Genomic DNA, 68,065 nt, shown 5'->3' with positions numbered 1-68,065 from the left:
GCCACAGTGCCCGCCCAAGGGCTCGGGGAGGGAGCACGGGCTTGCTCCTGACAAGCCTTTTGTGGCGTGAAACGGTTCTGCACCGTTACAGGCTTCACCCGGGGGGATATTTCCAGCGCCTGAAAAACACTGTCCATATCTGTTCAAAAAAATTCATCCATACATGTATTTGTGGCAATTACAGCCATTCATTTTTGTGCTGACTTTAAACTTGACATCTGAATTTCACAGCTTTTGTGTGCACATGCAAAAGAGATCCCATATCATCTGGAATACACCCGTGAGCCGACACCGTCCAGCCTTGCTTTTCACCTTATCCGTGCCCATTTCTGTTGCAATTTGGGTTTTGAAGTGCAAGTTCAATTTAGCTGAACTAGTCTCAAACTGTTAAACGGGGCCAGATACAATGTTCCCCGCTTCACAGGGAAAAAGCACGTCTCACTGCTGTGGGAGTGGTAAGCAGTAAATGAAACGAAAGAGGTTGATTAAAATTGGCATTTCTGAAACTCCTGCAGCTCCCAGGCACCACGCTGCTGCAGAGAAAGGGCAGCGTTTGTCAGAGATTATAGACCAGTTTCCATCCTGCTTTAATGCCCTTTCTGACAATCAGAACAATTTCCCTGTTTAAACATTAAACATTTAGCTTAAATATTAAACAACCAGGCATCTTTCTTAAACCAATTTTGAAACAGAATGGGACTGAGTTTATCACTGCTGACAACTCTCCAAGCGAGCTGCTGCCATTGTTAAAACCATGAGGCTGAAGCACTGTGGAAAAACACCTTTTTCTGCTGGGGACCGAGCGGAGTCCTCACCTGGACCGTGGAGTGGGAAAGCCTTTGGCAACCTTCCCTATCCAGGGGTGCTCAGTGCCCCCGTTTTGGGAGGAAGAGCCCTGCACTCCCTTGGCAGAGGTGGGAGATGCTCTGTCCTCTCGAAGTAAGAGGTGGGACGGGAGAGGCCAAGGTCCACACAAAGTCCATCAGCACCAGGGTGGGAACTGAATTGCATTGACACACCTGGGAAACGGGAAAGCCTCAGGTGAAAAAGCTGCTGTTTGCTGCTTGGAAATAAAGCAAAGACAAGAGCAAGCGCTGGCAGAAGGAGCAACAGAGGGGAAAGAGAGGAAGAAAAAAAAAAAGACTAATACTCCATACTAGCAGTGAAATAAGCAGCACCACGGAGCAGATAGGTCAGGGAGTCTGAAATAAGCAAGCAGAGATGATGCGTGTGAGACAACCTGCCTCTTTTTTAAATTAAATTGCTGGGTTTGCTTACAGATACCACTTCAGCTGTGCCCAAGCCCCTCACAGCATGTCACATAACTAGCCTTTCAACACCTTTGAGAGCTACAGAAATGGGTACCGGTGATGGAAAAACACTTCCTGGGAGACTCTCGTGCTTCCCACCTCCCTTCTGCCCCGCTCCCCTCGGCTGTAGCTCCTGCCCGTGCAGGGCGGCACGGCTGCCCCCTCCCTGGCTGCCATCAGCCAGCCCCATGGGGACGGACAGGGACCTTGGAACAGGACAGGCTGCTGGGCCACCAAGAGCTGGATGGGCAGGAGGTGCAGGAGAAGAGCCACCGGCTGGCTTTTTTGCACCATCGACCCAGCGAGGCTTTCCTTCCCTCATCATCTGACTGTCACGCAACCTCCAAAATGCCCAGCATGGGAACTGACAACCCAAACCCCTCCGGTTGGAAACGTGAGAGGTCTGGGAAGGGGCCACCATCACGAGGATGAAGCGCTGGGTCACAGGGGCTGCATGCTTTGGTGCAGTGGATGCGAACGTCCCCCAGGACCGGCAACGTCCCTCCAGCCGTGTTTCTCGTGTGGGGCAAGGGGGACTTCTGACCAGTTTCGCCCAGGGTGCTTAAGGTACATCCAACCTCAGAATCCACTCTGGGCAAGCAAGTGGCTGCAGCCTGCGTTTGGTCTCTTCGATAGTCGTTCACCAGCAATACTTTCCAGTCCACGTTTGATCCAGCCCCTGGTTTCACACTTGATCTCTTTGCCCAGGATGAAACACACGCCCAACCACCGGCAGAAATTAGCATTGTATAGTTGAATAAAAATACCACCCAGAGGGACGTGCCAGTGTTGCGCAGTCTGACGGCCCATAACGTGCAGGTTTCCCACCAGTCGGTTCCCACGTCCAATTGCCCAGATTCTGCTGCCTGACAGCAAGGGCTTTCCCTGGCCAGAAACCACGCCAGGAACAAGCTGGACGCTTATGTTCTCTACACCGAGCTTAGCTCCCAGTTCCTGACAGCAGCATCAAGAAATAGAAAAATGGACAAATCCAGAGAGTCCTCTTCTGTGGAAACATGATTTTAGTCCATTCTCTTCTTTTCCTTTTGAGCTGTTTCTCTTCCATAGAGCAGTTGGAAGCAAACAATTTTGCTTTGTAAATATTCCCTGCAACAGTTGCGTTCCACACACACGCAGAGAAAGCAAATTTCATCTTGGTGAAAATCCAGGAGGGGAAATTAAATGTGCTCTTTATTAGTGAAGTTAACTTCTTCCTTTCCTACTCAGCTCCTGCCCTTGGCAATCAATGCTTGGGGCTCTGGTTGCAATTCCTGTTGTTCTTTTGTAGAGCTTGGCTTCCCAGTTTCTGTTCCCTGTTTCTTGCTCTGTTTGGTTTGGTTTGGTTGGGGGTTTTTTTTTCCCCTCATCTTAAGTAGCAGAGACAGAATAACCCAGGACACATAGAAGAAACAAGGAAAAAAGTTTCCCAAGTGACAGTGCATTACTTACGAGAGGAAAGAAAAGCTTTAGCAGAGCGGTGCTGGGAGCTTGCTGGGTGCCAGAGGAGGGAGGACAGCAATGCCTCCGAGCTGCCTGTCTCCTCTCCCAGGGGTCCCAGGAGATGTGCTGTGCCCCGGTCTATAACCACGAGCGGATCCGACAGGGGTGGGAGTTTGCACTGCCTATGACCGTACCAAGCACAAGACGCTGTAAGACAGGCGTCCTTTGCCATCTCTGACTTCCCACTGTTACTCTTTCTCTACGAAATGTAAGGGTGGGCTCCGCTGCCGCTCACAGTACACGAAGAGACCTTCCACTCGAGATGGGGTTGAAAATGAAGCAAAGGCCATAATTCCTGCTTGTGCTGGCATTTGGACTTTCACGGTCAGACCGTTCACTTGAGAACTCCTCGGATTATAGCTTGAGCACCATCATTTTCATCCAAACGTTGGTTAAATCCAGGTCTGGCCGAATTACAAAAGGCAGAGCCTAGCATTTGGGGGGGGGACACGATGAGGGACACTACTGTTAGGAGACACCAGCTGCAGACAGCTGTGCTGAAGCAGGGCTGGCGGCCCCCAGCACGGCACAGCAGGGCTCCAGGCTGAAATAAAGGCTGCCATCTTCTGGCTACTTAATAAATGTATTTTATCACCTCCCAAACAAAAATGTGGCAGAAGCTTAACACTTTGATTTGCAGCAAAGGTATTTCTGCACCCGGTGCTTACCATTTCTGTCGGGTAGCCAAAATATCAAATTCTGGAATGGAAACACACTAAAGGGAAGGGATGCAAATCCCCAGCTTCAAGCCTCAGTTCTCACCCATCTCCAGGCTCCAGTATGCCACACTGGAGGAAGCAGGGAAAGGCAGGCTCCATCCCTGCAGCCTCTGCTTCCCAGCTCTAGCCAGTCCCTGGCAGAAATCAGGGCAAGGAAATGGCTGCTGCACTACCCCTCTGCCAGCATCGCAAGAATTCCTCTGAAGGGCAGCTGGAGTCGATTCTGCTGCTTGGCAGCACGAAGGAGCTGGAAGAAAAGTGTGAGCACAGATCCTAAGTGCACCTGAGCACTCCCTTCCTCGGAGAAGGGGGCTTCTTTGGCAGCAGTTGGCTTTACAGAGTTGGAGAGAGGAGTTGGCTCTAAATATGCAACCTCTGAAAAAGCGCTCTGGCCAAACTCCAGCTCATGAAGAAATTATTGGGAAATAACATAGTTTCTAATTCAGTCTAATATTCTTGTTCCACTCCGAGTTGAATTGGCAAGTGGAGGCTAGAGTAATGTCTCCCCTTGATTTTGATTAAGTGCAAGCATGCATTTCAATTGTTTAAGATAATGACTGTACAGGCTGATGGGACAAATCACTGCCTCAGACCTGGAATAGAAGTTTTCACATCTGAAATTATAATGTAATTTCTGCTAAATGCAACACTGCTGTGCAAAGTGTTTTCTTACAACTTGGAGCATATGCAAATTGGGAGCGAACAGCCTGCGAGCTAACAAGGATGCCTCAGTGCATTATTAATACGCTTCCTTTTCTCCCCTCCTTCCCATCTAAGCATCAGAGCATATTTGAGTGCAGCGTTGAATCCCATTAAACGGCGGTGCAGGAGCGAACCGAGCCATTTGACAAACCCAATCAGCCAAAGGCTGGTGTTTCTGCTGGGCACCGCTTCCTCCAGCGCTTCTTCAATAAAGTCTCTGCTGCCGCAGGGAAGTGGCGCTCGATGAGATCCCCCAGAGTTACTGCTGGTGTTCCATGACATTATGCCATTGGGCAGGCGAGGCTGGTCTGTATTTGCTCAGACCCTTTCTGCTGTAGGTCAGATGAATGGGTCGCTTAGATTTGGATGGGGCTTTTTTCCTCCCCTCGAAGTTGCAGGGATGGGGAGGGGAAGCCTACAGAGCCTGTAGATGCCAGAGTAAATGGAGCTGGATGGATATAGATTATTTTGTTAGGGCCGTTCCACTAAGGAGGGATTGTAAACATTGTTAACAGAAAATTCCCTGTGCACATCGCAAAAACCAAACCTGGGTGAAAGCCAATAACCTTTTACTCCTAAATTAGAAAAGATATCTCTCACATTCTGTCAAAACACAGAGTGAGAATGTCTTTGACCTACGATGGACATAAAAACTCAAAACAACTTTGTTTGCCTCTTTCAGCAAGGCCGGGAAGAATGGAAAACAGGGATGAGCCAGCATGGCACTGGGTAAAGACCCCATGGACAAAACCCTTAGTGTGTGTTTCACAGCTTATCACAGCTTTTTAAAATTCATTTTTGAGTTTTTTCTAGCCTAGCTTCAGAATAGCTTATTGCTACTGACTGTAAAATCATGCAAACTAAAATCAACTTCCAAACCCTTTTACTAAGGTGTATTTTTTTTACAGCTTAACTTGGCACTCAGGTGCTAACTGAAGGCTTTTCTAGGAAACACCACTAATATTCTAACTGACTAGAATATCAGGCCTTTGCTTGTCTTTCCAATGACCAACAATATAATTGTATAGCCTGCCTGCATAAAGGACATGCAGCTACCTGTTAACATGCAGTTTATTAATTTGCATCACGTTAGATTCACAGGGCCTGCATTATCCCTGTTTGCATTTCTCCAAAGCTAAATACCCCAAGGAGGCACTTAAGTACTTAACTGCTATCAGTAGTTGGTGGGAGGTAGAAGCTGCCTAGTTTGGTATCCAAAGACCATCTGTGCCACCTCCGCAGGGCTGGTTTAGGGCTCACGGCCTCTGGAAGAGCTGCTGCCTTTTGGAGCAGCAGCTGGAGGCTGGATAAGGTGCCCTCAGGTGTCTGAAAGGCACAAGGCAACTGCGTGTCGGCTCCTGAATTGCCCTCTAGGTGGGTAAATCTCACATCCATTCTGAAAACATCTAACCTTGCTGTTAATGTCTTTGCAGAACAAGTGAAATACACGCATTAGATCTGGTGAGTTAATCCCATCTATTTGAAACTCGTAACTGAGATGCTGAAGGTAGAAATCCCATCAATTTGGGTATCCTCCTACATGGAAAGTGAGAGGAGGACGGGTCTGTAGGACTCATCCAGTCCTGCATCGGCTGAACCACCAGGCGAGGAGCCCCCTTCTCCCCGCTCACCGCACAGAAGACGACCAGCCAGACAAGAAACTGTGTCTCTGCAACCTCGTTGATGGAAGAACCTCAAATGAGGTGGCAAAAACTTGGGCCTTAACGCATTGGTCTAAATTAAACAAAAAGCCTCCCCTTGTTTCCAGTAGATACCAAACTGTTTCTTGGTTCTGTATGGTCTGAGGCCAGTTTTGCTTTTCATTCTTGGTTGGTTTTTTTTCTGAGGCAACTTTACAGGCCCAAGGGGAATTTATCCTGCCTTGAACCAGACGGCAAAACTTGTCAGTCCTTCAAACATTTTGGGATTTGCTTCAGATGAAGAGATTGGTATAATTATACAAGGTGAGAGGTGAGAGTTAAAATTACCCTCAGTTCTCATACTAGAAGTGAGTTTTGTATGATTTAGCCAAATAATTTGCAAACACATCCTACCCTCTCCTAAACAATGAGTGCGATTTCTAATTGGTTTCTCAGGAAATTATATTACTATCTTCTATAGATGTTATCCAAAATGCGTTTTTCCTGTATTAATCTCTCCAAATTAATTTTCTGTACCCTGGACTGCTGGAAATAATGAAGTGTCCCCTAGCTGACATAGTCTCTTTGACATGCACACTGAAAGCTGTGTAAATAAATAAATAAAAACCTAAAATACCACCATTTCAGTACCTCCTCTGGGATGCCACAGGACACGTCTGAACAAAGGGTTAAAGAGGTAGTTCAAATCTGACCCAAGGCAGCAATGCTTAAGAGTCATAACCATTTGCGAGCTGCTTTGAGGGCCTGTGAAATGCATTGCTGGTTCTGATACGTTTCTTAGGGGATGGATGCTTTATAGAGCATGCAAAGGATTAGTTGAGGGTATTTGCTTTCATGGTATTTGTGCTTCTTTATAACTTGTAAGTAATACTGAAAGTTAAGCCTATACAAAGAGCACTGCATGCTTTTGACGCATTTTTCACATGGATGGTTACGATTTTGCCAGTATTCATACGCTATGTTTTTGTGAAAAACAGGTCCCTTCCCAAGGCTGAATTTGTTCTTTGGTTACATTATCTCTCTAGCACTGACACTGAGATGCTGAATGAAATTAAGCCAGTGATGTTTGTCTTTCTTTTCTTCCAGGTTTTTTATGTTTACACCACACAGTATTTGGTACAAGGTCTGTTTCTTCCCATGTTCAGTGACAGCTGCATAGCACCTGCCCTTGACTCTGATAAGCAGCTATAAAATGTGTCCCTGCCCATACATGTTCTGGTAAACAAGGTGCTCCAAGAGAGGTATGTTCATGATGGGGACACTCCAAATCCACCTACAGCAATAAAAACTAATTCTTAAGTGTAAGGCAGTTGGTCATCTATATGTTGGGAAGAATTATTACCAAATGTGGTTTGAGTTTTTTGGTGTTTGTTTGGGGGGGGGGGGGGGGGGGGGGTGGTGAGGGTCTTTTGGCTTTTGGGGGGTTGGTTTGGTTTTTTTATCCTTCTCTCCTCCTTCTTTACACAGCTTGCTTTACTGAGAAAAGCTGAAGATACCTCACTGGCTTCAGGATGAAATGCAAAACGTTGTCTTACTAAGTAATACTCACCATTACAACCAAGTCAAAAGGGACTTCCACAAAAGAAAAGCCTTAAACAGTAAATGTGACATGACAATATTTATTGATTCTAATTAAGGTTAAAAAAAGTTCACAGCTGTCAGATAAAAATATCTGCAGAGCCTATTGAAAAGGGAACTTAAGAAGGAAACCAAGGGAGACAGTCACCACAGAGGCACTTGAGAGAATGCTACAGTTATAAAAGGCACAAATTCATCACACACACAGCATATATATTCCTGCAAAGTGAAGTCACTCTTTTTTTCCAAAACACAGAGGCAGGCATCACTGAACACTGACCTGTACATGACCACAGGAGACACGCTATAAGCAGCAGTCTATGACAATGCCTAAATGATTTGACTGTAGAGATACTTTGAAGCAAGCCTGCTTTGGCCATCTCATTTTTATCTCTGTTGAAGAACAGATTGTAAGATCAAGGTGATCTTAAGGTGGTGGAGATGGGAGAGGGAAAGTTAGTCCATTTAAACACAGGTCAGGTTTATTTGTGAGCATTTGTAATCTGCAATTTAAGTGGGTTTGCTTCTTGCCTGAGAGCAGTAGCAGATTTGCACTTCTGTAAAGTCTACCTCAGTGAAACAATAGTCCCACTGAGGATACACGAAGATTGTTGTAATAGAAGTCCCTAGCTTCTCCTCCAGGCCCTCGGTTCCAGTGATGGACAATGCTCAGACATATACTTAATTGTGATTAATGTCTTTGTTGTATTGACAGCAGATGTGCTATGTGGAATCAAGTCTGCACTGAGAAAAAAAAATGGACTGGGTAAAGGAAAGACAAGGGGCTGCCTCAGATTGCTCCACTTCCTTGTTATTGTCAAGGAGTTTATACAATTAGCTTTCAAGTACTTTGGTTAACACAAGATTTCATGCCCTGACCCGACATCCTTTGCAATATACAGTTGCTATCATAACAGTGTACAAGCAAGTAAACCTCTTTTTTTTTGGCAAACTCTTAAGAGCCTTACAAAATATGCATGATAACACAAATCAGTTTGTAAGAGACAAATACATTTAGTTCCATGGTTGTTCCTATAATACATTTTACAAAGCTCGTAAACTGCTGGAACTTTCATGATAGCAGATTTCTCATCACGTTAATAAATTAAGAATATAGCACAACTGGTTACCCGTTAAAACCAGACTTCATTCCTCTCTTTGAAGGGTTGGCATGAAGGAATTTTAAAAATGTAAGCCAGTGTGAACAGTTCCCTTTACCCATGGGGAAGCAACTTGATTCTCTACCTACATTTGTCAATTTTCTCATCACACTGGCATCCAAATACACGAAGTGCCTTTTACACGGAAGATGTTGAGAAAACAGCAGCAAATCCTTCTTTTTAATCCCATAGTGGTGATCAGCTCCGCAGCGTAATTGTAGCAAGACACAGCTGTAAAGACAAAGAGAGCATTCCTAATGCTTTGGCAGTCTGGAAGGAAAAAGACAGAGACTTCTGAGTGCTAATACAGATGTTGCAATTCAAACCTCCCAGCTTTATCAGATTTGGCTAGAAATCTCAGGGGATCCAAATTTCATTTGAGATTTCAAGTCACAGCTACTTTTAGTTGTGGCAGAATAACATGATAAATACTTTGTCGGTTCTTTTTCTCATTTTTGTTTCACTTTGAAACTAAGAATAAGAAAGGTTTCTAATTATATACCTTTTTTTTTTTTTTTTTTTTTTTTTAAAATCGACCAATCTCATGAAAAGCTTTGGTTATGATTCAGTTCAGTTCTAACTATACCTAACTTCTGTATTTCCTTGGATCTTCTTCCCCTGTGGCACACAACATTTTCTTGTTAGACCAGCAAAAACCTCTGCCAGATTCAGGAGCAAAGAAGAGAGAGATACATTTTGGATGTGAATAAAACCAGCTTATCCTCATTAGTCTCATGGATCTGCTCCCCTTTAGAGACCTCTGGAGTACTTCTAGGGCAGAAGCAAGACTTGAATTCCAAACAGTTTTGGCAGAGAAATCATCTGCAAATGCAGCAGTTCTTTGTATGTTAAGTATGTATTCACCTTCTAGTGCTTACAAGTATTGGGCCAAGATTTTAAAAATGTCTTCCCAAATTTAGGTTCCTATGTTTATTTCTGGCCTGAGAATTGTCTGAGTTTCAAAAGCTCTGAACTTACACAGTTCCCATTCAGCTTTCTGTTCCTAATTCATTTAGTAAATAAATCACACAGAGAAAGCCACGTAGAAGCACTCTGTGGTAGGCAAATGTCCCAGCCAATTAGTGCTCTATGTGATACAATGAGAAAGGCCATATGTACACTGCTGCACTGTTCTTCTGACTTAAAGATCTTTATGTTTGAAAAGTTCCCCTATGCATTTTAAAAGGCTGTTATGAGGATATTCATTTGTGATAAAATCCAAGCTGCTGCTACAAGAAGATTTTTAACTGGCACATCAAGTTAAAAAGAATGAAACCTAAGGGCCAGAAACTGATGCGCTGCTCACAAATATTACAGCTTTATAAGTGGTTCAGTGGATTTCCATGGGACTATTTGGAGAATGAAGTACTATTCTGCACAAGCAGGATCAGATGCTAACCCAAAAAGTCTGCCTGAGAACTGGTGATACAGTTCCTCTACCGTCTGCTCACACTAGTTGCTGAATGTATTATTATACTTCCTTCCATGGCTTTGTACTGAAATATAATTTTTTACATATAAAAAATTGAAGGGAGAAGTGGAGCAAACAGGCTCAGAAAAATTCCAGTTATCTCAAACTTGATGTGCACCAAATCCTGTTCTCTGATATACCTGTGTCTTCCTGGTTTGTGTTGTGCAGATGTAAACCAGCAGAAATACCTACAAAAAGGTACCATCATGTTGACAGGTAGGCACCTAAGGTTTTGGTGGTTGTGGGTTTTTTGTTTCTTTTTATCTTTCTTCTTTTTTTTTTTTTCTTTTTTTTTTTTTTTTTTTTTTTTACATTGTTTGAAAGGTACCAAGCTAGGGAGGGCAGAAGCACTTGCATGTGACTATCCTATCCATGGTTCTCTTTGGTCTCTCTATCATTTAGATCCTTGATTAGTTACCAAAAGTGCTCAGTCAGTACAACACAGCACAGCAGGCAGAAGTGGAAGTGCTAATCCCATCAACATGGTTGTTAGCAGAGATTGAAGCTCTGAATCAGCTAAACTGTGTTCAGCATGAAGCAAGTGTTGGGGGGCAGCTAAACTGGTTTTTTCGTTGGTTTTCAAGACCATTGTGCCCTACCAGGCAAAACACAGCATCAAGGTGTTCAAAGTAGAAATTTAAAGTAGATGAAAGAAAGAAATGAGGTAAGAAAAAAATATGTAAAAGTTTTTTATGGATGGCTTTGCAGCTTCCTGGGGTAGGCAGAGGTTGATTTGTTCTCTTGCTATCTTGCAGCAACTTGGGGAGCTAAAAGAGGACCTTGGAGGTAAAGATATGTCAGACAGGGTGAAAAAGGTTCAAAAGGTTGTGCCTGTATATTAGCACAAGGTTCCCCATTCACACTCAGGTCCAACAGCCTGATCTGCCATACTGCTGTACACATCAGCTATAGTCTGGAGCCTGCCAGTTTTCTAGGCAGAGGAGATCTGATCCCGCACAGGGACGGACTCGACTGGGACACACGAGTTCTGCCATTCCAGGCAGCGTGAAAGCTGCTGGGGAGCCTGAAATTCAACCACATTGCTAAAGGCAGTAAAAACATTGTCCTTTAACTCGTTGTAGGACAAATATGCCACTGGAAATGCCAACAACCTATGGTCACACTTGCATAGTTTGGATGGATAAATTCAGCCTGACTTGTCGCTTAGGTGCTGCCTGGGCTCTAGACATCTGGGTAAAAAGTAAAAACACTAAAAAGATCCTTACCAGTATTTTGCATGAACTAGTTAGTTATTTGTTAAGCAATGGATTTCTTTTCTCAGTCTACCACACAGGAAGGCAGAAATCCTTAGTTTACAACTAGAGATGGAAGTGCCTGTGAAGACTTGAGTTCAGGGTCTGGTTCAGATCTAAGTGTAAAAACAACTGGAAATCTCATCAGAACAGGCTTTATAGAGGTATTTTGTCACTTCTGTTCTGAGATCCAGATAAAAACCTCAAGGTGATAATGCTTGGCAGGGTATCCTAGAAATTCAACAACCAAAAAGTTACTGCTAGAAGTAGGCCTGGATTGAAAGGGTTCTTTTTCAATACGGATCACCTTCCTTTATCCCTCCCCTTCAGCCTCTTCTCTCTACTATTTTCTCCTCTTCCCCAGTCCTGATCTGATTTTGGAGACAGAGAAGTACATGCCAAAAAACCCTCCAAAAAAAAGGAAAACCGCTCAAGTGTGAGGCTTTGCGTTGGCACCTTTTTCAGTTTCGAACTAGAAGTCCCTTTCTGTAGGCAAATAACCCAGCCGCAGCCACAGAGGTGAAGAAAGTGGACAATCCAATCAGCTTTAGCAGTCCTGGCACAGACGGCAAGTTCCTCTCCCAGAAGGTTGTAGTGATGGGCAAAGCTGGAACATCCTGTGGGGAGAGCATCCATTATCAAAATAACATCTCCACTGTGAGAGGCAGGATGTAAATTGAGAGATTCTTGCGGCATAAACAGAACTCGGTTGAAGCACTTCATGTTATGAAGAAGTACAGTGTATCAAAATTTTCTGCTCAGTTAAAGGGAAGAAGAAGAGACACATGGAAAGGATTCATAGCCCGGTTAAAAAGTGCAGTTCTTTCTGATCCTGTATTACAGAGTTGTCAGATGGGTGACCTCTGAGTTTCTATCATGTTCCTGTTTAGGGAAGGGCAGTTTTGGTGAGTAGGGGAAAGTTTATTGTGGCTTTGATTTAGTGAACTTAAATAAAAGCAGTCAACAAAATTTTATCTCATCAACAAAACCACAGAAAAAAAAAATCCATTTAATCTACAGAAAGACTTACAATTGATTCAGGTTCTGGCTTCCAAATTTCACTGTCTGGAATTTTCCTCATAGCAAACAGTATCTGAAAATAAGAAACATTCTCCAGTAAGTACCACTCATTCTTTGGAAGGGAAAAAGAGTTGGTTTCAATTTTTGTTTTAAAATGGCATGATGAAGACAACAATTAAGCACATAAACCTCTGTGTATTCAAATTTTAAAAGAAAACTCAACCTTTGTACAACTCATTTCTGGGGAGGTCTGATATTTAATAAGATACTCCTCCTAGTGGAAAATAGAAACAGTAACAGAAAAACCTCTCTGTGCTTAGTTAGTCCATGCGAGATACTGGAACTTGAGTAGTCTCGTGGGAACAGGGTAATATGAATATGACTAAGCGTTAAGTACACACTCATGGCAAAGTGAGGTGTGCATAAACCAGCTACTGCATGGGCAAGCTACAGAGCCAGGAGTAGCTTGTTTTGCAAATTTTACCATGATGTAGGAAGAGGAACAGAATCCTGTAAGTGATGACAGACCACCACTTTCAGCCAGAGAAAAGCAAGACTAAAAAGAAAACCTTCACAATGGAAAAGTAACCATCTGAAGTATCAAAGATACTAGAAATCAGTAGGACAGCAAAGATTATCTGAAATTATAGTAATGAAAGACAGCAAGATTAACTTCTACAGAAAAATAAAATGGAGGTGGTGATACTAAAGTTCTTCCTATTCCAGGCACTTGTAGATTTAAGATTTGCTGCCTTTTACGATGGGCTTTGATTCTAGACAAGATACATGGACTGCGTCAACTTTTCAACACAGGAGAGTGCGAAGCACCCTTGGACTAGATTTTAAACATATTTTCCTTGCACTACTTCTGGAGGTTCTCAGGAACATGTTAGGTATAACCTTCACAAATGGGACAGTCTAGGGACAATTGATCCTGTCTTTTGGGGCAGGGGTATGGGCTAGATGAACTCTCCAGATCCCTTCCAGGCCCATTTCTGTTCCACGACTATAGTTTTTAGCCACAAGGTTCCCTTCACCTCATAAAACAAAGATGACATTTCTTTTACTGCTCAATAAACTGTAATATTCCTGAAAATACTTGAGGAATTGGCATGTTCTCAGAAGCAAAATATTTAAGCCCTTGTTTAATGACTTTATGTAAGGCTGTCTCAATGGTATATCACTGTGTCAATAGTATTGTTGGAAATAGTTGAGGAAGGGACTGGCTTGGTGTGCAGAGCTGCAGAACTGAGCTGTTCCTAGTGAGGTTAATGCCCATGATCTCTCGGTATGATAACTAACAAAGTGCCCATTTGGGGGAAAAAATGACTAGGTGAGAATCTGGGATTTCTGTTAAAGAAGGAAGGATTTCATTCCTGGAAACAGAGAAGAGTTTGATGAAATAGCCACAGCCCTTCCTAAGCACTCCAAATCTAAGTGCAAAACCGTCATCCTTTTTGAAGTCTATCCCCTTTGCAGGGATTTGCATCAAGATTTCAGAATGCCTGAAGCTGTCAACACTCAGTTCCCATTTCACCTCCAACCAGAAGATCATTTTCCATAGGATATTTGACAGTGTCCCCTGTTTTGGGCTTGCGCCTGTACCTCTCTGGCTGCTCTCTCTCCAGCCTGTACAGCCCCCTCCATGTATCCGCTCCACTCTGTGGCTGTCTCTGTGCCAGCAAAATAGATCCTGCCAATGGGCTGCCGAATAATCCTGGAGGGCGACAAGCAATAAGTCACATCAGCCATATCAGGAAAGATAACTGAAATACTTGGGTTAATATTACAATAAAAGTGTTTTAAATAACAGCAAGCACTTAAAAGATAGTAGCTTTGGGTGAGCTGAGCTGGAGAGTGAGTCTGCATTGTGTTTCATTTCTTACAGTAAACACAACAGTGTTCATATTTTCTAAATGTTTACACTGTTGGTAGGTGTAAAGGACAATTAATTTAAGATGAGATTTATTCTATCCCATGATTTTAGCCAGTGTCATAAATACCAATGCTAGGCATTACTGGTGCAGTGTAGGATTCTGAAGTAGATCCCCATGATATCTACTGTAACAAGCAAATGAAAAAAAGTTTTTAAAGTTGTTTTTTTTACTCTGTTTTTGCCAGAATTTGCAATAATTATAATTAAAATTACTTTAAATACTAAGGCCTCCATATGCTCTTCACTACAACTTCTTTATTGCTCTAAGTTCTTTTTACATTGTGAAAACTTACACTTCAAAAGTAGGGCTATGCCATCACATTAAAAACTATGTATCTGAATCCCATCACTGGTCTGACCAGTAAGACTTTTTCTTTTTGGTACATCATATTTTCATGCAAAAACTTATTTCAGAGAGGAATGTATACAATGACACACTGATTACTATATTAAACCTTGACTGCTAAAAGGAAAGGAACAGTCCAAAGAAATCACTCATTACTGTCAATGTTGGCAAGAACTAACTCTCTGCCAGTATTTATAAAATACCAGCTAAAGATGTGCTGGAAACGGTAACACCGATCTCAAATACACAAAGCCAGTTTTGTAAACAGATTGTGAAAGCTTCCCAACTCCCTTCCAAGAACATACTCAGCTGTATTCACCGAATAACAAAAGTGAATAAAACCCCCTAATGATACTGTACTCATCCATCATAAAGCCCAACTGAGACAAGTGGAAGGTTATGATATCTGTTTAGAATATTCCCCAGTGATCTTCAAGGTATAAAGCGAACAGTGACAGAGGATTTATGACCCTTTCTGAGGATATTTATTAACTTGGTCTTATCTTACTACTCCGAAGCCCACTATAAATAGAGACTGTACCTTCCATACTGAGTCATTATGCCTGGTGGGAAGTAGGCTGTGTAGCAGCCCCCAGAATACTGCTCTTCACACCAGTTCTTCTCTTCATAATGCACTGGCTGTAAAACAGAGATTAATTCACTCAAGGAAAGGACAAAGTCCTGAGGAAAGTAATAAAAGAACTGAGGAGACAGCAGAGAAGAATAGCTTATGATTTGTTGCATGTCAATGTCTGACAAGACGAACACATTTAACAAGTCTCTTAATGCAACATGGATCTGACACAATAAGCCTTAATTTTAGACACTGCCAGGTATTTTTAAAGAAACTAGCTAATCTGGCCACTGTAAAACATAATCCTCTTAATCTGTCAATGTAAATTTATGCTTTGAGCAAAAGTTTATGCTTTGAGCCATGTAAAGCAAAATTAACCTCTGCTGTACACAGATGTAATACTTGTAATATGTACATTGGATACAAATATATACTGTTAAAAACACAAAGTATGGCACTTGCATGGTTCCGCATACAATACCGTTGTGTTTAAAACGATGTAATCTCTAGATTGGTGTCTGCAACATTTAACTCGCATAAAATTGCCCTTAAAGGATAAACAGGGTTGTTCACATAAACTAAGTGTGAGATCACACAAATCCTATCAGTTATTTACCATTGCAGGGAAGAGAAGGCAAGGGAAAGGCAAAAAAACCCTAACAACAAAACCCAAACCAAAAAACCACATGCAGCAATGGATCTTAGCAACTAGTAAGAGAGAAGAAACATTATGCTCCACATAGACTGAGAGGGAAAAGCAAGCCTGTCACATCTGAAAACAGTTGAGATGTATGGTGGTAAGCACTGTGAATGGCACCCATGAACCCGGACAAAAACATACCTGCCTTTTAACTGTTTCATAAGCTCATTCTCACCCTCACTGTCAAACACAACCCAAGACTTGCCATGACCTTCTCTCCACTCCTCTGCAGAGGGCAGCAAGTGCTCCCGTAGCAGGTACCTTTTCCAAAATGCTACACAGTGCTGTGCCAGAGCACTGCTGCATTCCGGTTTCATTCTGCCCTTCCCCAGCTTAACAAGTCTGGCAAGAGACGCCGTGGTTTAGATTTTGTGCTTACATGTAAAGCTTCCTCTGATCCCAGAACCTTTGCATAGAGCTCACACAGCCTTGTCTTCCTGCAAGAGAAAAGCAACAGAAGACTTCTGTGTGAAGAAAGAGAAAACAAACCACCTCTAATACGTCCTAGTTTCAAGAGAGCAAGTATTAATATCTGCTTGAACTTGAGGTTCCAGCTTTTGGGGATCTATCCTAATTGGTCAGTCTCTGGATCACTACAAATAACTCACTCAAACTCCTGTGCTGTGTAAGTGCCGGTTTTACCAGCAGTTATGCAAGCCGTTCATTTAACATACCTCTAGCAGCCCAGATCCATACATTATCCAAAGGTTCTCCAGGCTGTCAGGAAAAGAAAGTAGTAAGGCATTGCACTTTTTGTCTTGGCACATAGCCTAACTTACGCTTTGTTCCTACAAAGATGCAGGTATTGATAGCCTGAGGCTCTCAGGGAATCAGTACTTTATTTCTGTATCTATAAAATTTTCTCCTGTTTTAGTTTATGAGTCCATAAATCCATGAATATACTTCATTCTGTAGCAAACCCCAAGTGCAATTAAGTTTGTTCCTACTAGCTTTTGGGTCTTACTGTTTACTGTTAGCCGCACTGCACCAATTCCCAAACACAAGAAGATCAAGATGAAATAATAGTTAACAATTACAAAAAACAAACATGCAAACACAACACTGGAAAGACGTTTACTTCTGGAAGCAAATCCTGTACTCCACAGAAAGCCACGCTGGGCACAGAAATACAGCAGTCCCAGCTCTGTAACTGTATGGGCTACACTTGCAGCTATATAAGAATATGAGGAAACCGTATCTATACTGCTGTATGAAGCACCCAGCTATACAGGAGGCCAGCTATACCCATGAGCAGCTGAACTTAAAGAATGCTATAGAAAGGGGGTGAGGAGGAAAAAAAAAACCAGGAAGACCTGAAGGCCCTTTGAGAAGGGTCCTCCCGTACAGGTTGGGGCTTGAGCAAGAAAGGGAAAGCTGCTACGGTTCAGGAAGAGCTGTGGCCCTGGGGTGATTTTGCTGCTGGCGGGTGTCAAGCCCAGCCTACTGGCCTGTAGGGCTCAGAGAGCTGCAAGATCTGTATATGAACATCCCGCTGCAGGCAGGGGGTGACATGAATCCAGCAACAGCCATAACAAAAGGGATAATTTCCTCCATCTCTCTCTGTCTCTCCCTAAGTGAGGTGACCATCATGCCCTGCAGACCACCAGCACGTACCCAGTGTCCGAACAGAATAAAGCCATTTTAACAGCATGATCCATCAAAGCCTCTGCTGTGGTCTGCCCACCACCTCTTGCAAATGCCCACCGGCTCCTGCTTTCAGGGCAGGTCAGTAACACCACAGGGCTCCACAGGAAAGGGAGTTATCACCTTGGGACCCATCTGCTTCTGCTCCTCCCAGCACCACAATAGGGATGAGAAGGACCCCTCTAGATCTGTCTGTGCCCTGCCCTTTTTCCACACATGACTTGCAGACCCTCCAGGGAGCTTGGAAATGGCATCCCAGAGGCTGGTAGGGATTCTCATGTACAGCCAACTGCAGGCCTCCAAAAAGGTCCAAGTTCACTGCTGTTTGCTAACTACATTGCAGATACAGATAAAGTTAGTTAAGATAGCCGTGAAATTGCCACCAGCACTAAATAAGAGGAATGTTATGCCTGGAGCTACCTAGGTAGGGTCCTGTTGAGAGTTACGCTGTGCTCAGTGTGGAAGAAGTGCACGTGCAGACACTCGGCTCTTTTTCCTGGTCTCTTATTCCACAGCAGTGTATGATACCATCACCTTTATTGCAAAGCTGTGAAAGGTAGGGCACAATCTAACCACTGTAATTACTCTCTAGCACCTGGCCTGGGAAGACCAGCTGGAAGGCAGCAGTTAGTTTTACTCCCTTCAGTCTGGCTTAGGCTGTAAAACAGTTTCCATTCCCTCCCGCAACTGCTGTTCCCAGCCATGACTTAGGATAGCTGCCACGGACTCTACATCCTACTCTTCGTATTCAAGGATTGCCGAAAACCTTCCCTTGTCATCAGTGTGATAAAGGGATAGCCCAAATTGTAGTGATAGGTGAGCACAGCATCTCGGCGAGATGCATCCTCTGTAGGGTGCCACAGGAAGCCTGTCCTCAGAAGAGATCCCTCCCTGCAAACATCACAACCTCCATCTAAACAACACAAACTGGTTTCACCCTGAGTGTACACTGGGGGAAGGTCCAGGTTCACGCTCTGCCTTCTCCCGGACCCCAATTTCCATTGGAAGGGGATTTGTGCTCATGTGCAGGACAGGAGCTGCAATGCAGCCAAGTGGGTTCCTGCCTTGGATGGCTGTGGCCAGGACTGCAGGAGCCAGGGAGGTATCCCTGCACCAGGGTACATCTATCAGGTACCAACCCAAGCATATTTCATAACCATGCTTTACCAAAGGGAAGTCCTTCCTAGTCTAAGGTTTATTCCTCAAAAGACAAAGAGTTCAAAATCCTTTTGTTTATACCTTGGCTGTAGGCAGCAGCAGAGTCAGGTAATTGTGCTAATGCTTCTAACACCCAGGGGAAAGCAACCTTTCCTTCATGGTGCCTTGCAAACAGCCAGGACAGCCGTTCATTTCACAGAAAGAGAAGCTGTTCCCAAACACTGCAAATGCTCAGTTGTATCTAGTGTATTGACACACAGCATAAAACACCATTTGGTGTTTATTACGGCTTAAAATGCTGGGCACACTGGATTTCAGAATACCTACACTACTTTTATTGTCAATTACATGCTGGGGGTCTATCTCAAAGCCCGAGTGCTGAGGAAAAGGCTGCCTTGTCCATTACTGCCCAAATTAAAAGTGCTTTGTGCTACCAGGCTGTCATTTAAAAAGACTGGGACATTAACAGCCCCATTTGGACCCATTATTCACAGACTGCTAGACCACCTGCAAAGCTAATCTGAGATGACTACATCTTCTCTAGTTAGACTAGCTATTACTGTAAAAACGTTTACTTGGACACAGTATTCCTTGTGGCATGCTTTAAAAACAAATGTATTTTCCCCATATCAAAATAAGGCTGTCCTCATATCCACACTCTCTACTTGTAGCTTTAATTTTATCTGATACTGTGAATCAGTGTGATGGAAAAAAACTCATTACTTTGTAAAATCTATTTTAGTAATAAACCAAAGAGCACTACTGTATGCAGAGATTTGTTTCAAGAAGACAGTAAAAAAGACCTTCATCTTGTGCCTGAAGGGCAATTTTTTTCCCCCATAAACTGAGGGTGGAGAGCTGGTGGCAGCTTTTTGACCCCTTCACGATGCTGAGGTTTTGTTTATGGCAGCTACAGCAACCTCAAGATTGCACTAAAGGACCCTCCAGGGCCACTGAAAGGACCCTCCAGGGCAATTAGAAAAAAAATTAAGCACAGTGGCCAAACCTGTCCCTTCTGACAAGCTTTCAAAGAGCTCAGTGCACTTGCAGGAAGCCAGAGAGGTGGCAGTGTTGGGGGGATGAGGCTGGCCCTGCACCCCTTCCAGTGAGGGCAGCAGAATATCTACACTATTTTCATATTCAGCAGCTTAGAGCAGTTCTTCTGCTAGAGTCACATAAGCAGAGCAGCCCTGCTGGAAAATGAGAACCAGGACCAGAGAGTTTCCAAAGGGCAGGGTCCAGCTACCACATCTGCTGCTGGTTTGTGGGAATTCCATGGGGCTTTCATCCAAAACCAAGAAAGATATTTTCTTCCTTAAAGCGACACACCTGCCTACTGTCACAAGGTTACAGACAACTTCCTTCAAACTGGGGCATTTTTTTCCTGCTCTGGTCATTTATAACAGAATTTTGACTCAGATTCCATGCAGATCTCCAGTGTTTGTACTTACCTTTCTTCTTTTGTGAGACCTGTCAGTCTTCTACACTTCCGAGCAAGAATGAAGCTGTAGGAAGATCATGAACAATTTACTTCCATTATGTTACTACATTTCCTCCATTATTTAAAATGCCAATACCTTATGATGGGATGCTGTGATTCATAGTATTAGCTTCTGGGTTTCTATCCAAAATATCTATTTCATCTCTCTGCATAATGTTATATGCTCTGCCTGCTGCTTGCAGGACTCACTGTGAAAGGAACCACTCTGAGATTCAGGTTAGAATATTTATATGAGCTGTTTCCCCATGCCCTTAATTTTATACAGCAGTGGGTGCAGGCATATAGCAACAAGAGGTGAAGCCTGGGACTGAACTGGAAATTATTGTTTAATACACTTTTTAAGACTGATCATACTCTCTAGCTGTTTTAAAAAAAAACAGAACAAAACAAAATATAATTCTAGAAACAAATTTTAATTTAAAGAACTGGAAGATTTGGGGGAGGCAAAATATTTGGAGAAAACTTTACATTTCTGCAATCACCCCCTTTTTTCTTCTCCTTCCTTTCCTCTTCTCCAATTTTGTACTTTGCCAAACAAAAAGGTAAAAGATGATGGTGAGAAAAACAAGAAAAACAGAATTTCATTTTTTAAGTTAGCAATTAAATCATAGAGATAACATTTTTTGAAAGAAAAAAAATCATAGAACATACTCACCACACACTGAGAAACTCAACCCTTTAACTACTTTAAAGTATTTCCCTTCAAAAGTAGCAGGTTTTCTGTTTCAACTGTTGCCTCTAAGACAAAATAAAAAAGGCATTAACTAGACACTTTCTTTGTCTCTTACCCTATTATGGCAGGAAAGCTGCCATCAGGCTTAGTATCATCAAGTGTTAAACTAATTGCAGCATCCTCATCTTCAATGATCATGGTACCACAATACCCTGTTAAGCACAAGGTGGAAAAGAAGTTAGGATCCATGCATCCAAATGCAGGAACAAGCTTCCAAGAAGTTGTGAAATACTCAGAACTTGACTGAAAAAAACCCTGAACAACCTGATCTAAATTCCCCCTGCTTTGATCAAGGCATGGGACTAGATGGCATCCAGAGGTCCCTCCCAATCTCTATCATCCTCTGATTCTATGATTCTAATACAGGGAGATACAAAAACAAAGGAAAGGAGAACAAAAAAACCAAGTAAAGCGACCCCCTCAAGTGACAAAGATTAGCACAGAGCTCCCTTGCTGATCTGCAAGGCAGTGTAGTATAGTGTTGCCTTGAGTCAGAGAGGTGCTAGATCCTCCCTAGAGGAGAAAGTTTAGATCTGAGATAGGCTGACAATCAACAATCCTTTTCAAGCATCTTTAAAATGGAAAATCAATAAAAGCACCTCCTATTGTTGAATTCATGATAGAAAAATAAATTATTCTGCAACCCAGTTAGCAAGGTAACTATTAATTGCACAGAAACAGATTGCTCTCAGATACTGAAGATGTTCAAATGCCTCTACCACAGTTGTTTTCATATATGACATTTATGTCAGACATAGGAAATATTCATACCTTGTTTTGAAAACACAATTGTTCTTAAAAGAAGGGTTTGAAGAAAATATGTTGTTCTTAAAAGAAGAACAATGGTGTTAGCAAAGAACAGTATGCAAGCTATGGGTTATATCAGGAAATAGGAATAATTTCTTGCCAATCCATCCCAAATCTAACATCCAGAATATGCCAGGATCCAGAACTCTTGAAATCATTCACAAAGATGAAGGGTAGATGACATTTGTAGACAAACACAGATGTGGACTCATTATAACCAGTGATGACAAATAGGTGCTATTACGTTGCAGTTTGTCTTAGATTTGGTAAGTTCTAAGAGAGCTAAGGAATCATGATGGAAGTATTTAGCATGTAAAGGGAGTCCAGGATGACAAGCCCAGCTGGGGATGTCTATGTGAAGACACCTTCAATTGCCAGTGCATCCAGAGGGCAGAATTTTGCAGGCTGATAATTGATGGGATAAAACCTCCTTCCATCACACATCACTTGTACCTTTACATTACTGTACAAGTGGGAGAGACTCATCTCATAGCCAGGTGCCACTGAAGGAAAAGGAGAGGACAACAAAGAACCACCAAGGCAATAAGCAACAGTCATGAGTTCTCCCTTCATGACTACCTCCTTTTTGTTCCCCCATCCACCCTCTCTTCCCAACCGCTCTCTCAAGTTTCTCAAACAGGGGAAGGCAAAAATGGCATAGAAGTGTGTGAAGTCTCCTTCTAAGGTCCAGCATCCTCTAAACACAAAGTCTACTCCATTACCATGTAACCCTCTTCCCTCTCTCTGTCACTACTACTCCTTTCAATTAAAATGTAATACCCTTCTTCCTCCAGAAAGTTTCCTTATAGTATACAATGCACTTGATGACTGAGCCCATGGGGATTCGGTTGATGAGCTGGTTTCTCATTGGGGGCAAAGGTGGGTTGAAATGAATCTTCAAACCAAGAGCTGGGGGAATTGCACTGATCACATATTTGCCCTGCAAAAGAAATTATACATAAGCCAAATACATTCTCCACTACTTCATCCTAAGTATATTGCTCTAATGATCTTGGCAGACATCTGGAGAGGCTGCAGGGTGTATCTTCTGAAGCAATTTTGGTATTTAGCATAAGAATTGCAAAACTGAACCCTCACAAAATCCCGCTTGTTGAACAACAAACAAGCATTATATAAACATCTCTTCGAATGATGGGCAGCTGCTCTTTCCCCAGCACTTAAAAAAAGCTCTGTTGTAAAAGTCCATTTGTCTCCCTTCCATTCAGACTCCCCTGTTACAACTTGGAAGCAAAGCTTGCCATGTTTTTCACAGAAGGTTCATTACTAAACTACATTTTTGTGTTCACCTTACAATTATCCTTTAATTCAAAAGGTAACTGAACACAAAGAAGAGATGCTAGCAAAGGAAGAGTTTGAATATACACTTTGCTTTTCAGGCATCACTTTAAAGCTCTATCATTGCTATTACTTCAGGACAATCAGAAAGTGTGACCATCTGTCATACTCACTTAAATCTCTGCTACATTTTTGTACAGGATTTTGGAGAAGTCAAAAAGGAAAAGCTGCAGGTTTTCTAGCCATCCCTGCACACACAGTTGCTTAAATGCTGGAGGTTTCATTACCTCATATAATTCATGATCTAAGGTTTCCACTATGACACTTTCACCCGACTGGTCAATGCGGACAACGGGCTTCCTCAGCCTCACCCGGCCTCCCAGGCGCTCCATCATTTTCTCACTGATCTGGCCAGAGCCCCCAATAAACTTCCTCTCCTGAAACACAGAAAACAACAACTCGGCAAAGCGGACTCAGCAGACCGGTGCTTGTGAAGTGTGTCTCAGGACAAACATTTTGCTTGGCATTCAAAACAAACTCTGTTCTTCTGTTGTTATCAAAACACTTTGGGGAAGTTTGGCAGTCTCACCTGGAAAACATACCCACATTACTTTCTTTTTCAGTGAACTCCTCAAATACTTCCCATATTTGACCACCAGCCACAACTAGAAGTATCAGTAACCTCATGAGAAAATCCCTTCTCATGGGGTCTCCAAATGGATTCCACAGACCTGCGTGAATCAGCAAGACTTCTGGAAAGTGCTTAAACTTTTAAACCTTTGTCTGAGTTCACTCTTATCCCTGCAGAGGTCTGTGTATCAGAAGTAGGAACCCTGATCCTCATAATAAGTAACAAGGTATAAGAAGTGATGTAGCTTACAGCAAAAATGTCCCCTGCAGTATATAATCTAACCTAATTTAAACTCAAATCACCTCTGACATAACAGAATTCAAATAATATTTTATTCAATGTATTTACAGTTAAATTATCTATAATTATTGCTTATCTATGCATAGTTATGCATTTTAACATGTTTTAATGTATTTATATTTTTAGTTATTTATTATTAAATAATTTGAATTTCTAAAAAAATAATTATTTCTAATACAGTTAGTAAAATTTACATTTCTCAAGTAGAAGACCGTTAACAGAGTCTTTACTTCCTTGAAATGCAGAAGCAGCACTAATATACCAGATTTCAAATATTTCAGAGCAATATCATATTTAAGCAGGGGTGTTCATTTTCTTCAGACTGATTTTAAAATCTTAAAAGTTTTAATCCATGGAAGCTTGCGTCTTTAGGAACCGAGCTCTGGGCTACATTTTCAGTATTAATTTGGAGCACTCTACACACTTGTGTAGCTAGCATTGCCATCTCCATTAAGTGCTTCTGAAGTGGTAGGCTTGCTTCAGCCTCACGACAGAAATAAGAATAAGTAAAACTTTCTTTTTTCCACTTGGATAAGCAAAGTACGTATTCTAACCAGAGCCCAAAAGGAAACAGGATACAGATACAAATCTACTGATGCCTGGGCCAATGCCTTCAGCACAGGAACAGCCTTCAACACCAGTTTTGCAAGATCCCAATTAACACATAAACGAACAGAACCAGTTATCAATGTGCTACTGGCTCAAAGTCATGGACATCTCAGTTGGCCCTCTGAACTAAAATAAAGCAGCAAAAGAATGAAGTTAAAACAAGGCCTGTCACAAGCTGCAGAAAGTGATGGCTGACAGTACCTGTCCTCCGTTTGTTGTTGAGAATATCCTTGTTGTCCCCCCACACTGCTTCACGTACCACAAAAACCAAAGGGCAGAGACCTCATGGGGTTCAGAAGTGACATCCACATTCACAAATAGAGTTGCGAAACTCTTGGCAGCACTGCAACAAAGACAAGAAAGTGAGTTAATTTAAAAACTGAAGAAGGGTGACAAGATTTTTCTTTAGTATGGGAGAGACTGTCTTCAGCAACCTCTTCTTTCACTGCGGGCAAAGGATTCCTTAATTTCAGTTGAAGTAGGAATCTATCAATCCCTTTTACCCGACATTTTTTCAAGTAACCCTGCTAAAAAGTGTTAATCAAGCACTGCTGTATTCCAGCCAAATTAGGGACGCATAAAAGCCCATGAAAGCTTATGTCACTTTATGCTACTAATGCGATGTTAGCTTGTCATCTTAGACTCAGGATAAAGGGAAGCAAGCCCTCCTGCCTTCACTGGACTCCAAAACCACCATGTCCTCCCATGGTTCTTGGGTTACATACAAGATCCACAGCTCTGTTTGCACCTTCTGAATGCCCATCCCTCAAGCACACACCATAGAGATTATTCAACACTTGTCATAAAAAAGTTAGGGATCTTGTCTAAGCTAACTAACTAAACTCTCTGGATTACTCAGCATCCCCTCACTGCCCACTCCTCTGCTGTGCTCAGGGAGAGTGCTGCAGCTGGAACACAATAAGGAAAGAAATGTAAGTAGAAAGCCGTACATTGATGCAAAACTCTGGCAAGAAAAGGGAAAGGATGCATTTGTTTGCTCAACTCAGTATGTTAAACTGGTAGCCAGTGGTGACGAACACAGAAGTGGAAAACTGTCCTGTGTCTGAAAAAGAATCACTGCTTTATGTCCTCCAGTTGGTGCTTTCATAACAGCCCTACTGAAAATTACTGTATAAATCTATACAAGATTTTGGGGTGCACTAAGAGAGAGTTAATTAAGGCTCAGGGAAACATTCCACCTGTTAGAAGTAAATACTTTCTCTGCCCTCACTCTGAGGAGGAGTTTAAAGGGACATGGACAGGACCAGGAGATGCTCAGCTTAACTGCATTGTGATTGACAGGGACTGAGATTTTATAGGTATTTCATATGCCAGGCATCAGGCAATCAATAATTTCCAAAGCCAGTACAGAATCCACTTTTAGTCGCTTCTTTCTTTCTTAAGTCTTCAAACTTTTAAAAAAAAAAAAAGAAAAAAAGAAAAGTGTAACTTCAATGTACTATTTCAAACAGCTGTAGCTCTACATAGAAAAAAAGGCATCTTCTGTCCTTTCTAAAAAGGCAAAGTCTTACTGAAGTAAAAAGCTGATCCATTTTCTGAAATACAGGTGCATTCTGGATTCATTCTTGATAGCCAAAAACAATACAGACAATATTTATCAATTTTTGTCTGTATAAACACATATGATCAACTCTGAAAGATATTTTGTCTAATGGAAGAATTAGTATAAGTATTGATATTTCAAAAGCAAAAGCTGTTAGACTGTGGTTAAATTTTCCTAGTTTCTGCTGCCTTCTCCCAGGGCTTTTCAGCATTTCAGTTCCCCAATTTCTCCTGGTATTTTACCTAGAAATGGCAGTATGATTTCAACCAACAGCACTCAGGGTATTTCCAGCATGCAACTCTAGCCAAAAGCAAATCTGTATAGTCTGTTAGATGAGAGGAAACAGTAGAAGATTACCCTTCTGGATCACTACCTTCCAGGGTGGGAAGTTTCTATGGCATGTTACCTAAATCTTGAACAACTGGGCAAATCAAGCTGAGATGCACATATAAAATCTGAAAAGCATCTTGGAATTAAGGGAGGCTGACAGTTATGCCAACATTCAGGTAAAATGTCAAGTCTTATTCCATCAGAATTTGAAAAAAATATGTCGGTAGTCACGTGAGCTATTGGATATTGAATGACTACTGATGCGTGGTGTTTTGCTAACTTGTATAGCTCCTTACCAAATCAGAGGTTCAGATGGCCAGCAGAACCACCAGCATACATTTCTATTTGGTTTTACTGAACATGGATGATGATACAAACAAGAAAGAGTTTCTATATGTTTTTGTGCAATTGTCACTCTTGTTAAAGCAAAACAACCAGAAGATTAAAAGTTTTTGGAGAAGAGCCTACTGTCCATTAACAAAGATCATGTTGCACTCTAGAGGCTGTCTGAAGCCATAAAAATGCCCCTGTCGATGACAGTGTCAGCTTGAGTGGGTGCTAGCAGGCTTCTGCACCAAGCTCATACAGACTTGTGGCAGCCACATGTCAGGTGCTTAGCAATTCTGAAGAGGTTTCTGTAGAAATCAATCTGCTTTACAGCAAGGCGGAATTACTGTTTTCTTTTCCTTCAGTGCGAAGAAAACCAATCAAACTGTTGTTGAATGGCAAGTAAAGAAAAATTGCTTTGATGTATACATAAAAACAGGAAGCATTTTCAGTTTCCCTGTGTGGTATATAGTGCAGCAGTTAAACAACAGAATGATAGGTGTTAAAGTGATTTAGTGCTATTTCAAGACAAATGTTATTTTTATAGCACTTTGGTAAAATCAGCTGGTCCAGCACAGAATAAATGGGTGTTGTTCCATCAAAAGTTTCATTCAAAAACCTGCTGTAGCCAGAGCATTTTTCTCTTAAAGGTTAAACACACAGTAAAGAGAGGGAAAGTGCACATAACAGATGAAGTTACTACCCATATCTTCAGAAGTAACCCTCCCCAAATTTTCATTTTATCTTTATTTAGCCTAAAAAGTTATGGAAATATAACAGAATCTACTGTGTGTGCTGACAGGTGTTGTGGTCCATTATTACAAGATTTTCTCACCCCATTCTTTTAAAATAGCTGCATTCTAGTGGTAGTTTTATCTGTTTGCAAAGCAGTAACACTTATTTGGAGCTCTAAGGTATATAAATATGAGCTATTGTATTTCATATTAAAAGAGTTTCTTACTTTGTCCAGCAAATTTTATCTATGAAGTCTTGCATAGTCATTTTGTCCCATTCTTCTGCATGTGGAGCCTTCCATGGGGCTTCGCTGGGAATCTAAGGAGACACAAAAGAGCATTCATAAGCAAATGAATTAATGGCATAAGAAAAAGACAACAAACACAATCGGTCACAATCAATCTCATCTTTACATGGTAATTCAGCCTGCAAATTCCTGGCAGGTAATACAGCGAACTTATCAGAGGATGCTTTTAGGTTTTTTGTTGTTTGTTTGCTTGTTTTAAGATTTTTTTTTTTTTTTTTTTTTTAGATTGAAGAATACAGAATAATTTTAGAGTTAAGAACTTTGCCTAGAAAGGCAACATACAGTGCTGGGGAATTTCTCTGAGTTATTCCATATCTCTCCCATTCATCTATGCAAGTAACAGCAACCTCTTCTCAAAGTCTTGTAGCTCAGTCAATGAAGAGCATACGCAACTGGTAACTAAAACAGACAAGTTGAATTTGAGGGTGAAGGGCATACACTTGAGGCCTACCAGCCTCTTAAAATATTACTTACCCAATCGTCAGGCAAAGTGCTAAAGATCACAAGCATAAACCCCAATGTTCATATATCCAGAAAAATGAAGGTATGACTGGAGACTCAGCAGCATGGCCTTCAGAAGAGCTTGCCAGGATGCCACTTACACATGTACTCTGACCATCAGTGCATACCAAAATGCATGGCATGATGCTGCTCTTGCCATCACCAGGTCTGTTCAAGCTAGAGCAGCTTTGCCTATCTGCATCCTACTCCCAACTTCACTCTGCCCCTCATGGAGGCAAAGCCAAGCTAAGACGGTCAGCTGCAATTCCTCATGCCATACCTCCTTTCCCATTTCATCCATGGTCCTCCATAGGTTATTGTAGTCCAGGAAGGCCAACAGATTCCACATAGGAGGGAATGGACCTTTAAAGGGGTAAGACTTACCCTACAAGATAAAAAACAAACAATAACATCGTAAAAACTAAATACAACCATAATCATGGCTTCCATGTGCAGGAAGCTGCACCAAATGGTGAAGTGTTCACTGCAAGAAAGCACAAATCTAATCAATACATGTAACAGCTTCAGACAGATTGTGTCTGTGTACGCACGCAGAACAAGAGACAATGGGCACACACTGAAACACAGGAGGCTCCTTCTGAACATCAGGAAATACTTTTTCACTGTGAGGGTGACCGAGCCCTGGCACAGGTTGCCCAGAGAGGTTGTGGAGTCTCCATCCTTGGAGATGTTCAAAAGCTGCCTGGACACAGTTCTGGGCAACGTGCTGCAGGTGGTCCAGCTTGAGGAGGGGGGGTGGACCAGATGACCTCCAGAGGTCCCATCCAACCTCAACCATTCTGTGATCCTGTTATACTGCATGTGCAACTTAAGTGTGACACACAGTTGAATTAAGTCAGTTGTGTGCAGAACTTACATTGCCTTATATCTTCAAAGCTTTATATTGGGTGCTTCTGGGCAACAAAATGAATACCCTGCAGTAGAGTCACTAAGATCAGATGAAAAAAATGAGACAGAACAGCATTGCTCAACTGGGATGAAAAATTGGCTATTTTTTACTGAAAAAGAGAAATATATGTTACACTTTTTTTCTCCTAAAGGTTCATGAAAAGACTGAACTGTTAATTGTATTTAGTGGGATTTTTTTCTTTCAAAATCAGACAAACGCAGCTCTGATGAGCTTTACTATACACTAAAATCATAGCTGAGAGACCTTCCTGGAAAAAAATTGTTTCTGCTAACCTAAAAATCCCCAGCCCTACAGAAAATGTAGCATTTACTAATAATGACTTATTCTTCCAATCCAACACCTCTGGCCATAAATTCCAGAGAGCGATAGTGTGGCCAATACAAATGTCCCAATTACATCACTATATATCTAACAGTTAGATTTTCTATATCTGTATCTCTGCTACTGGATATTCAGAAAGTCTAGCTTAATTAAGAGTGGAAGAGAATAGGTAATTTGTAGAGCTATTTTATTTACATGGGATTTCCCTGGCTGACTATATGGATGGCAGCATAACAGCTTTAAAAATTCACAAAGAAATGCTCATTAGCAGTACGTGGTTATTCATTTGTCCACAATGCATTCTGGACACCATAAAACAGATAAATAATAAAGGCCATATTGTGTGCCACAGCTGATTTTTCAAAACTTATATTAAATTATGTATTTAAGTGGGCACTGCATCAGCATGAATGTCAATTTGTAGAAGTACCAACTTTTAATAGATAACTGATGCAATGCCACACCAATCCATCACTAAAAAAATATTTACACTGGCTTCAAAAGAAATACTGCCTCAAGCTTTAATATTTAGAACCACGTAACAATAATAACAACACTGTGTCTTCTTGAGGAGAAGTATCCAAAGACCATTTACACAAAAAAGTGTCGGGCAAGATTTGATTTAGCCTCTTTATTAATAATGCGAAAGAAGGGACAGAGAGCACATTATGCAAATCTGCAGGTGTTTGCAAGCACCAGAAGAGACAGTAAAAGGACACAAAGGGATCCTGAAAGACTCAAAACTTGGTCTGGAAATAACAAAATGAGATATAACCTTGAAAAATGCTGGCTAATAACTTTGATGACTTCCAGTTCAAGGAGAGAGATACTTAGAAAGCAGTAAGGACAAAAAAAAATAAAAATCAAACCTAAGAATAAGAGAAAATTAGTTTACAAAATCCCCAACAGGCTAGAGAAAGTGAAGAAAAAAATGGTTTTCACCTAGACTTTGTACAGACGCAGGACTCTAATGGAATCCTTGTCAGAAACACCAACGTAATGAAAGTTAAGAAGAAACCAAAGTGTGGGAGGAAAGGATTTGATTCTCTGGTACATGGACATATGAAGAAGTAGCTGCAAAACAACTATTTCATTTTGCAGTGCTTTTGAGGAGAGATTAGGGTTTGTAAAATGCCAAAACATCAAATTTTAAAAAGTTTTCAATCATAAGTTTTGTCATAGCCAGAGCAGATCTCCGGTCACTTCATGAGCCAGAGGCACCATGGTTGAAAACCTAGCATTTCCGATTTAAGTATGGACATTATAGCACATCTTCACAAATACTCCAGAAAATGGAGGTTTGTTTTTTTCTTTTTCATTCAGCATGGAGCAAAAGCACATTTCTACAGCTTTTGTGCTCAACCATATGAAAATACGTTAAATTGGAATCAGGAAAACATATCCCTGTAGATAGAGATGAACTCAATGAGTATGTTTCATCAGACACATTTAGTCCCAACATGGACATTTGGGTACTATTATGGAATCTCTTAACATGAAATTAATTTGACCTGGGGCACACCTTCATACTCTGCTGCCAAAGGGCTATGAAAGAAGAGCAAAAGCTCTCAGACTGAGTACCTTCCCATCCCAGCTAGTAACATCTGAACCATGTTGGTAATTACCTTTTAGCCTTTTGGGCACATTAAAATTCCATAACTAACTCCTATGGCAGCAAGAAGTCAGTTTTTACTGTGCCTTCTTCTGAACACTGGAGCCACCCTTCACTAGCACAAACGCCATGTAGGTATTCTAAGGACAGAGCATATCAGTTTGGTTTTAAGTACCGAGCATTTCCCAGATTTAGATTTATGAAACACTGCTATGCTCAAGAAAACCAGGACAGCATCAGAATGGGTTATTCCAATTATTGATTTTGTTCTCAGCTTCCTGCTCTGCCAGAGGCAATCTCAACTGAGTTATCCCCTCTGAGTTAACTCAAGTCTTATGAATTCCCTGTGGTGCTTCCTCATGAGCGCACAGCTAAGAGATACACAAACATATCTTTGTTTTACTATTCTTCTATTTCACTGAATTTGAACTGCAGAAAGGGAAATCTTGGGTATGTCTCTTGTGCAGAAATCTGGGGTGACAAATCAAATAAAGCACAAGAACAACTTCAACCTGGAAAAATAAAAATGACCATCAAAGTTAGGGACTCTCCTGTGAAAGTTCCTTTCAAGACACTACCTAAGGCCTGATCCTTATCTCCTACACGGACAAAACTCCAGGAGCTGTCAATCAGAATTTTGTTTGAGAAGAGATTTCAAGACTAGGCTCTACGTAGAAACAAAAATAGCAGCACCAAAGAAAGACTACACATAGCTCTGAGTAGTTTCCAACAAACTGAAACATTTCAGCTTTACTTCTGATGAATTTGCACTTTTGCAAATACAACAACCTTTTTGATACTTAGGCAAAATTTGCCTATTTCTATCGTACTGCTGGGAATAGCATTCTCCGTACCTCCTGGTGCTGTATAATCTCTAAAGGAAAACAAGACACAGATGAAAAATATGCCCCAGATGCACAAAACATTTCAAGTATTTTTATACCTAAATCAGAGCAGTATAAAACCAGCCATAATAACCACCCCTTCTGATCATTTCACATGATATTTCAACACCAGTACTATAATGCTCAGAAGTATTTCTTACCTTTTTTGTTTTTTTAGGGCTTAATGGTATTTAATACAGGCATATATATGTATATAAACTGTTTCACAGTGCCACTTGAAATGCTTCCAAAAACAGAACACCAGCATCAGCAGTTGGAGGTGTACCTGCTATTGTATGGGTCACTTGCTTCTTTGCTGCTTATGAAGGCTGTTGCTGCAGTATGGGCTAAAGCATACTGAAGAAGCTGAAACTATAGGCAGGAAACTCATGCAACCCAGCTGCCTCAGGAATATACAAACAGGGAAATGAGAAATCCAGCGTTTGTCACAAATATTACAACTCCCAATAGATTTTCTCATCCATCTGTTTCACATCAACTAATATTTGGCTTAGTTACACTGGACCCATGTAATACGAGTAGAAATAGAAATAAACTTTCTGCATACATCAGCTCTGTTTCAGGTCACATAGCTGACATAAGAAGCAGGTTATTACGGGGGAAAAAAACACAGCGTGGCAGCTGAATATCAGTAGCCACTTGAATATCAGGCCCAGCACTTGGGAGGGCATAGGGACCGGATCCCCCACACTTTTTCCTGTGAGGGTGAGAGTGAGTGAATGGTTAGCTGAGAAAGGACACACTCTGCCAGGAAACACCAGTATCTCAATGAACAGTGGTATCTCAGGAGAAAGTCTGCTTTTGCATGCATAAGATAACTTTATGCTCCCCTAAACATTATGTACCCAGGTAGCACCCAAGTGAGATGCAGTATTGTGAATCGAAGCCCCTGGTGCCAATGATCCGTGCATTTTTTTATAGCACGGTATAAACATCTTATAAATATAGTCAGCTTTCATTGGAAGGAATGAGATGGTGTGGTGCATTCTCTGCATCACTGAATGAGCACAGATATTCCCTCAGCTAAATCATCTAAACCTTGGAGTAACTGATGCTAACTTCACCAAGATGTCACTCTGCATGTTAATTCAGTTACGTAGGTTTATAAGCACGCAGTGCCCTCTGCTGATTCACAGCACTGGTATATCACACACACTTTGCTCTCTCAACTAAAATCCTGGTAACGTCATTCATATAAAGCACAGAAACTGTAAGATGCAAAGTTGTGAGAAGGAAAACCAGAAACAGAAAAGCATTAGTTCAGGATGTAACTCAGTATCTGTCCCAGATACTCAGTTTCTCATCTGCTGCCCTGTGGAAAACTATCTTTTTGGTTTCATTTGTGGGGGATGTTTTGGGGGTGGTTTTTTTTTAATCCAAAGCATCTAACAATATGTGTCTTTGGGACTAAGCCTCTTGTGTAATCATAATTCTCAATAAAACATGGCAACTAGTTGGACCAAGCTGAGATAGGTATACAGGCCTACTCAGAAAACTGTTAACAGTGTTGAACTTCAATGAAGTTCCCTTCATTGAGAAACTGTTCAGGAGCTCATATGCTTAGCTGGTTACTATACTGACAGATATCCTAAAGGTAAAAAGATACATAGGTTAGAAAATCCAAATGCAGCACAAGAAAATCGACATAACTAATGGTGCAAAGCTACAATATTAAGACATGCCAAAATATCCCCCAAATATCTTTCAATATCTAATTTGAGATCATCAGCTGTGGATGCCAGTGTTTTGTGAAATTTGGTCAGCAAAAGTAATTCCATTTTAAGTGTAGCATAGCCAGACACGCTGGCTTGAAACATGCATCCTGAAAAAGAAAGGAGCTAATTGAGAACAATTTGTTTCTGCCATATTATAGAAGTAAAGTCCATCTTCACTCTGTCACAACATCAGTCATACAATTGCTGGAATACTTATCTGCACAAAGGCAGAATAAGAAAAACAACACTTAAGTGATTAGAAAGAGTAATTGAGGTTCTGCTCTGAATTTAAAAGTGAATATTTATCAGCTGAGAAAAGAGTTAACTAAGTCTCCTTCCTACTAGAACAGGGTTTTTTTGTTTTCGGACACTAAAAAAACACTTTTACAAAAAGCAGCCAGGTGTCTTATCAAGCACAAAACCTGCCAACAAAGTAGATAAAATCAACAGAAAACTTTTCAGTATTTCTAGAATTAGTCTTAAAAAAAACCTCCTTCCCCTCCCAAAAGCAGATAAATGGGCAAAAATAAATGAAAACACAAGAAAAGAGGAGTTTAATTTGGGAGAAAGCCATCAAATGAGCTCTGCCCACAGATAACATAACCAAGCACACAGGGCACACACACTGTCTCACAACTAAACCACAAAGTACAAAATAACCCTGGGCTCACTAGTTTTGTTTCTGAGATACTCCAGGTTATTAAATTTCTTACCTTAAAAAAAAAAAAAAACAAAAAACAAGAAACTTTACATAAAATTTTACAGACATGTGAAACCCAGTATGCTCAGCCAGCTGTTTCTGTATGAAATACACATTTCTCTGTTTTTCTGTAGACCTCAATCAGCTTCTCAAGGGAAACAAAAATTAGTTCTTACAATCAGATGCAATTGAAGCTTTTCTCCCAGCAGCCTGAATTAAATAAGCTAGGTGGGAGCACAGCTCCTTTTCCTTATCTTCTAGGGAACAGACCCTGGGGTCTGGGAGGGCTAAAGACTGAGGAAGTTTCTTTCCACTCAGATTTAATTAAGAAATGCATACTTTATTTCCAGTTCATTTTTCTTACTACTTTCATCCTCATGCTACCATTAGGTCACAGCTGCCAGTCTTCCAGTCAATCTTCTTGATCAGTAAACATCCCTTGCAAGACCTTGCTTTATAGTCTCCTTTGACAGAGATCACTTTGCAGATTTGCTGTATGTAATCTTGCTTCTTTTAGGCTGCTGTAATACAAATATTATCCTTTTTTTAATTAAAAAAGGCCTAATTACAAACTTCCTTCTTGCAATTACTGCCAGGTGGATGGCACAAAAAAGAAGGAAAGATGCCCCTTTATTTACAGGGCAGGTCCAACAAGACCAAAACAAGACCAGCCTTTTCTATACTCCTGCCAATGCCTGCTCTTCAATTCACAGCGTGGAGGATACCCTTTGTGGGAGTCTGGAAGATGCTTTCACCAACCTCAGCCTATTCAACCCTCAGACTCACTTTTGAGGCTACCAGCGAGTGTGATTAATGACATGGCGTCTTGTGACAGGAATGCCTGTGCCTGCATTGTCATATATAGTAAAGAGTTAAAATAACATAAATCTGCATTCCAGTAATGATATGTGAAACTACCAAGGCCCTGCAGTAATTTAAGCATCTTTGAATTTACTTGGCTTCCTTTTCAAGACACCAGATGCCCAGCTTCTTAAAGATTCAGATGTATTCTTCTGAGTTCCCCAAGTTCTTGCTTACAAACTGACAGCAAAAAGGGGAAAAAACAAAAGATGTGATGCCATTTCGCCTCGCTTAAATTGATGGCAACGGAGACTCTCACAGACTTTTCATTCTCTGACTGCACTCTAATTAAGATACACAAAGAAAAATAAAAGCACTTTTATCTAGTCGTTCAAAAATCCATTTAAGCTGTTACACTATACTACAGACTATGCCAGGAGCAGGAGATACTGCCCTTAGATTTGCAGAGAAGCAGGTCAAAAGCTTAAATAAATCATATTGCTTAGCTTCAGTGCATGTATCACTGATATCACAGAAGAAATACCACCAAATTCTGTAACTTTAGATACAGCAGTCACTTATCCAGCTGCTAATTAAATCCCAGTACAACACGACCATCACATTTTTTATTCATGAACAAGACCACAGCAAACTGCATTTTAATAAGCACAATAGTGCTGAAAATGAATGACACCCAAGAGGGCTGTAAAATTTTTTTCTGCAGATCTATTGTAGATCAGTATGTAACCTAGTAACATTAGTGCAGATTTGTGGTCCTAGTTAAAAGTACTGCATATATAAGACTAAATATTCACCTTCAGTGATGTGCGGCAAACAAGGTTCACATTAGCATTCTCCCCAGAGGTGTTGATTGTATATACGTGTATGAAAGTGGTGCTAAACTTGAAGAGGGCATGACATGCATTCAGACACCTCTAGCCAGTGCTGCTGGCAGATGAATGAGTATGAGGAAATTCCATCCTCTTAACAGGGAACTTAACTGAGGTAATGAGGTATTGGCAAGTCGCTGTCAAGAACGTGACTAGGCAGGGGATGCTTCATGTTTCACCCAGCATTTTAACCTGAAAAACCCCTAGGGAAACAACTAGCAGGACTTATCTCAGTTATAACCACATGAGGAATGTTTCAGGTGCAACAAACACACTGTCAAAATAGCCAGCTACCTAAGCCAGATGTTAGCACTATGCCCAGTCTGCACTGAGACAACACAGACACTGAAAGGAATAAGTGTTACTACCACTTTCTAGCAATGATGCTATAATCTGGGGAAATTCCAGGAAGGATCACGGCATTATCCCGTAGAAAGTTCCAGTGGAAAAAACATCTGGAAAAAAATTACAAGGACCATCAATGGCAGTGGGGGGGGGGGGGTTGTCTACCACAGACAATTGACTGTATTTTGAGAAACAAGCTTTGTTGGTCTAATGTAGCCAGTAAGCAGTCTTGTTGCCAGTCCATGTTACCAGGTTTTCATGCAAGCTCTCCATCAGCAAAAACAGGATCAGAGGATGTTCAGCTGGCACCACAGCAGGACAAAGAGTAGATCATCCTTACTGTATATGAAGGAATCAAGTTCTAAAAAGATTAATTTGGCAAACAAGTCATACAGAGAAATGTTTCTTTACACTGATTTAGGGTAGCAGAGTAAACCAGTTCCACAGTCACCTTACTTAGCAAAGGAACCTGTGTTACATTTGATAACATTAGTAAATTTGTGGTTTAAAATGCAGGAAGCTTGCATGGCTATTGGGACTGCACAAAGGAGAAGTGCAATTTGAATTAATGCAGAAAATATGCTGATGATTAAACCCTCATGATAATTGACATATTTTCAGATTTCAACACTTCTTTCCAGGGTATATGGAAAGATCCTGGACTATATGTACTTTGACTTGTTTTTCTAAGACAAAAGCTGTCGTTTTGGTGAGGAAAATAAACACCACCAGTCAAAAGCTGCAAATCTACCCATCTAAGGTAGGGCCCTGAATCCTCTCTTGGGCAGCTAAGGAAAAGCTACCTTATTTTAAGAAATGTTTTACATCTGCCTATGAGTCCAATGGGAGGACTGTTAGGAGACGATGACTTCTCAGGTAGTTCTGCTTTTGCTTCTTAAATCTGGATTTATGAAGGTAACTTCAGGTATGCTATTGAAAAGCAGTGGTGTTCAGGCAGCAATTTGCCTACCAAATACGACTTGCAGAGCTATACTAATTTGCTCACTAAGGCTGATGTACTGGTATTTACACAAATGAAAAGAACATACTAATCTCCTTTCAAAGACCGTGAAAAAGGCTGCTTAACAAGTGGAGGGAAGGAAAAAAATGTAGGGCAAGAAATATAATTTTGAATTTCTGTGAAGATATCACACACAATATAAGTGAGACCAAAAATATTCTCACAATAGAACCTGACATTAAAAAAGATTAAAGGGGAAAAAACCCACACAACCCAATCAAGTTTGTAATGCCTAATTAGCAGAGACCCACCCAGAGATCAACAAAAAGCATTCTTTTCATTTTGTAGTACAAAGAAGCTGCATATATTACTTGTATTAAAAAGCCTCTAAAATGAATTTAATTAACGATGAAAGGCTTGATTTTGCCTTTGGGTATATGTAAAAACAGCAGCTGATTTTACAAGATGCACTGTGATGCCTGATTGTGTAGTGAAAGAAGAATTAAAACCTTTAGGTTTCATTGCCTCTCTGGGTTCACAGAATTTTGTGGTCTAGAATTTAATTATATTTGACCACAGTCACGAAGCTTGGGTCAGCATGTGAATTCAAATTCACACAGGAGCGACAGACCTGTGTATATTTTGGAATCTGTTTTGTGAGCTATAACTTTAGAGTACCGCTTAGATTTCAGGGAGCACACAAGAGCATTATGCACTTGCAGGGAAAGCATGGGCAAGCCACATGGCTGAAAGTGAGACACCTGTAAACAATGTATTACAGATACATGAAATGCAAAAGGCTGAAGATTATTACACTAATTTGGCCACACAACAATGCATATGTCTACTATATAGTGCTCATGTTCCAATCATTTAACTGTGACTAATTCTTCAACTATGTTAATGCTTTTCCACAGTTGTACACACACAGAAGCAAAAAGGAAATAAAAGATGTAAAATGAATGAAATTAGGAGATTCAAAGGAGGTGTTATATATCTGTGGATTATCTCGTCTTGAAATATATATCGGTGACTCTGGAATATCTCCTCTCTTTACCTCCAGCTTGGCTACCAGGGAGTCCTGGCACACACTTCTTTCCCTCCTCTCTTCAGGACCTCTCCTACAGGCAGCCACATTGGGAGCCTGAGCCTACACACTGTCTGAATCCAACCTGCAGGCTCTTAGCATGCCTTGGGAGCACCTCAGCCAGCAGGTGGGATCTCTCTCCCCTCAGAGACTTTCAACACTTGACTGGGAATGGCCCCAAGCAACAGATCTAACTATGAGGGAGACACTGCTCCAAGGCCACGGTGGAGTAGGAACCTCCAAGGGTTCCTTCCAGGGCAGCTTTTTCAGTGGCTCTGCATGAGGCATAGTGCCAATCTCACACATGCCTGCCAGCGCTCAGAGCAAGCCACTTGCCTGCATCATATTGCCATGGATGATTCATCCCTCTGGCATATACAAGGGCATAACCTGTCATCTATGAGCATCTCTCAGTAGGTCTTAGCACAGGCACGTGAGTGCTGGAGCAAGCCCAGGTCCTCAGCCTTCCTCACAGCTTCCCCAGGATCTGTTTGCACAGATGCAGGCATTAACCAAAGTAGCAAGCACCTCGTATCTGCAGGCTTGGATGGCCTGAATGCCTCCAGAGGCAGAGCGGCTTCCTCCACCTCTGGACCTGTGGATACGAGTCATGCTGCTGTATAGATTCCCTGGACTTGTGTCCTAATGCCTTAGTGTCCAATTCAAGGTCCTTTCTATGACCAAATTACAGACAAAGTCAAGGCATGCCGCTCTCTGCCAGCCTGGGATACATCACTGAATGCCAGCAAGTCCTATCAGTGCTGGGTGGAGAGTAAAGCTGAGCGCCTTGACTCACACCAGCACTCACCATCCTGGGCTAAAAGGTACCCACAGACAACAGTAAAAGGCTATGCACAACCTCTGGCAATTCATGCAATAGAACACTTGTGGTCAAGGGGAAGACAGACTGCCCCTGTCAAGAGCCCAAACTTCTACTTTTGTGCCATTCTCTGTTTTCCTCACTCTAAAACCCTGTTGGAAAAAAAAAAAGGCTGTTTCAACCAGCATAGTCATATCCCCCCCCAAGCTGGTTCCTAGACATCCTAAAAGAAAATGGGGTCTGGCTTACCAAACAAGTAGCCATGCTTGACTGGCTGCTGACAATAAATCAGGCCCACGTCTGCTTCAGTTTTGGCTTCAGTGACTTCTGGCAGCATTTTGGAATGCCCCTGTGCTAGGACAGCAAAGTTGTCCTGAGAGCTGGTCATCCTGACTGGCCATGTCAATTGTCTTCTACCATTAAGGTTTCCTTTCATGGCATGACCTCCTATTGCTATTGAAGAGACTCTGAAGGCTAAATAGTGTAAACAAGCAGAAAATTTAGCTTTGAGGATGATGCCAGAGGCACACAAAACAGAACAGTGTGGATGTAGCCATCAGTTCTACCACAGCAGATGTAATTGTGGACAATCACCATAGCAAATCACTTTGAGAACACACTTCTTTTTAATAACAACTGAATGGAAAAAATATTGGAAACATGACAGAACACCTTTTCTCTGTTGCTGTTCTTAAATCTGTCCATGTTTTCTTTAACCTTTGATCAAACATCAACTACTATCTGACGAATGTTTTGCTAGTCATTGCACAATGGCTTTTCATATGCATATAATGAAACTCAACATTAATTTCCTCAGGACTAACACAGAAAGTTTTCCGTCTGTGGGAGTGCAACACTGCTCTGTATCAGGAAAGGAGAAAGGATGCTCTTTTGGAGAAAGCATAGTACTAATACTGAGAATATGTGGGCTTTTTAACAGCTTTGCCATAGCTGTCCTGTTTCAGATTGTAAACAGATCATTTAGATCTGTCTCCACAAGAACATTTGATTCCCAGGGCCATTTGCAATTACTATTACAATGCCTTTACTACTCTGCATGTTAGTTTCCCCATCAGCAAAACCAGACTTAACCTCTCACATCTGTTTCAGTGAGGATAATAATTGTCACTGGTTTAGGAAGCCCATCCTGAGAAACTTTCAGCCTGATTGAAGGTACTTCTAGGACTTCTGAAAGGGACTTTCAGACACCTTAGGCAGTATGTATGAGAGCTGACCTGTACAGAAGAGTCAACAGTTGTACTGTTCATAAACAATGAAGCCTTTTGAGAGCTTTTAACTAAGAGGTCAGACCTGAATCAAGGCATCAGTTAACAGGATGTATCTACAGTGTACACATGTAGATGTGCATGCATATAGTAATCTGTATGAATTCTTCATTACCAACATACTCATTTTTCTCTGAGAAACTCAGATGGTTAAACAGGTATACTCCACTGTAGCATGGATGGAAAACAATGATAAAGGAGATCACTACAACTTGCTTGTCTAAATCAGCATGCTTGAGAGCATCTTACCTTGACATGGTGTATCAGGTGCTCAACTTCATTCACTTTATACGTCTCTATTCCTAACTCTTTAGATAACCGCAGGAGACGATTTTGTGTTGGCCCCACGTAAGCTCCTCCAAGATCCACATATTTAACTTGCTTATTCTAGTTTATCACACACAACACACAAAAAGGAAAAAAAAAAAAAAAAAAGGATTAAAAAAAGATAAGCCTTTTATAAATAGCACACAAGTTAAAAGAGCAATCCAGAGGAATTCTTTAAATGAAACACTCAGAGAGCATTTTGGCCAAGATTCCTCTCCCCATGGAAAACTTCAGTTCTTTGGTAGGGTTCTCCCGTGGTGATTACCAAGATACGTTATACCAAGATATTCAGATAATGAGTTCATAACCAGCTTAGCTGGCCTGTTGTCACATTACAGCCTTAACAAACACCAGAGGAAAGAGCCTGACAGGCAAAGAGAGGACAGAGTCAGAGATATCCGTGCAGTTCTTGCTCAGTCAGGCATCTCGCCAACGACTAGTTCAAAACAGAGTGTACTAGGAAGTATCACAGGTAAGATTTTCTAATGAGCAGAGTGGGAGGGGGTGTCCCAGGTCAAGGTAAAGCAGAAGGTAGAGGAGTGATGGGAGACATGCTGGTTCTAGTTCCTAGCCACCTCCACCATTACTTTAGTCTCCATCACTCCTCACGGGGCTTGTTAGCTCAAGGATCTTCACGGTATGTTTGGCCTTATTGGTATTTTTTCATAGATATTTCTGCAGTGTCTCTCCCCAGGAAATTATTCTGAAACTTAGCTAATCATGTTCTCCTTCCCAAAGGAAAGGACTGATGACTCCAGAGCCTGCAGATCACATGGAAATATTCTGTCCCCACCATTATGGCAGTCTATCCCTACTCTTCCTGGTACAATATCTGGAAATTTCCCGCCTGTTAGTGCTCTAGAAATTTTCCCTCAAGTAGGTCCTCTAGCAGGAAAGATAAATAAATACATTTATGTACACTATTCATATAGTATATGTATACTATTCATATATATATACATATACCATACTTGTGTATAATTATACATATGCATATACTATAGTATATACTATATGTATGTATATGTAGTATAAATGGGTTTGGAGATAATTACCCTTACAGTGAAAGTTCTTCCACCAACCCTGTCATTGGCTTCCAGCAACACCACATTCAAGCCTGACTCAGTCAGCAGTTTGGCAGCTGAAAGACCTAAAAGATAAAAATGGTTAAAGAATACTTCTGTATATGGACCCCATGGCTTTTGTGACTTGACATGTAAACACTCATAGCTATCTGTCCAAATCCTGAATTTTTCATTAAAACACTTTGCCAGGGGGGCAAGGTGGAATTAGAAAGAAAAACAATAATCATGAAATGACACTGAAGCCACATATTAGAACAGTTTGTGGTCAAATTTTACATGTGCTGAGCACCTTTTGCACCACATGCTCAGCTCTTCTGATGCATAAGGCAGCACTTCTAATGACAGTCAGTCAGCCAGGCAGAGAAATTGGGGAGGACAGCCTTTTGTTTTCTAACATCAGCATGCCATCTTTTATAACCCCAACAAAAAAAGGAAGAGGTGAACTTTTATTACAACTGTCGTAAATTTTAAAAGTTTTCCTGAGGCTTGTTGTACGTGTATGCTTTCCAGCTCGGAATATTCTGAAGTACATTAGCAAAGTTCCCACACAGTCAGGTCACAGATTTCTTCTTCTGAAGAACACAGGGTCTGACTCAGAAGAGACAGAATGTGCGCTTGTGTGTGGCAAAAAGAAGAAAAAATATGAGTAAGTCTATCCAAAAACATCGTTTCTTTTCTCACTGTCATGGTTTAACTGCTGCAGACAACTAAGCACCACGCAGCTGCTCAGTCACTCCTCCCCCTGCCTGGTCGGAGGGGGAGGAGAATTGGGAAAAAAAGTAAAACTCATGGGTTGAGATAAGAACAGTTTAATAATTGAAATAAAATATAATAATAATAATAAAAAGGGAGATAACAAAAAAAAAGAAGAGAGAAATAAAACCCAAGAAAGACAAGTGATACACAATGCAATTGCTCACCACTTGCTGACCAATGCCCAGTCAGTCCTCGAGCAGCAAACCACCCCCCTGCCCAACTCCCCCCAGTTTATATACTGGGCATGATGTCATATGGTATGGAATATCCATTTGGCTAGTTCGGGTCAGCTGTCCTGGCTGTGCTCCCTTCTTGTGCCCCTCCAGCCTTCTTGCTGGCTGGGCATGAGAAGCTGAAAAACCCTTGACTTGGGATACACTCTGCTTAGTAACAACTAAAACATCAGTGTGTTATCAACATTCTTCTCATACTAAATGCAAAACACAGCACTGTACCAGCTACTAGGAAGAAAATTAACTCTATCCCAGCTGAAACCAGGACACTCATCCATTCTCTTCACAAACTTTTATTTCAGTCTTGTAATTCCTGAAGCAGAGACACCAAGGGATGGAACAATGGGAATACATAAGAGAACATCTCATTTTAGTTCTGATGCCATAAATCCTCATAATTGCAGAGGAAAATATTAGTGTCACACCCTGCAGCAAGTGTGCCAAGCCGCTATGGGAATGAAAGGAACTAGAAAGGGTACACAACATGGAAGGAATACAGCCTGCAACCTCTCAACTTCTCAAGACCATCTCTGCCTTTTACTTCAGCACACAAACTGAGATTTGCATAAGCTGAGGTTCTTACTTTGGCCACATGTGAGTGAATTTCTAGTGTGATGACAAGAATTATATTCTAGAGGGTTATGTCATCCTCTTGAACCGATAGGATGTGTTGAATAAAGTTCAGCACAGGCCAAGCTAGAAGCCACACTCATACATCATAATTTAGCTACCTTTTCTGGCTCTCTGCCTTGTCACCATCAGAAGGCAATCAATTTCCTCTCTGTGTTCTAGTACATGTAGTTTTTGAGGAGTCATCATCAAAACAGATTGTTCCAAGCATAAGGCAGCCATGGAAGAAATGGCAAAAGCACTGGCAGGAAAAACAGATGGCCAAAGCTAGCATGGCAGGACTGAATGAAATGATAATGAAGAAAATATAGCAGCCCTGGATAGAGAAAGAATATTAATGAGAGCTACTAAAGGTGCTACAGGACATCCTGGTCATCAACTAGTGGCTTGGGAGTAGGAGAACCAGGTCCTGTTCCTAGCACTGTAGTCAATCTGCTGCACTGTGCTGGTTAAGTCACTTTAAGCTCTTTGTTTTCCCACCTGTAAAAAAAGACAGAATGGTGTAGACCTATCTATCTGAAGTATTTGACATTTTCTGAAGAAAAGCAGCAGACATTTCCATTAAAAGATCGTACTGTCCTGCTTTTATATCTAGCTTCATGGGCCTATTTATCTTGGATTTCCACATGTTAGTGAGAAAACCAGTAATGACACTGATAAAGGTCTTTCCATAGTTCCTTATTGAGGAAATTATATTGAAAAAAACAGCTGGCTGGATCAGCATCCTTGACTACACTCACAAATATTTGAAGATACCAAGGAAGAACAAAATACAGAAAACAGTGACGGTATGCAAACCCGGACCACTCCTTCAAACAACTTGTAAAAAGAGATTGGCTCCTGAAGGAAAAATAGGCAACAAAACTCCTAAATAAATATACCTTACCAGTTAAAGAAAAAAAAAGAAAAAAGTTGCTCCTCAAAAAAGACAGTTGGGAGAGGATCAATAGTAGTTAATAATTTAAAGAATGAATACATAATCTGAAGGCTGTTGTCACTGCAGGTTTCTGTTGGCTTATCATGCTAACAGGTATTGACTAATCAATTAATAATATTCAGTTACCAACACTTATTAAGGAATATGACTTTTGACTTTCTTTATTAAAATCTAATGAATAAACATTTCAGTACAGCTGGGAACGAAGGCAGTTTATTCCCAAGAGCTGAACAGACAGAGAAGCTTGTGAAAGGATAGCTCTCTAGACTCAACTGAACTGCAGCTGATTTGTGGTGGTCAGCTCAGATACCACCTCCTTGTTTCCTTATGCACCTTTCATCCACCCTATCGCACCTACCGACTATTTACTCCCTACTGTTTATTTTGGGGCAGGTGCCCCAGGAGGGTCAGATGGCACAGTGAAGGGCAAGACTGGGTCTCATAGCACACACAGTACTGGATAAGGCAAGACTGCTGTCACAGATACCACACTACAGTGCAATATTGACAGTTGAGAACATTGCTATTTTTGCTATCTCACACATTCAGAATCATGGTACTGCCACATCACCCCCCACCGATTACCTGGAGCTGGACCCAAGACCCCAAATGGGCTCTCGGACTGTTAATGTAACAGCAAGAAGACTGGATGCTGTGGAGGGACAGCTCCCAACCAAAGTGATACAAGGACAGACAAGGGGCCAGGAAGAGCAACAAAAACATATTAAAATGGAAATGAATACTAGCACATGAATACTGGGGCAAGAGGTTGAGGTTTGCTTTTCAGAAACTAAAAATTGCTGCAGGAAACTCCTACAAACCACTCTTCTGGGCAAGAGTCAGAGTGGCCTCTCTGTGCTTAATACAAACAGAGCATGCATGAAGCATGTGAAGCAAAGCCTGGAAAAATCTTATCATACATGATGCAAGATCTCCTCTTGAGAAGTTTAACCCTTCACAAGTTTCAAGGTAAGCCTCTGGCTCTCTTGCACATCACTAACAAAAGGCAAATCTTTAATATTGCCCCCACTCCTCACAAGTGAGGCAATCAGCCACATTCAAATGTAAAGCTCATCCAAAAATGTGACTGATGATGTTACTACTCCCATTTCATTCACAATGTTTTGTCACCCAGTGGTACCTTCCCCTCCTCCCCAGAAGCATTTCAACAGCATCAGATCTGAATTGCAACATAAGGGCTCAGCCACTTTTGCCACCACTTTGCAGAGGACAGTAATTGGGTTCAGTTTCTATTGCAGGTCAGCTTTTTTCAAGGGACAACTGAGAGCCGTATCTATATGGCAGAACACATACAGTTAAGCCGCCTCACCTGCAGTTCTGCTCAGAGAATTGACAGGCAGGCAATTAATGCAAACAACAAAGAAGCAAAGATGATAGGTCTTATTTGAAGCCCCAGACTGAAAATACCATTGTGCTTAGAGGATGTTTAACTGGGCAAGCCTTCATCCGTTACCATAGCAACCCGCTACCCAACTGCAGCCACTCAGAGATACTGGTGAGAGATTGCCTCCCCCAGAATTTTATAATGCAAGTTCAAGCCATGAAAATCGTTTCTCCATCATACAGCACTCTGCATTCAGACAGATCTTACTCAAATATAATCATGACAATAATTATTTCATCGTCAGGTCCAACTTATTTCTTTCCCATTTGATATCTCTGTACCTACTAAACATCTTAAATTGCACCATTTGATTAAACAGCTTTATTATAATCTCACTTCCCAACATTAACAGCTTTCTTTTAATTAAGAGGACAACTAATTCAGGTTGTTTGGGGTTTTTTTTTGGGGGGGGGGGGGGTTAGAGAAAATCTTAAATTTCTGTGCTAGGGCAGAATCCAAACTCGCATTTGGATTGACAAATGTGACAAGAGTCACATTTTTCATCTGACCCCCATGTATTATGCACTACAATGAAGCCCTACAATCAAACACATCTGGCTATCTAAAAACCATTTTAAAGTAAATTTTTAAAAAACTGATTGAAATTTTGTAACACTGGTCTGATTCTGCCTGGAATCAGCAAATTTACTGAAATATCCTTTTAACCTTAGCATTTCCACAAAAATTTCACCAGAAAGGACATGATTGGAAGTTGGACCTTTGATATGTCTCTAAATAATACTTGTGTCTTCTTCCATTTAGGTTTGGTTTTGGTCTTTTTTTTCCATAGGGTACTTCTGTCATTCTCTGGATGGCTAGACAACCAATACACAACAGCAAGCCCATGAGCAAGATTGTATTTCTCACTCACACTACACCCAATTCCCTCGCAGTGTACAAGGGACAGGGCAGGTAATTTGGAGGGGGATGGATTATAAAGCTGTAAATAAAGTTTATTTCTGAAGGCATTCCTGCAGTTCTTGATGTACTTTCTCTATTATTCACTACTTTACAATGTTCCCCCACATTTATTATCTCTCTTCTAAGAACAAAAATAAATAATCTCTTCTCTTATATATGTAATGATAAAAATCATCTAAAAATTCTGAATTTTAATTCATGTAGGGAGCAAAGAAAGGAGCTTCTAAGCCACTGGCATTCATTTAATAGCTTCAAAGATGGCTGTCAAAAAATTGTTTACTTTATAACCTTAACAATGTCTCTCTCCAACTAAAATTGTAAGCTGAGCAGGAAGAAAGGCTGCCATCATACTTGTGCTGTACTTACTTGCAGGTCTTACTGCAGAACTTGCATGTCTCACACCTGGAATTCCTCAGAATCATGAGATTTGCTAATATTTCTCCTTCCTCCTCTTTATTTATTTATTTAGACACCAAAGATATGTTTACAAAGTACTGCCCAGGGGAGTTTTAATATTTGTAACAGATGCCAGACACTTGGGCTCTGCATATAAACATGGGCTGTACACATAGATTAGAAACATCCAACACTTAAAACAGGCAAGGAGCTGATTTCTGCCTTTGTTGTGCCTCCACAACTTGGATATACATGCTGAACAAGCTCTACACTGGCTCGGTTAACTGCTGAGAGCGTCCCCCTTGACATCATGTGTTTGAGCAGGGGCTAACACCTGGTTTTCCCAGCGTATTTGCAGGTGCAGCAGCTGCACTGCAAGTCATCCTCCAGGCAGCCAGCTGAAAGCTCAAGCCTGCCTGCATGAGAAGTGGCTGCCATAACATACCTTGTAAATAAAGCCCAAACTGATGCGTTTCTTGAGGATTTTTTCCTTGCTCTCAACCTGTTCAGCCACATCTAAATTGCTGTCTGCAGAGATGTCAGGTAACACATGCTCCTTTACCCAGAGCCAGTGGGCAGAGCAGCCTGCAGCACCGGAGTCTGAGCCTGAGCACCTCGATGGGGTCCAGAGCAGTAAACAAGCACAGCATGAGGATCTGTCACAAAATGCACCTTGGAAATGGCATAATGCTTAGCCTGCACAACAAGCACAGTCCTCTGCCCTGGTGTTGAGAAATTGTGGGATGTAAAAATGTTTCACAAGACTGATAGCAAGAAAAGGAAACACAACATAATTGGTTATAGATAAACAAATAAGAGTTGAGTTCAGGGTCAGTAAGGTAAATGAACTCAAGTATTTCTTAACATAAGTATTCAGAAATATTAGTCAGACCACCTTTGTCCATGGACATTTAACATCTTGAAGCTGTTATTTATGAATCTCAATATTTGTATTCTTCTTCTTGATCTTGAGTCTAAGTCTCATTTTGACCAGAGGGGCCAGGAATTTAATTTTTTTGCTTAATGAAAGTGATGAGTCTCACAAAAATCACGAAACCTGAAGTAGCCGTAATGTTTAAGAAAAAACAGCAAGTCTGTCAAAATCTATGAAAAGTTATAGAAGCTGGTATTGCTGTGGGATCACACAGGAAACACAACTTTTCCTCACTATTAGATGTGTTCATACAGTAACCCTTGCCTACCATCTCCGATGCTGAGAAATATGTAAAAAACACATACAGCAAATAAATGAGTTTGGCCAAAACTGCTGCACTGTACCCAGTGAAACAAAATCCATCTGTCTTAACACTGCCGAAGAACTTTTGAGGAGAACACCTTTGTTAGTGGTCAACACAGTTGCAGTGTTCGATCTAGGGCAATAGGAAGAAATATAGAGGAATATGCCCCAAGCAGTTGAGGTAAATTGTTGAGGAAGCAGAAAAACACTCCTTTGACCAGGAATACCCTCTGGGTACGTTCCTAGCATCTAAAAATTAGATCAGTTAATGGAAGAAACCCTGGTTTGCTGTTGCTTAGACCTAATTACTCTAAACTTCAAATAAAACCCCTCCTTGCTTATACTCAGAGTTCTCTGACCTCCTTTTAAGATGTATCACAAAAACATCCTGTTATTTCAGTGCCATTAGCGTAATACAGTTCGCATGCTACTGCGATACTGAAGGGATGAAGGGCAGAACCAGAGAAAAGGCATGTTCTTATCTGCAGCTAAGCAGCCATTTTGCACCAGTGGGTTTTCTCCTTCCAGCCTTCCACAGTTTCTTTATTGCATTACTGCGTTAGAAACTGCAATTTAATAGCATTGTTTTTGTTTGTGTTGACTGGTCTAATGAACACAATCCGATTACTGCTCTGCCACTACGAGATTGAACCTGGCGCTAGTCACCTTTACCTCTGTCACTCATCATTAGCCAGCTAAAATGTTTTAATTGAAATAATGGCTTGAGACAATAATGCCTGTAAGGCATTATAGATAAGTATTGTAAGCAAAATAAAACCCAAAACAACAACAAAAAACCAAAACCAACATTGGCCCAGGGTCTGGGTGAGTTAGGGTGATACAGGCATTTTTTGTAACTTTCCTCACATTATAGAAAGGTCAAGGGATTTTGCTCTCATGAAGAATACTACCCCTTTATAAATTCAAGGGACATGCTCAGAATTGTAATGGGAGCACTACAACAGAGACAGCTAAGATCACACTGCCTGAAACTCAGTTCACATCAGGCTGACACACCGCTATGAAAACTGGTGAGCATAAACAGTCAGTTTTCCTGCTTCATTGCTCTCTTAGTCCTCTGCAAGACAAGGTACACAGCATCCAGATTGCTCCACGAGTTGTCTAGGTGACAATACTTCTGAAAAGCAATGGGCTAGACAAGATACTGTAACCTGACAATACCTTTTATAAACTTAGTCCCTCACCTACATCCACATGCTTTCACGGTGAAGATAACATTTTTGACTTCTCTAATTTGGGCCACCTTTACAAAAGTACTTTAGATACCTGACTCAGTCTCATGGAAGAAAGATACAAAAATTATAGTTCAGAACCTCAAAACATGGCAGAGCTGTGTGTCTGTAAATTGTCGCTTGGTTATTCTCAATGCCTTACCTTCATGTGCTGAACAGTACAGTGAAAGTATCAAAGCAACTCTTTGTTTGATGCAAGCATTTTGGCTGTGGAGGGAGATACACTCTCTCTTCCTAAGATGTATCACTGTGTGGCAATGAATGCCATTAAAATGAATATCACTCACCTACAACATTAGAGAACTTAAAAAATAATAAAATAATAAAATTACAGTTTCTGAAACCCCAAGGAGCAGAAAAAGACATTATCAACCTGCCTATCTGCTTAAAATGTACATTTACTTAAAATATTTGTACAAAGAACATAACATGTCTGCCTAGGATACTGCACTCTATGAGCAAATATAATTTATATCTGTTAGCATTTCATTGTCTAGCTGAGGCAATGGGTTTTTCTGTCTGAGCACTGGTTCTGTAACCTCGTCACTAAGGTCAGTACGAGCGTCCCTACGAGTTAATGAGACTTTACACGAGCATAAACTCTAGTCCCAACTTTCTGTGACCTCTTCTCCCTGGCAGTGCTCCTAGACGATTCATCCATGGCGCTGGAAGCAGTATTTATTAAGCAGAGTTCTTAAAAACAACATTAAAAAAATTCAGTCTACATTTGTCCCAGGCATTGCACCTGGTTAAGTGATACAGAGCCTGTCCAGTTACAAGTGAGACGAGCAAACTGGTGGTGCCTTAAGCTCAAGCCCCACCAAACACAGCATGAAGACAGCTTGTCACATTTGGATGGAAAACCAGTGCCTTCAGTGCGGTGGTGCCCAGGCTCAAGCGCTGAAGCCACAGATGTTCTGCCCTTACCCAGGGCTTCCCTTTAGTTTCCATTGCATTTTTACATTTGAAGTTTCCAATGAAACTTTAGATTGACAAAACTGGACACTCCAGCATTTCAGAGGATGAGTATTTGTAGTAACAATCATTTACTCAGTAGTCTGCTCATTTCATTGTCATCTCCTACACATGGAGTGGTACAACCATTCAATGCCCACCTCACACTTCAAAAGGAAGAATCAAAAATCTGTTTCTAGGCTCCAGTCAGGCAAAAAAAGAGTCCCAAACACATTCTGCATGTCCTTGTTATGGCCCCAGGATATAACAAAGAGTTAAAGTTAATTGCATTATTATTATTATTTGTACTGCAGTATTATCTCACACTCTCAATCCCAGGATGTCCTTTGGCTTAGGTCATCCCTTTCTGCTAGTTTACAACCTAGGCTGCCTCAAAACACAACAGACAGAGGGAAGAAACAAAGGAGATGGAGAACTGAAAGACAAGATAGCACTACAACAAACATACCGTAGCATTGGAACAAACAAAGCTGAGCACAATGAACTGGCTGAGACACTATACAGGTAGTTTACTAAAAGCATCCTTTTAGGCATTACTATTATGAAGAGATATACAAGGAAATAAAATGCCAGCCAGATTTACTCTGCAGAAGAGTTTTGCCTTCCATACACAGCAATGAGGGAAAAAAAGACTAAGTTACGTCTAGCAAATTTTGCAAAATTATGCCACAGTTGCCTCAGAAGAGAAATGCTTATCTGTTTTGTCAACTCTTGCATGTTCTCAAGCAAAGAATTCACTTTTTTTTTTTTTTAGTCCCCTGAGAAGCATAAATGCTCAAAATACATGATCAAATAAAAGATGTGAACTTAAAAAATAAACAGAGGCTATCATTCTCATATCTTGACAATAAAGAGTAACATGTAATTTCCCAGATTTCTCAGTATCTGGTGACTCACAGGCATCTGTCTAGAGAAGGTCACTTCTCATGACAGCTAGAAAAACCCCCAGCAAAACCCCCATGCCCTCATTCTATGGCTATCGATTTCGTTTCATGTTTTCCTTGATCTTCCGCTAACTATTTTCACCCCATTGCACCTAATAATTATGGATTTATATTGAGCATGTCTTGGTGTCACTTTCAAATACCCACCAAGCCATGCCCCAGTGACTCTCTGGAAACTCCTATCATCATCATAGCACATGTATAGAAGTTGGTAAGTGTACACACACATGCACACACAGGCTAGATACTACCAGGGTGTAAAGCTTACAAGGATTTGTGAACATTCTATCTGTCTGAACAACTGAAAAATGGAGATGAACCCCTCCACTTTCCAGCATCCTGTATAATCACTTCACATGCCAGCCAGCTCTTTGATATCCCAAAAAGACCATTTCTTGATGGCCAGCTCAGGCTGAACGATTCCCTGGCTGAGATACCAAAGACTGAGTACATACACATCATCCAGAGAAGTCCAAAAGGGAACTACTGAATGAGAAGACTTTCAAGTGACTGTCTTCCCTCCATCTCTAAGCGCAGGAAGGAGAAAGTTTGAGCCAAACAGCTCATAAAAACATCAGTGTTATGAAAGAAAAAAATGCTACCATTAGATTTGTATCATTCTGATATAATGCATGGGGGAAAAAAGTGAAGGAAGCATAGAGGAAAAGAGAAGTAGCTAAGGTGTAAAATAAATTAATTTACACTCTTTCCTTTCTTCATTTGTGCTCACTATATAGCATAACTGAATGATTCAGCCTCTGGCCAAGTGTCCTAGTTTAATCCCAGCCAGCAACTAAGCACCATGCAGCTGCTCACTCACTCCCCACCCCGCCCCAAGTGGGATGGGGGACAGAAGAAAAAAAAGTAAACTCATGGATTGAGATAAAGACAGTTTAATAGGACAGAAAGGAAGAAAATAATAATAATTATAATAATGATAATAATAAAAAAATGATAATAATAAAAGAATTGGAATATACAAAACAAGTGATACACAATGCAATTGCTCACCACTCACCAAATAATGCCCAGTTAGTCCCAGAGCAGCAATCTGCTCCCCCCTGGCCAACTTCCCCCAGTTTATATACTGGGCATAACATCTTATAGTATGGAATATTTCTTTGGCCAGTTTGGGTCAACTGCCCTGGCTGCGTCCCCTCCCGACTTCTTGTGTCCCTCCAGCTTCCTTGCTGGCTGGGCATGAGAAACTGAAAAAATCCTCGTCTTAGTATAAATACTACTTAGCAACAACTAAAAACATCAGTGTGTTATCAACATTATTCTCATACTAAATGCAAAACATAACACTATACCAGCTACTAGAAAGAAAATTAACTCTATCCCAGCTGAAACCAGGGCACCAAGCTAGCCTCATTAAAAAAATCAACTCATATTGGAACAAAACAGGCATCTTGCTCCAGTATTTAGTGCATTCAAACACAGATCTATCACTCAAGCAAACAGAATGCAAGTTTAGATGCAAGCTATCCAGGTAATAACAAAGCTTAGTATGAACCAGCTGTTTGATCCCCTGTTGCCATGTGCAGTCGACCAAACAGACTGCATTCAATGTTTTATATATGAATTATACCATCAAGATAAAGACCAGCTGGCTGGGAAGCAGGAGGCTACAAAGGCATCTTTACTCCCTACCCTGCTCACTCCCAGCTGAGTTACATGGTGGAAACTAAAAAATGTGATGAAGCTGAATAGTACAAAGTAATATTTGTAAGATGAACAGCTTTCAAATTAATTAAAACTTCATTGAACTCTTTAACCACCTGAAACATGAAGTGCCAAACAGTGGTCACCACCATAACCTAATGCTTGTAACTGCAAGATGCCAGAGGCTCTAATGAACCACAGCCACTCTTCAGTGTTAAGCCAGTGTTAAAAATTAGCACATCTATGATGTATTTTGCCATATACACCAGTTACCAGAAGCAGCTCACAAGGTCTCAAACTTTCTAGACTGAACTACCCTTTCTTCCAGGGATGGTCTGCACTTTGTGTTCCCCTATCCTGTCCCCTGCACTCCCTTCTTCTACACCAAAAAAACACAGACCCCCTACAAAAATCCTGATGCCCATCATTTCCTTGAGCAGCTCCCTGCTCTTCATCCATGGCCGCTACTGCTCCTGATGGCATCAAGAGCCCATCCCTCCTTACACTAAGTCCATGGCAGCTGAGTCCCATGGGGCTGTGGGTGGTGTGGGGATAGCAGCCTCACATACTTGCTAGGGAGGTGGGAACATCTGTCTGGCAATGGGAGCAGCACAAAGAAGGACAGGGGAGAGAAAAAGAGATGGGAGAGAAGAAAAAGATGGGTTGAATTCCCTTGGGCAGCTTTATCCCTGAAAATATTTCACTCTCTCTCTCCTTGGAAGCCCATTCTTTCCATAAATACTATCACTGTTTCTTGACTAAGTCAACGCAACTCCTCTGTGGCTTGAGAGGCACTTTCCAGCATCTCCTTTTTTGCTAACTTACCCATAACTCAGGGTCTCCACAACTGAGATATTGATGCCCATTCCTCTTTCTGTTCCCTTACAGCACTCCAGCCCCAAATACTGGTCATAACAATGGTTTGTGGAGCAAATACAGTTTCTAAGGGACTTCACACAGACATTACTTTTAAGCAAGCTGTTTGAACAGAAAATTGACAGGACAGAAAAGGTTGTGCAAAATATAAGTGCATGGGTGGGCTATTTAAAAGACTGCTAGACATTCATGGTTTAAATACCAATGTGCTGCAGTGCACTCTCACTGACCACTGAAATCAGAAAAAAACCCCAAAAAACCTTTAAACAATTATCATACAACATTACAAAATTATAACCTTAGAAACAAATCAGTCCATAAGGAAATAAAACTAGTCAATTAGACAAACGATCACATTTTGACAAACCATCTCATAAGGCAGCAAGAACCTTAATATCTGACATAAGTTTACAAGGATGAAATAGGTTATCAGCCCAGAAGGAAAAACATATTAAGTTAAAAAATGGCTATATAAAAATTAAATTATTGAAACTGCAATGAGATGAATGGAATTTCCACAAAACTCAAGCCCAGCTGAAGCTCTGGAGTCCTCAGCACAGGAAAGACATGGACCTATTGGAGCAGGTCCAGAAGAGGGCCACAAAAATGATCAGAGGGATGGAACTCCTCTCCTATAAAGAAAAGCCAGCCTGGAGGAGAAAATACTCCAGGAAGACCTTATTGCAGCCTTTCAGTACTTAAAGGGGGCTTATATGAAAGACAGGGACAAACTTTTTAGCAGGGCCTGTAGCGATAGGACAAGGGATAACAGTTTTAAACTAAAAGATCCTAGATTTAGACTAGATACAAGGAAGAAATATTTTACAATGAGGGTGGTGAGATACTGGAACAGGTTGCCCAGAGAGGTGGTAGATGCCCCATCCCTGGAAAAGTTCAAGGTCAGATAGGATGGGGCTCTGAGCAACCCGGTCTAGTTGCAGATGTCCCTGCTCCTTGCAGGGGGGGTTGGCACTATATGACCTTTAGAGGTCCCTTCCAACCCAAACCATTCCATGACTCTACGATTCTATAATTCTATGAATGATGACTGATTTCAGAAACATAACTGAGAGCTTTGTAAATGCATCAAGACACATCCTCTGCAAAGGAAAAGCAAAGAAAAGTCTTCAATCCACTATGGCATTGCTCAGCAAACTTTTATAACCATACTGAACTTCACCATTGTATCAGTGCACTCTGTGAAGTAGCTTCTACAGAACCAAGACAAAACACAAAGGCAAGCGACCCCTGTTCTGGGAAGCAGCAGTGAGACAATATGGCTTTTTATCTTTAAATAACAGAACTACTTAACTACAGTTGTCAGTTGTGCTATAGAGAAAGAAACTGCACCAGTGGGCAATGTGCCAAAATTACCCAGATTGTTTACATACAGAATAGTAACCTCTGAAGAAGAAAAGCCTTCTCAGTTGACTAAATTATGCATAAGACCTAATTCATTGTCATTAGCTGCTGTGTAAAATATGTAAATATAGAACAACCCCTCTGCTGGTTTATGATACTACAAGCAGCGCTCAAAGTTTACCTCTGGGACTATCAGGTCTCTGTAAGCCTGCATTGCTCAGGCTGCCTACTTAGCCAATACACGCATGCCTACTTAGCTTTTTGCCACAGTTGTCCACCTTTTGATATGACTACCTCCACTCAGCAGTTGTCCTTAAGTCCTCACATACTCCTGAGATCACGTTAGACAGCCTGAACACTCCCAGGGTGAGGGCAGAGCAGTGGTCTACTTCTCATAGCCTCCGGGACTGCAGGCACCAGCGTTTGACCCAGACTCTTATCACTGTGGCGACTGACATCTTGCTGTTTGCTGGAGACTGACAGTATGGTCACTCACTACAGGGGGGTAAACATGCCGAATCACGTGTCTTTAAAATTACTCCTGTCCTTGATGGTGCCAAGGAGTAAAACAAGCCAATCAAAATTCACGAGTACACAGAATGTGATCTTTTGGCAACCTCTTGATGCTACAAGAAAATTAAAAGAAAGAAAAAAAGTAGGTAAGGAGAAGACAGAGGGTGGAGACAGAGGATGCAGGTGCACATCTGTGGTCAGGATGACCAAATAAATTACTTTTGACTGTGTCTTCATGGAAAAAGAGCACAAATTGAAATACTTGCCCTTTCCTTGTTACTACCTTTGATCTGCAAAACGAAAAGTATCCCAAGACAGCAAGTTTGCAGTGTCTATGTTAGCAAATAGTGCAGAACAGCAGAAGATCTGCAGAGTAAAGCAGTTGTATCCTGAATACCCAGTATCCATACTATATACATGAAAGGGGCTTTATTTCAGACTAGCTCTTGTGTGGTCCTACAGGCTGAACATCCCATTAGGGGTTGGAGCTCAAAAGGTGAGCTCCTACACCATGTCTTCCTATTTGGTCTCCTGCAAAAAGGAATCCAATGCATATGCTCTGAACCTGCTCTGTGGTGTACACCATACAGCAATAAGTAGGGTCAATCAGGAGGTTTGCTCAAGGTACACACACGATCCAAACCAATACACTACTGCAGATTAATACCTACCACCACCTGCAGTGTGATAAGGTTCTAGCCAAGTGCTAGACTAGACTCGACAAATCTAACAAACTCAAAGCACCACTGCAGGTGCTTGTCCAAGTAAGCAATGCACTCAACTTTCTTGTGAAGAACGTTCAGCCTCTCCTGTGTCTAACCTTGTCTGTAAAAAAAAATACACAATTCAGTAGTACGTATAAGAAAATCCTGTGGACTTTGCAGTTTGTAACCCCAACATCAACTGCTACACACAAACTTGGGTTCTTCACCAGTTATTTCCATAATAGCTACTCAGGAGTCCCTTGCCCAAGTTTTGCCATCGTAACTCACCTTTTTTGCCCCTTCCAGGGTGGTTTTCACCTTTTGCTGAACAGACTGAATTAACTTTCCCTAATACCACCCTTTCATAATGGTTAAATAAGCTAACGGAAAAGCTTTCCTTAATGATGCATTGCTTTGAGCCTTGGGAGATGAGATGGCTCCTGCAGGTGGACTGGAAAGCTTCTTATCAAATCAACTTTCAGACCAATTAGGAGGTATCACTCAGTGAATTACAATTGCTGTCCCTGCTGCCTAGGCTACCAAACTATTTCACAACATTACAAAGCTGCTTTCTGTCCCGTTTACTGTGTATTGCCAAGTTTTTTTGTGAAAAATCTGGAAGTCAAATGGCAGGCTCCACCTAGCTGCCTCATACTCCTTTGCCATGAGAGTAGCTGAATATAAAAGGAAGAACCCCCTGATGGCAGATACGGAGACAGACAACTGAAAGTATGAACGAAGAGCTTCATCATGTCAAATGACAGGGAAATGTCCTTGATCCCCATTGCCCAAGGGCATCCTGGAAAGGGTGGAATCCATCAGAGAGAGTCCCAGTCCTCCCATGGATGGATCCATTCCATTGCATCATGCCCAGCTATTTCATCCATGCCTGTGTTTTGTTTTGGTCTGGGGTTTTTTACTCTTCAAATGGGCATCTAGTATAGGACTGCTAGACTAGTAATATTCTCCAAAAATAGTGTCTCATTTGGCAAACTATCTTTTTAAAGGAGGAGTATTATGACACTGTAAATTACTACCACAGAGCAAAAAGAAACAAGTAACTAGTGGAGGTTATGCATCTTGTGTATGCTTTTCTTACTACATGTCCCAGTTTTGTTTTGAAAAACAATTTTGCTCTCTGCTTCAGTCTGTTTTAAAACAGATTGAACACCTTCAGATAATAACCCCCAAAACACCTGATTTCGGAGTGTTTGGGGTTTGGGGTTTTTTGAGTAATTTGAAATTGGCCCACAGATGCAGTGAGAGCTATTGTAATTATACAGCACATTAGATCACCATGCAAATACAAAGCAAGGCTTAAGAAGGAGAGTACAGAGCACAGTAGCATCTCAGTAACAGAAGAACAGGTATCTAAATATTTTTAAAACCTAACATTTCAACAGAAATATTTTATCTTACAGTAGATTTTGGTTCTACACATACAGGAACATGACAGGTTGCTTGTGAACAGGAAAACACTAAGCATACTCCAAATAACATTCACCATAATTAAGAAAAGGCTTCACCTTTCAGGGAAGGGAAAAAAAAAAATCAATTCAGCTCACTTTGATTGTAAAATCTGTGCACAAGAAATTTAAGAGAAGCATTTTCTTAAGTAGGACTGGCATAACATTAGGATAAAATCTGACAACTTTTTTTGAAAACAAAAAAAATGGAAAGAGGTCCGCATGGCAAAAGCAGACAGGAAGGCACTTCTGAAAACACGTGGAGGAAGTTTTTAAACAAAACCTCTGAACAGATTCCAAGATTTGATTTTAAGAAAACTTCTGTCATCGGTGTCTTAAGAAGATAAGCAAGTTTGATGACACAACCTCATAGTTTTCTCATAGTCATTTCCATCCTTGTGCTTGAGGAGCCCTTCAAAGAAAAAGATGGCTCTGAGCAAACAGAAGAACCTGTCACAACACAAGTTCCAGCTCTGTGACGACTTTTTATGTTTCTGGTCTAAATATTATTTAGTACCAGGCACAGTACTTACAGTGTGTGGCTAAGCTTTTTCATATATGCATTTTTAAGTTGAGAAGTTTTCTTTTAAAATATTCATTTTTAATCTACACCATTCACAAAAAATTTCAAGGACTTCAGCAGAAGTTTTACCCATAAACCAGAATCTAGTCCTTAGTAAATCCTCCTGTTCTTCAAAGGTCTTCACTGTCATCAACTGTATTGAGATGATCTGAAATCTTCAGAGAAGCCACAGACCATTTTTTTTAAGACTTGAAAGAAATTAATGAAGAGTAATTTTGAGTATATTTTCGTTACATAACACTTAAATTAGCCAGTTCTTTATTCTTTGCTTTTCAACAAACGCGTAATAAAGGACACTGAAAATGATTCAGCAAAGAAAGTGGTATCTTCAGATGAAACATCAGCCCTTCAGAGAAGAACAGTGACTGTCAGGGTTCTGAAGGCCTCTGCACTGCTATTCCATTATCAGGTTTTTTACTCTTTAAATTTTAGACCCTGCTAATTAAATGTGGATAAAAAGATGGGCAGAACTGCTGCCCAAACAGGGCAGAGCACTGGAAATGGACAACTTGCATTAACCTAAATAAATAAATAGAAGAGATAGCTGAGTGGCATCTCTGTAACATGTTTGTTTGCATCGACACATCAGCACAGCAACTCTTTGTTTTTTCTGTGATTACCTGCTTTGCTTACGGCTGTAGCAGCTAACTTGAGCACACCTGAAGGTTACAAGAGCTTTCTGCTGTTTTACAGCTGTGCACCGACTGATGCCTTCCTCACCTAAAGGCAGTAACAGTAGACTCTCAGTCAGCCGTGCCTCAGGCGGCTCAAAAGCAGTGTCTTTCTGAAGGAATGCACATCAAATCTGAAGGAATAACAAACCTGGTCTCCAAGGAATGACCCATTTTAAAAATCATATACTTCATTCTTCAGCAGACAGGAGAAGAGATCTCTGCAGCAGTTTGGCACATCAGTAGGAGTTTTCAATCAGAGCAAGGAGATACAAAACCATAGTTTCATCACCTGGCTGCAAGGTCAATGATTTACAGAGAAGTGTGTGGACAGAAGACAGAGCTGAATCAGGAGTGGTACATAGTAGATGAAGGAAAGTGACTGAAAAGAGGTGCTTAGTCATTAGTAACTTTTGTGCACATGTATTTTTCCAGCCTCCTTGTGAGGACAGGAGAAAAGTTGCTATAGCTCAAAACCAGAGTGCTTTGCTGAAGATTTGATGTAAAAGGAAGCAAGTAGAAAACTGGTTCCTTACACCCCCCTGCCACTTGCTGCTGTCTGCAGGTAGCAAAGAGCTATGTACACAATTTAACATGGCATAACTGCTTCTCTGTTCTGACTGCTCTTTCAGAAAAAGATATGTGGGCTGTGCAGGCTGCCATGAAAATATTTCCATGGCAACCATGAAAAACAAGGGTATATTAAAAGCTGTTACACTAACTCTTTCACTCCAACTCATTCAACAGAGGGAACCTGTAGCACTACTGCTGTATAAAAACAGGCCACTGGAAATGTTTTAGTTTAGAAGGCATGAACAGGTAGTTACCACTGGTTAATTTTCTGTAATCAGCTTTCACTGTGAAACACAGTGTAAGTTAAAAATTAGCCATAACACTGCGTTCAGAATCAACAGTGCTTTATAGAAAAACAATGGTTAATTTTTGCTAATCACGTAAACATACTTGAAACATTCAATAATTATAAAGCAGTTTGTTATCAGAAAATCATCCTTAGGAAACAATGCCAATGATTTTGTTCACTGGATTTTGGATATCATTTAAATTGCACGCTGCACATCTTAATATAATGGTTAAACAGATATCTAGAATTATATATAAATAAACAGTGGAAATTAAAAGCCATATTAAAAAGGATTATTAAAATCATGGTTTGTAACACATCTCGAGTAATTTGTTTGCAGTTGGCAAGAGATACTACTTGGATCTGTGGACGTATGCGTACTCATTATGCACTGAGGAGATTAACATACAGCACAGGAGCTATCACACTGCATACCTCCCAACACTAACAGGCCAAAAGCAACTGTTTGATATGTCAAAGGCACAGGAAAAAAAAATAAAAATCTCCTGCACATACACAATTTATTTGGCACGTGTATCTCAGAACAAAATGCTCTAGAGAGAGATTCACTCTGGGCCAGCACAGAGGTCTTCTAGCCAGGATTAGGTTAAAAACAGCAGATTGCCATTCAGTGCAAGAAGGGCTTCCAGGCCTGCTGCCCATTTCTGCCAGACTGCTCATGCTCTCAAATCCATAGCTGTGCTGAATGAGGAACTAGAAATTTACTATCAGCAGACTTCAGGCATTTTTCCTTTATGCTTCCACCTGCTCTAAACAGAAGGCACCCCAAGATTTAAATTAGTCGTGTGTGACTGAGGGCTTCTGCGTACACCCCTGGACTCGGCGCAGAGGATGCAGAGTGCGTACAGCCTCATCTGCCCAAAACTTCCAGGGGCTCCAGTAAGAGTTACGCAGGTTCAGAGGATACTGGGGCTGGACAGTGGAAGAACCAGAAGAATATAGTAATAATAGTAAATAATAATTAATAACAAATAATGAAATTAAAAAATAATAAAATACTGTCCACACCATGCGGCATTCAGCCTGAATTATGGGGACTCTAGTCGGCCAGCTTTACCGAGCCGGTCGGGATGCGCTCGCACCTCAGGCTTCCCGGAGGAGACCCGCTCCGGCCGAGGAGGACGCGACCACCAGCGCAGCTTCTCCCCCGCCGCCGCCGCCGCCGCGATGCTCCGTCCGCCAGGCCGGTACCGCCGCCTCACCCCGGCCGGGCGGGGCAGCGGCTTTACGGGGGTCCCCGGTGGGCGACGGCACCCAAGCAGGCTGCGCCCCGTGTGCCGCCGCCCCGCCCGGCCGCCCGGGCTCGGCGCCTCAGGGGCTGACAGGACCCCCCGCCCCGGGCCGCCGCCTCAGGGGCTGACAGGATCCCCCGCCCCGGGCCGCCGCCTCAGGGGCTGACAGGATCCCCCGCCCCGGCCCGCCGGACTCACCTGAGATGCCGCCCCCGACCACGACCACGTCGTAGCGCTCGGCCATGGCGCTGCCCCGGCACCGGCCGCCCGCTCCCTCCCGCGGCGGCTCCTGCCCGGCTCTGTGGCGTCCCCCGGGCGGACCCCGCCTCAGCCCGCCCCGCCGATGGGCGCCGCCTCCCGCCGCTCCCCTGCGAGGCCGAGGGCTGGCGGCGAGGCGCCACGCCGCGCACCGGGGACTGTGCTGGGGCCGGCCCGGTGAGGGCGGCCTGCCGGGCCCCGCGGGGCCGCAGGCCCACCCGGGGTGAGGGGCGAAGAGGGCTCCTGCTGAGGGGCCGCTGACGCTCCGGGTGATGGCTGACGGACACCTCGGCACAGCAGCCCTCTGCTCTCCAAAGGCCGTGGAAATGTTGGCGTCTACTTCTCCACCCTCCGGGGCCGCCCGAGGGGACCCGTTGGCTGCCGCAGCTGGCGGCGTGGATTCTGGAAGACCAGTTAGTGCTTTCCTTGAGAGCGCCTCAGAATGGGCAGCACCTTGTGCCAACCGCAGTTTGTGCCGTGTGACGGCGGCACGAGTCGATGTGCCTGGAGCTCCTGGACAAACTCAAACACAAAAAGGAAGCTTACAAGAGGGTGGAAGCAAGGACAGGTAGCCGGGGAGGAATGCAGAGAAATTGTCCGAGCAGCCAGGGATCAGGTTAGGAAGGCCAAAGCCCTGATAGAATTAAATCTGGCCGGGGACTTCAAGGGCAACAAGAAAAGCTTCTATAGGTACATCGGTGGTAAAAGGAAGACTAGGGAAAATGTGGGCACTCTCTGGAAGGAAACAAGAGACATGGTTACCCGGGACATGGAGAAGGCTGAGGTACTCAATGACTTTTTTGCCTCAGTCTTCACTGCAAAGTGCTCCTGCCACACCGCCCAAGTTGCAGAAGGCAAAGGCAGGGACTGGGAGAATGAAGAACCACCCACTGTACGAGAAGATCAGGTTTGAGGCCATCTAAGGAACCTGAAGGTGCACAAGTCCATGGGACCTGATAGATGCATCCACAGGTCCTGAGGGAAGTTCTAAGCCACACTCCATCATATTTGAGAAGTGGTGGCAGTCCAGGGAAGTTCTCAGTGACTGGAAAAGGGGAAACATAACCCCCATTTTTAAAAAGGGAAAAAAGGAAGACCCAGGGAACTACAGGCCAGTCAGTCTCACCTCTATGCCCAGCAAGACCATGGGGCAGATCCTCCTGGAAACTATGCTAAGGCACATGGAAAATAAGGAGGTTATTGGTGACAGCCAACATGGCTTCACTAAGGGCAAATCATGCTTGACAAATTTAGTGGCCTTTTACGACAGGGTTACAGCCTTGGTGGATAAGGGAAGAGCAACGGACATCATCTACTTGGACTTGTGCAAAGCATGTGACACTGTCCCACACGACATCCTTGTCTCTAAGTTGGAGAGACATGGATTTGACAGATATTCCTCAGCCTTGGTGGATGAGGAATTGGCTGGATGGTCTGTCAGAGACTGGACAGAGTTAATGCCTCAAACACCCGTCATGATGGACGGAGACTGGGGCCTGGCTTCTGCTGTTAAGGGAAGGAACGGAACTTGCTTGCAAGGCACTGCAACAAGATAAGTTCTGCATAGCAACGCCACGTGTGACATGGGACACCACAGGCATCTCAGAGGATGGGCAGTCCTGCATCCTGATGAACTGGGTGGAACAACTCGACGTATATGGCCAGGGGTCACCCAGAGTTTATTTGGGGAAGGGGCCCACAACCACCCCCCCATGAAGGTGCCTGCACAGAAAATCGAGAGTAAGTCGTTAGGGCCAGTGTGTAGAAAACCAAGAGGGGCGTGATTGACGTAAGAAAAGGCGTGAACTGAGCTATAAAAGACGCAGGCATGACGAGCTCCATGTGCACCCATCGCCGGAGGATTACCATGACCATCAGCATCATTGACCATTAGCTTCACTGTGGGATCCAAGGGTGGTGATATCTCTCTCCCTCTCTCCTTTTCTCATTTTCCTCTCTTTTTTCTTTTTCTCCTCCTTACCTTTGTAGATGTTTCAATAGAAACCATGTTGCCTACTATTACACCTTCTAGGTTTAGGTTGCTCCTGCCATAAATAAAAAGTGTAACTGACCGTTTGGTGTCATTTCACCTTAATTTAGCCCAAGGGAATTCCAAACTCACCACAGCCCTTCCCTGGTCTGTCCAGCATGGGTTGTGACATTTTTGGTGTAGTCAGCAGGATTGCCTTGGTGTTGCTAAAGCGATCATTAGGCCTTTACTGAGAGGAGTTATACACAAGGGGAGACAGTCCTCAGAGGACTAATAAAGGGATCTGATCCCTATAATTGTGTGCTCCTTTTGGCCTCCCTGGGAGGTCAGACCGTAGACTATACCTCTCTCCTGGAGAGATTAGAGGGCTACAATGCCTGACCCTCTCCCCCTGGTATGACTTGAGCCCATAAAAATTGACATGATCCGCAAGCTGTAGCAGACAGAATTTTCATTTTGGCTAATGAACAAAGGTTAAAGCAAGGAAAAGGGAAGGTGTTGATAGTGCAGTTTTAGGAGCTGCTCTGGTGGCAGCACAACAGGACAAATGCATGGCCCAACAAGCAGAAGGGGAGACGATAAAATTTAGTGTAGGCTTTGCAGGAGCAATTGGAAAATGAGACAAGAAGTCTCTCTGATCAACTTGCCACTGAGCAAGTGACTGACCAGAGACTACATACCACTTTGGCTTTGGAGCGGTAAAGGGTATTAAGAGAGCAATTAGATGAAACCCTCTACCAGATTGGTGTAGAAAATGTGGATGCAGACTCTGACAGAGGAAAGGAATCAAAATCATACCCTTTTGAAGACCTAGGATGTATAAGGGAAATATTTTCTCTTGGCAGGGGGGAAGGCATGATGTGACCTTTGATTAAGACCAAGACTGTGGATGGTGGTCAAGGAGGAGCCCAACAAGTTACCACCCGCATCATCCCCTATTCCCCCACCAATTTGGCTAAAATTCAGGAAAAATATTCCCAGGGACGCCAAGAAACGGAAACTGAGTATGTGTGGAGACTATCCCTCACCAGGGAGGATTGTATCCTGCTAAGTGAGGACGAGGCAAGAGGATATTGGGGACTGGGGTTTTTTCTAACTACAAATGACAACAGAGAGCCCTGGTCCCTGACCCAAAGAGTAGCATATTAAGCAGGTGGACTGGATCCTTTGGAAAGGGGAGATCCCTTCTAGATTAAAATGCCTATGGTGGGTCACATTTTAGAGAGCGTACAAAAAGCCATGTGTCTCCAATTGATGCATGATCGATTCCTGGTTCTGCAACAGCCGTCTCCCCTTCCATATGTGGCAAACCCTGAAAGGTTGCATCCTCTTATAAGGGGACTGCCCAATGCCTTGAAATTATATGTGGTGCAATTACAAGGTCGCATGAGAGCACCCCGACCCCGAAGAAGGGGAAGCCCCCCGGAGATGGCAAGGGAAGAGGAGTTTATTGATTATGGGAGACAAATGGGGTTCACCAGTCAGGGAGAGACAAAATCCAAAGTGGACCTTAGGAGGGTGGAAGGGAATGGAGGAACAAAAGCTAGGTCCACACACGATTCTCAACTCCCTCCTCCAATGAGGCTGACACGGCCTCCCGATAATAGAAGATATGTACTGTGGACTAAGGGTATCTCAAAGGGAATCCCCAGGGAGGTGATGGACAGGTTGCCTACTCCCAACCTGGAAGGTCTGGTGAAAGGCTGGGACAAAATAAAAGGGGCCCTCCCTATCTCCCTCAAACTTTAAAGGCCTTCTCCCCCATCCCGGGAACCCAGAAACGTAACCCCATCTGCTCCTTGGGAGGCTGAATTGATTGATTCGGATGTCCCTAAGCCAGGAAACCCCCTCTGCCATCCCCAGCAAGTGAGCTGGGGGACGGACAGTGGGTCCATTTGAGAAGGCTTGCAGAAAGCGATAAAGGGGACCTGTTAATTACCTTTCCCCCAGGTCCCTTTAAAACGCCTGTCACCTTCTTAGTAGATACCGGGGCTCAAATGTCAGCACTTCGACAGGATGTTGCTGACCGCAATAGCATAGTTGCTGACCAGAAACAGATATGGGTAACGGATGTATTTGGAAACTCTCAGCCCCAGGCAACTGCTCGAGTTAAGTGCTGGTTGCCAGCAGATGAGACTGCGACAGAAACAATAATGATATTGGGAATGCTACCAACTAACTTTTTGGGACTAGATCTCCTGAAAAGGAGAGCGTGGATAGACTCCAAGGGGAGGGAACCCTTTTCAGACCCCCTACAGCTTCGCTGAGGTTTTTGCAGTTGGCACCTATACTTCCACCTTCAAAGATAGTCAATGTGAAACCTTATGCCTTGCCATTAGGGTCAAGAGAGGGGATTGCCCCTATAATAACTGAGCTACAGGAACAGGGAATAATTGTCCCAATCCACTGCCCTTATAATTCTTCAGTGTGGCCAGTACACAAACCAAATGGAAAATAGCAGTTAACAATCAACTATCGGCACTTGAATGCTAATACAGGGCCCCTAACAGCTGTTTATGGTCCCCTTGCAGGGGCATTGTATGCCAGCAATGTGCACTTGCAGCCCAGAAAGCCAACCATATCCTGGGCTGCATCAAAAGAATCATGACCAGCAGGAGGTGAATCTCTGCTCTCACGAGACCCCACCTGGAGCACTGCGTTCAGCTCTGGGGTGCCCAACATAAGAAGGACATGGACCTGTTGGAGCGAGTCCAGAGGAGGGCCATGAAGATGATCAGAGGGCTGGAGCACCTCTCCTATGAGGACAGGCTGAGAGAGTTGGGATTATTCAGCCTGGAGAAGAAAAGACTCCGGAAAGAACTTATAGCAGCTTTCCAGTACCTAAAGGGGGCCTACAAGAAAGGCAGAGAGGGACTTTTTATAAGGGCATGTAGTGATAGGACAAGGGGTAATGGCTTTAAACTGAAAGAGGGTAGATGCAGATTAGATGTAAGGAAGTTCTTTACTGTGAGGGTGGTGAGGCACTGGAACAGGTTGCCCAGAGAAGTTGTGGATGCCCCATCCCTGGCAGTGTTCAAGGCCAGGTTGGATGGGGCTTTGAGCAACCTGGTCTAGTGGAAGGTGTCCCTGCCTATGGCAGGGGGGTTGGAACTGGATGATCTTTAAGGTCCCTTCCAACCCAAACCATTCTATGATTCTATGATTCCTCCAGATTGGCCTGCACCCTGAGAATGGTCTGCTGAGACCCCCAAGAGACTCACCCACTGGGAAAAGGATGGCATAATCCAGAAGTGTCATCAAATTTACCTGGAGCCTTTAGACTGGTCCCCTACACACCCAGCAGGGTCTTCCATCACTCGGTTTTCTACCTTGAGGGTGGCTCCAGGAGAACTGGCTTTGGGGATGGTCGAGGCATGCAAATGTGTTTTGTCAGGTGTATCTGTACAGATCACATCCAGCAGTCATGTCAGTCGTACCTGACCTTCCACACTCGGTGGGCTCAAGGCAGAAGGTACCCATCTCCAAGACTCCTCTGAGCCAAAGACACTTGTTCAGCCTGTGTCATTGTCCATTTCCTGGAGCTGTACATCAGAGCAAACAGGCCATGAGTCTGGACAGGATTCCCTGTCCCTCTTCCATAATACCTCAAGTGATAGTTCATGGTGTATAGAGATGGGGACACCTGTGATGTGAGTCACAAATATTGACTACAGCAGGTACAGTCCTGCCTTATTAGGGAGAATGAGAGGGAAGAAAATGTAGGGGTCAGGAAGCAGAATAAAAATAGGTCTAAATCAACTGTCTGCAAAGCTAATAATCATTCACAGATCCATCCTCTCTTTCACTGCTGGGAACAGTTCCTGCTGCGTGCCATTCCCTGTGTCCTGCCCAGGCATTGTGTGGCACTGTGCTAGTTGGAATGAGCCAAACAGCACTAGGAGGTGTGCTAATATTTAGACAGTAAGGTGATCACAAGGCACTGCCTGAGCATGTGTCCTGGACATGCTTAGTTTGCTAGGAGACCTGTATCCTGTATCTCATGCACAGTGGATGAC

The 68,065-nt window shown here is 42.2% G+C and overlaps 1 protein-coding gene across 1 annotated transcript; it reads right to left on the bottom strand.

Moving 5' to 3' along the window:
* Positions 1 to 7,497: 7,497 nt before the first annotated feature.
* MAOB (monoamine oxidase B) lies at positions 7,498 to 62,100 on the bottom strand. Its single transcript, XM_049835003.1, has 16 exons — positions 62,000 to 62,100; positions 42,130 to 42,224; positions 40,997 to 41,134; positions 28,654 to 28,758; positions 27,792 to 27,883; positions 24,811 to 24,952; positions 23,357 to 23,506; positions 22,554 to 22,713; positions 21,022 to 21,118; positions 20,184 to 20,237; positions 16,310 to 16,367; positions 15,198 to 15,295; positions 13,980 to 14,091; positions 12,385 to 12,447; positions 11,811 to 11,971; positions 7,498 to 8,861 (listed from the first exon to the last, which is right to left on the bottom strand). Exons 1-15 carry the CDS (start codon positions 62,043 to 62,045, stop codon positions 11,816 to 11,818), a joined length of 1,566 nt encoding a protein of 521 aa, XP_049690960.1. The 5' UTR covers positions 62,046 to 62,100; the 3' UTR covers positions 7,498 to 8,861; positions 11,811 to 11,815.
* Between the last annotated feature and the right edge of the window lie 5,965 nt (positions 62,101 to 68,065).

Source organism: Accipiter gentilis, chromosome 32, assembly GCF_929443795.1.
Source record: "Accipiter gentilis chromosome 32, bAccGen1.1, whole genome shotgun sequence".
Classification (NCBI taxonomy): Eukaryota; Metazoa; Chordata; class Aves; order Accipitriformes; family Accipitridae; genus Astur; species Astur gentilis.
This window is presented reverse-complemented; position numbering and strand designations above follow the sequence as displayed.

Excerpts from the sequence above, each read along its gene's own strand:
- MAOB (XM_049835003.1), bottom strand. The coding sequence starts at position 62,045 with ATGGCCGAGCGCTACGACGTGGTCGTGGTCGGGGGCGGCATCTCAG. Across the intron at positions 12,448-13,979 it reads GAGAGAGAGCAGCCAGAGAG|ATACTGTTTGCTATGAGGAA; the intron begins GTACAGGCGCAA and ends TCTTATTTTCAG. Across the intron at positions 11,972-12,384 it reads AGCCAGAACCTGAATCAATT|GATGTTCCAGCTTTGCCCAT; the intron begins GTAAGTCTTTCT and ends CTCTCCCCACAG.